Genomic DNA, 72,089 nt, shown 5'->3' with positions numbered 1-72,089 from the left:
CCACCAGCAACCAGGATAATTGTTGTAAATATTGTGAAGCTAAAAAGTTTGATGTACCATTTGGCTTTTAGCTAATGATGCATTACAGGCACTTTCAAACTAACATGTTCGTCATGTTTCTTGCAATTGTTTCATAATTGATCTTCTTTCCCTTTACAGGGAGTGTAGACAGTCTGAGATGATATCTTATAACATTTGAGGTAATGCACTGCCATATTTAGAATACATTTCTCACTCACAAGGCTAGCGCTGCTGTGCTCGTATCCATAGTCTCACATCACGTTTACGCTTGACCATCTGGTTAACAGGAAGTCCGTATAGGAAAAATGGTTATTTGATGTGATAAGTCTCTTTGAACAGTGGCTACCTGTAACAAAGGCTGAAAGCAATAACTGAAAGAAATTTCGACTCATGTCACATACTGTCCGTACAAATGACAGTTGCTTTACACTCTCAGCTTGGATATGTATTCATGTACAGGCCTACTTGAAGTTGCAAAATTGCAGTGTTCTTGAAACTGATGGGTCAACAAACTACATGTAAATGTATTAACAATAAAGTGGGTCCTTCAACACACCGTGAAATCATGAACAATAGTGGGAGCTTTAGTCATATACGCAGTTTTGCTAAGACAACAAATAAATGTTAGAACCATAGTACACCTGCTCAACACCCTGGCACCCCAAGTGTCATTCATAAGTCTAGTGATTGGTCTTGAGTGTACGCTTAGTAACTACTGTGCCTTCCTAGTAAAACCATTTGTGTCAACAGCGCTGTGAACTCATTTTTTGATCCGATTTTAAGCATTTGCAATGACAGTCCAGAATTAACAGCAGAAGATAGCACCTATTGACACAGTGGCTGTCAAGTCTAAAACATAAAATATTATTTGGAACTTAAATTTTTTATCTTAGATTATCGTGACAGATTGTGACAGGATGTGCTTCGTGACATTAATAGCAACTAAAGTTCTGTATCCGTCATTGCTTATTCTGTTTAGGAAAGGCTTAGCAAAGTTTACTTTTGCTGTTCACATGTTCAAGCATTAAGAATATTGCTCTCAATGGCACGACCATCATGGTGTGTTGTGAGTATAACTAATAACTTTGACATCACTGATTGTTGTGAATATAACTCAGTGACTATAACATCACTAAGTGTTTTGTATATAACTCAGTAACTCTAACATCACTAAGTGGTGAGAGTGCAGCTAGGGTCATACAGGGTCATACTTGGCGATACGTGTCAGTTCTAAACATCTCTGGCTAAAACAAGTGATATAATCATCCACGATATCTCTACATCAACCATATTTGACCATAAAAGTCTTAACGTTCAATCGTGAGACCTTATACTCAGCCACAAATCTTGAGACATCAAAAGTGAATTATTCTGACATGATATATAGCTCATGATGGAGTGAGCAGTAACGTTGATGCAGATGTTAGAATGGCTCTGCTGCTTAAGCAATGTTGATTTCTTTAAATTTATATTTTGATTATCCAGTATATAAGAGTACTAGCTGTGCTACCCGGCGTTGCCTGGGTAATAAAAATCAGCTTATAAATAATGAGGAGTAATGAGAGTTGCCTAACACTTGCTATTAGTCTGGCACAATGCCAATGGAAAAATTGAGTATGCTTACTAATGAGAGCTATGCAGTGGTGCTATGCGATCACCCTATGTAGTATGCAAAGGGGTTGGGTATTTGCTCCAATGTAGCGACATATATCGGCTAGCGAACAAATCAATCTCTGTGGCCTAATTGGTACGAGTCGGAATGGTGAATGGAAGTGTTCGAGATCAGATCTTCTGAGGTAAGAATTTTTCATTCCAAGATTTTAATAGCTATAGCCGGAATGCAGACAGACACACATACTTTGAGAAATATATATATATATAGATGTACATTTAGCAAGCTCGTGTAATGTACTCTTAAACAGTCACATTACCAATAATATTTGTTGATTTATCTGTTTTTAATTGTCTTTATTTATTAATAAAACCTTGATTATGTAAAGCAATCACATCAGCCATACAAAGCTTGTAAGAAAGGGGTGACAAAGCCAGGCGGAATGATACGGATGCACAAATACAAGTCGTAGGTAAGAGAACCAGAAACGTTTCAGAATGCTCCTATCAAACACTGAAAAACATATTTTTTCATCACCAGCACTGACTGGTTATCTGTATTCCTTGCAAAAGAGTTTTTCATTTTTATTTTATCACATTTGCGGCATTCTGCTCCACAATTGTAGGTCTGAATTTGCTATTGCATGCTCATATTAATGTGGAACTTACTTGAAGCATAAAAACGTGATGCCGCTGTTCTGAAAAATTAAATTAAAAACTATATATTACTAATCAACATTATTTTCAGGATTTTTAATATAAATTACAAAATTACAGAAACAAAAGTTTAAACAAAAGGTAATTAGGTAAATTGCGTTGTGAAGTATTGTATAATCAGTCTTTTCTTAACTTTCAGAAATTTATATTTTTTTAACCGATAAACATCTCCAACTTAAACTGAGATGCATCTAAAAACTACCGGAAGAGAGCCATAATTGTAGCAATGTCTTACAGACATTAATAAAGTAATACGATATAATATTTCATAGGATGTACACTGATGTACAGCTCTGACGTTGAGTCTACTAATATGGAGCTGTTGCTATCACTGATGTACAGCTCTGACGTTGAGTCTACTAATATGGAGCTGTTGCTATCACTGCTTTTCTAATCATCTTTTGAAAACCCACTTTAACTACAGAACCTCAGAAGTATGGAAAATGTTACAGTTAATTTCCTTTCTTTTTATTTAGCTACTTACTTCTCTATGGTATCATATACTAAAAACATTTTTGTAAACAATTGTTACGGACTGCCCAATACAGTACATCTATCTATATCTATTCATACATACGTACGTACGTACATACATACATGCATACATACATAGTATATATATACTTATATAAATTATGTACTTTACTTTAAACTATTCAAATATACACATGTATATTATATAAACTAAAACAAATCTGGAATATCGGATTTTTCTTCACTAATATGTCTATGTTTGGGCAAAGACATGTGATGAGCTACACATACATGTATCACACCTGGTGAGTATTTCTACACATATCATATGGGAATTTTCACATCTCTTTTGCTAGATAATACCATGCAGTAGATACGTGGATATATAAAATAACACAGTTACAAATATATTAAAACATCACTTGAAATTAAAATTTGTATTGCTTAATATTAAACGTATACCTCTTTTAGAAACATAAATAAAATAAACCAGAAATTTCTTACAAACGAAAAAGTGGGAGCATCAAAAATGACCAAATGACTGAGTTAATCCATAATACATGTCATATGATCAATGCTTGGAATGGCTTGTAGGCGTACTTTGACAACATCTTCTCATGACAGTCTAATGACATGAGGTGGCACGCGTCGCACCCTCTCGCAAAGGTTAATCCATTTTGAGGAACTTTCAGGCACGAGTAATAAGTAAATAAACTCTTTATATACTCTTTTTATATATACTGGCGCTCGGGCAGTCCGGTGGATCGGGAGAGATCGTCATGGCTAATAAATGTCTGTACAATTATTCCAAGATGAAGCAAGATGGTTGAGTGAAACAGTTAATAGTGTTCAGGGCTGCTGAGCCAAATGTCTGGGTTCAAATCTTGTGTGATTCGTTATTTTTTCTAAACATCTCGTCGTGACTTTGAACAGATGGGTGAGCACAGCTCTAATGATAGCAAAGACTGGCTGAATGCTCGGCATTGCACTAGTAATAATAGTAATAATAAACTAATAATAAAATAATTACCCAATGAATTTGAGTAACTTAGCCAGCAAAGCTAGTAACTTACTATAGTGGGAGTCGTGTCCTACGTCTGAAGCTAGCTTGTTACGTTACCCGTAATGATCTATAACACAATCTTGAACTTTAGGTGTCTTATATTTTTGCAAGCGATGCATAAGTATGTGCCCTATTATACCGTAGTGCGGCAATAGCAACGTAGTGTAGTGTGGATTAGCTCGTTGGTCTGCAGATCTGGATGTTCCGAGTTCAAACCCTGCGCGAAAACTTTATTGCCATAACTGGGCAAACAACAGATGACAGATAAACACTGAGATTTGTATATATATATAGATTATGGTTATTATTGTGAGTTTAGTGTCGACATACATAGATACATCATATAGATGATGTTAGTCTGTCTGAAACAACTGTATTCCTATACCTCTACCTTTTTCACAATTTCCAAGGAATGTTATGACATCGCTACAACTTAACTTGTTTGGAATAGGTTTTCGTCGTTTCAAGGTAGCTGCAACATATGAGAAGAAATTTTGCGGAACTCAAAAGATCGATAGCAATGTTCCAATTGGCCTGATGAAGCCGGTGTAGCAATCTTTAAGTAAAATTATTAAACTATTATATTGTACATAAATCTTTATTGTTGCAGTCTTATCGCAGTGAAATCTAACACCTCCAGTTTTAATAGTAATCTAATTTAGTACTGAGCTTAAGAAAGTGTGATATTATTGGCATAGTCGTACCAACCTGACCGTATCCTAGGCTGGTACACCTCGCACCATTTACATTCCAACTATTTGAATTGCCAATAAATTGTTTTCAGTGAACACAAGGAATCATAACGTAGCAATGTTAGCCGCTATGGATGATGTCACGCATTAGTCTGTTTCCCTTAGGCTAACAACCGCCCCTCAGTTCATGATGATTGTGATGTTGTTAGCTAAGTGAATACCTCAGTGTTATGCAAACCCACACCGAGAGACAAAAGAGAGTTGCGTAAGCTGGGACGTTGTTGTCATGGACATCTGTATTGCGTACAAAGATCTTTAAAAACACCAAACCTTAGTTTAGATGTTTGAACATGAGCTGAAAAGGTCAACGAAGGACTTTTGTTCTACAATTTGCTGTCTATGCAAGATGTCACTTTACTGTTTATTGAATCTTTGAGAACCATTCATAAGCATTACACCAACAAAATAGATTTCTTTCGAGAAAAATAGTGAAATAGTGAAAAATAGGGAAGAATTGCTGAGTTAGGTTTATATAAAAGCTAAACTTTTCTTCATCATGAAAATACATTTTTTACTTAAAATGTATTTACATTTTTTATTTAAACTACATTTTAAGTAAAATGTTTACTACTAGTCTGAAGTATGCTACAATATACTACAAAGTATAAGCTACAAGATGCTCATCCGTAACACCAAGCTAGTGTGTGAGCATTCCATATAGAGGCTGCCCATGTTGTTATTTCGCAAACAATAGCGTAGTAATCTTGGCTAGATGTGTCTGAGGTCAAAGGGCAAGGGAATCAAGCCGAGATTGGAGACACATCCACTTGCAGAGTTTAGGTTGTATGCCATTCCTGTCTCCATCAGCAGCCTTTTTTGGGTATTTAATCCCAACCTGTTGTTTGTAGGTCACACATTCTAGACCACTAGGCCACGGCTGCTAGCATGCGCTACTACTTAATCTTAAGTTAATCTATCTTAATCTTAAGTTAATCTACTACCATTACTCTATGCAGTGTAGTGCTTTACTTGGTTAACTTGAAAACAGAGATCTGTATGATAAGACTATTTGTTCCAAAAAAAATTCCAATAACATAAATTTTATGAATTTTTAATAGGTTGAAAAGCTTTTTCTTTAGCAGAGGCATGTGTACTTTTTACAGAAAATTTCGATCAAAAGCGTATCGGGCATTCGAGTATCATCATAACACTTTCTAAATGCTAGTGGATGTTCTCTTTATTACTTTTTATTATTTATTTTTGATGAAAATGAAATGGAAACTCAAAACGCTACATTCTCTGAATGTGGGGAGACAAATAAATCGCTAGTAGACGTGAGACCACATCAATTATGCACCAGATATGAGAAACTCGACGAGATATCCTCAAGTTGCGGATATGTTCGTTTCGATAATCATAAAAAGCTAGCTATGGAATTAAAGCAGCCAATCACTCTAGTTGTTAATGAAAACTCTGACAGCTGTGGTTGGAAATAAAGTCATTACGTAAGTGTTGGTGGAAGCTAGCCAACCACGTCAAATATGGACAGAAACTCAAAAAAAACTTATGACAAAGGATATGATTAAGACTGCCTCAAGCTGGTACACCTACTACAAGCGCTAATGCAATAAACTAGCATTTCATCCTATTACACGCAGGCTCTTAGCATGGATAAAATTTTGGGTTATTATCTATTTGTCTCGCAAACTGTCTTAGGATTAGCTATCACTCCTTTACCTGACTGGTGCCATTAAAAGAAGAGTCTCATATAAATTTTATGGTTAGTTTGTGTATATAAATCGCATTTCATTCAAATCCTCAAAATAATGGGTCAGGCTAAGCTCTAAATAAAAATGAAATCTATCTTACTTGATTCAGCCAAATTTGCTACAAGTACCTCTTATATTTTCGCTTGACTAATCTTAACGAAGTTGAGCTAAGCCAACAAGGAAGTCTTAATTACACTTACGCTGGGCTATTTTCAGCTTCAAAGAATCACGTTTAGCTCAGCAATTGAAAAGATTACAGCGATTATCACCTGAATCATCCACCACGCTGCTGTACGCTATTAGCTGCTTGGTTGCCACTGTGTCTCTTTCAGCCGGTTGCTTCAGGAAATCAGGAAACAGCTTTCTGGTTCCTTTGAAAAAAAATGTTGAGACAATTACATGAACTCAGAATATTTCTAATTTTGTTCAGACAAAAAAGTGTCATAGGATAGTGTGGTATTAACAACAAACAGACCAATAAAAGTGTCATAGGATAGTGTGGTATTAACAACAAACAGTACAATAAAAGTGTCATAGGATAGTGTGGTATTAACAACAAACAGACCAATAAAAGTGTCATAGGATAGTGTGGTATTAACAACAAACAGTACAATAAAAGTGTCATAGGATAGTGTGGTATTAACAACAAACAGAACAATAAAAGTGTCATAGGATAGTGTGGTATTAACAAACAGCACAATAAAAGTGTCATAGGATAGTGTGGTATTAACAACAAACAGTACAATAAAAGTGTCATAGGATAGTGTGGCATTAACAACAAACAGTACAATAAAAGTGTCATAGGATAGTGTGGTATTAACAACAAACAGAACAATAAAAGTGTCATAGGATTGTGTGGTATTAACAAACAGTACAATAAAAGTGTCATAGGATAGTGTGGTATTAACAACAAACAGAACAATAAAAGTGTCATAGGATAGTGTGGTATTAACAACAAACAGTACAATAAAAGTGTCATAAAATAGTGTGGTATTAACAACAAACAGTACAATAAAAGTGTCATAGGATAGTGTGGTATTAACAACAAACAGTACAATGAACGTGTCATAGGATAGTGTGGTGTTAACAACAAACAGTACAATAAAAGTGTCATAGGATAGTGTGGTGTTAACAACAAACAGTACAATAAAAGTGTCATAGGATAGTGTGGTATTAACAACCAACAGTACAATAAAAGTGTCATAGGATAGTGTAGTATTAACAAACAGTACAATAAAAGTGTCATAGGATAGTGTGGTATTAACAACAAACAGTACAATGAACGTGTCATAGGATAGTGTGGTGTTAACAACAAACAGTACAATAAAAGTGTCATAGGATAGTGTGGTGTTAACAACAAACAGTACAATAAAAGTGTCATAGGATAGTGTGGTATTAACAACCAACAGTACAATAAAAGTGTCATAGGATAGTGTAGTATTAACAACCAACAGTACAATAAATTTAGATAATCAAACTGGCTATTATTAGATTAAAAGAAAAAGCTGCAGGTGAATGTGTTTCAGCATCAGTGACTAATATTTACTACCTACTTTATAGCTAGTTGTACATCCTTTATGTAGCTTTTTATGTTCTCTGTATCTGGTACAGATGGCAAGAGAAGGCAAAAAACAGAGCTGCGTGGAAGTCAGTGATACCTAAACCATAAGACAGTCATTGTTGGAACGACTAACTGCAAAAGATAATATCTGATAACTAGGTGAATGCGTGGCATAGCAGGAGTAATAAAACAAGTTTTTTTGCACAGAAAATTTATTTTTAATCAACACATACAACATTTATCGTTCTAACTTTTAAATAGAGATGTTTGTTTATTTCTGTGTGTGATCTAAGTTTAATTAAGTTTATGATATGTATATGCATATATTTATAGTATTTCGGGAAATTCTGGGCATGTATTTTTTTTAGTAGTTCGACTGTGCTAGCTAAGTGTGAAGAATGCGTATTTTAACTAATTGTCAATAAGGATTGGCATGTGTAAGAATAATGTCACTGATTATTTTATAGCGCGCCAAGGTGGGTGCGTGTCTGCAAAGCTAGTGTTTTCGAGTTCAATTCTAGCATGAAGCAGTTTTTTCGCTTCTAATTTTGTAATCGCTTCAGCTGGGCATATAACAAACCAACCAACAAACACTTGAGTTTATGTATATAGATAATTAATAACAGTGTGTGTCCTTGGCCACATATATTATAATGTGGGAAGGTTCGTCACATGAGTCATTCTGTGGCTTACATTCTGGTTCTGAAATACAGAAAATATTGTAAAATGCTAAGAAAATATAACACTTGACACGTAGGACAACTGTGATCCCTTTCACACCTTAGCAGAATAAGAAAAAGTATTAATCTATCGGACAGTAAGCTGATAACCAAGCAATATTGTTTCATTCATAATTCTAAATTTTACAATTAAATAATAAAACTTTAAGATAATATAAAATAAAAGTTTGAATTGAACATGTGTATATTCAGTGTTACAATTCAGCTGTATGATTGGCTGCAAAATTCCAATTTTGAAGCTTATATGACATAAAGTTTTTTGAATGTATTGATTGATAAAATGTAGTATCTTTGGTTGCGCAGTGACTTTGCTGCTCTTTGGTTACAAGCGGACTCTGAGTGAAAAGACAACACACTATCTGTTGATTTACAATGTATGAGAGAATGAGTACTTGGCAAGATTAATCCAGCGCTATGTGTATTAGTCATAACCCATCAAAGTGGACAGACGTAAGGAGCGTGTTACCTCGACTTATCTCTGTTTATGTTCATATTAACAAAATGCAAACCAGAGACTTGCGCCGTGCCAGGAAGAAAATCATTTACATCAACGCATGTCTAGCGCATAGCCTTAGCATGCATGCCTGAATGCTGAATCAGGGGCGTGTGGCATGTTTCTATAAAAGATTCGACATATGAAGAAAGGGTAATAAGCATCGTTTATCATTGTCAAACTCATCGTTGCAACACTCCGAGCCAGCTTTGGTTCTACCATAATCTTACAGTCGAGTGAGTATTACTCGTTACTGGCCATACCATGAATACCATTAATTATGGGAGTCGTGACAACTTTCCGGGGCTGGACATGAAACCGTATTACAAGGGGATATATTAAGCTGCAGCTAGCATTATGACCAGACAGGCTTTAAGCGAGGAGTGAACAACACAGTTTTGAAATATAACAGAAATATCTTCGAAATATTTAACTTACTTGAAAGCAAAATGAGGTAAGATTTAATTGATAGAACAGCGATCAAAAGCAGCAGAATTAAAATTACAGCAGAAAAATTAAATATTATGTCACTGATAATGTATAATTTATAACAAATACAGTTCATGTTCATTTGCAGTGTTTTAAACTTCATTTACTTGTTTTTTTATTTTAAATATCTAACTTTAATCTTCTGATATTTTAGCTCTTAATTCATGTTTGTGATAATTAATTCTTGCAGGATGTACAAGCTGATGATGTGCTTGTTGCTGCCACTGATAGTGTATGTGCACTGTCAGTCAGCAACAACCCGTGCCAGACCTAGGAATGGAAGTGGTTGGGCTGACTCGGCAGCTGTGCAGGCAGCCCTTAGAGATATCGGTACAAACGGCTTTGACTTAGACAAGCTTCTCTCAGCTCTGGACTCCGATACAACAACGGCTTCTTCGGCATCAACCCAAGCACCGTTCCCGGTGACAAGACCGACTCGAAAAGATAGGCCAACAACTCGACCACCGCGGAGGTCAACGACTCGCTCCGTGCTTCAGACGACAGCGACTCAGTCTCCAGGAACGGCGCAACCATTGACTGCTCAACGTCTGGAAGCCATGAAAGACGAGTTTGAAGTTCTGTTCATCGATGTATGTATACATTTGCTTTTATTAAGTTTGAGTAATTGGTGCTTAGATAATAGAGCATTAGAAGCTGGCACTAAGCAGCGCAGTTCTTTTTCATATGATTAAAGAATACTGTGATTCGCTTAAAACAACTAGTAAACCCTCCATCGTAGTCAGTAGAAAACGCTTTCAAGCCCTGCTCATTAGCTAATATATATAATTGCATGTTTTAGGTTCCAAAGATAGCAAAATATGTACAAATGGGATTCCATATGTGCGTCGGTCCAGCTGGATGTGACGGGTGCTTAAATGTAGCAGATCCTGGAAATTCAGGTTGGTACAGGCTAAAGTGTAGGATATGTCTCAAAACTTTGTTCGCTGTTAAACACAGCGCAAAAAATGCACAAAATAAAAGCAAAAAACAATGCCTTGTCATGTTTCCATTGCAGAGTACCACAGTGCAAGTCTGCGCACTTTGAATTAAAAGATTAATGCACCAAATAATGTGATTTTTGCTTCGGTTCCTGTATTGAGGCATTTGTGGAGAGCTCACTCAAGCATTTCTATTCATTGAGTAATATGTGATTAATAAGCCAGCACACACCAGCACCGGTGCAATCCGGAGCTCGTGCCTCGCTAATCCTCTAAACAACTATTGCCAGCAACAATATTTCTCTTCCGCAAGCGTGCCTGTGATTTCATCGGAAAGATTTGTTGGAGATATTAAAAAATACCTGACCTTGTCTGCGCTGGCTCATCAGTCATATTAACAACAAAAAATAATAACAACTTGTCAGTTATTTTCATTGCAAGCTAAGAAAAATTCATATAAATGTTACCTATTGGCAAGACTTCAGAAGCCATTACAGATTTAAAAAATATAACTTGGATAAGCCATTCACCGATGGCATATATTGAATTGTTTTCATGGTTCATAAAAAAATATTTAGAGCCAAGATTTAAAGTGGTTTTTGTGGTCATCTCACAAATAAATACAATTGTATGCATAGACTTATCATAACTGTACTACCATACATATCCATAGACTTATTTTAGCTGTAATAGTGGTAACGGAGCCTCTTAGGTCATTTTTCAGTTTAGGTCAAGTTTTCAGTTCTTAATATATTTTATATGTATATATATATATACATTTCATTTATAGTCATTTTAGACATTATCATATAACATTCAAGCATTGCTTGTAGCCAAGAGTCTAAATTTTGACTATTATATGTACATCCAGGTCTTATTCCTCACTACAATGAGCTGAGAGCAAACCATCAGAGGTGGAAAGACTTCATCAGCCTCGCTGACTACGGAGCTCTCGCCGGCCTCATGGCTGTCAAGGCCGGGGTGGAAAGAGACAACAGCGGCTGCAACCAAGACAGATGTACTTTTGACTTCATTTTCACCTCTGGAAGGGTGACCTGTGACAACCCTGATGACCCACCACAGCCAGCCTTTCCTCTTGGACAAGACATTCACTCTCCTCAAGGATTGGTTGATGACTTTGGTCTTACTCAAGAAGAGATGGTCGCCTTAATGGGTAGGTGGAGACGATGCCTGCTTTCCTATTCTCTTATTTGCATCTTTCTACAGTTATCACTTCTTGTAACCTCTGACTCTATTATATGATCTTTCATTTTTAACACTTCAAGTTAGAACTGAGCTTTTGATTTGTCCAAGCTTTTAAATTTAGTGATTTAAAATTATGCTAAATGTAACTTTGTTTCTTGTAGTTATTAATAAATAATAATATTACATACTCTTTTAGGTTGTCACTCGGTGGGGCAAAACCATGCAGATGTAACAGGGTTTGATGGACCATGGGACCTTTCCCCAACCGTTCTCAATAATGGATATTTTCAAGCTATGACCCGTGTTCGGTTCTCCCAAGTGTTCCAGCCTAAGGCAGGGTAAGCATTTCATGCATAATTATAAGTACATAAAATACATGAGAGAACTTTGTATCTTTCAACAAATATACTAATGTAAATATATTGTTTGATGACCAGTATTAAGGAGAAGTGATTGCGACTACTTGTGATTGTGACTGCAAAAAATTCGTTATTTGAAAATTAAAGAAACAATAATGAAAATATTTTGAATGTATATTTACCATATAATTTCACACTATGTGTTACCAAACTTGCTAGCTTTTCCAATCTATTAAAAAAATGAAGTAATAGCTGAAGTTGTCCCATCAGTCTGTATGCTGATAGACAACTCCACATCTAAATGAGAATTATCATTTAGAGCGCCCTCTATCAATGTCGCTTGTTTGACCTTTTAGAGCTACACAGTGGGTTGGCACTACGAGCAGTGGCACGAATCTAACTATGTTGCATGCTGATATGATACTCCAGCACCAGTTCACTGTATCTGGATCACGGAATGAGGCCAGCTGTCAAGAAAGCCGTGGCTGTCCTTTAGCCGTCACTACATCCACCTTTGTAAGTACCGCTATTTGAAACTTCGCTATAAAGTTTTATTTTCAATGATATATCTTTGATATATTACCATACTTACATAATATATATATTACCATACTTACATTTTCTTGTTAGACTTATTTGCACATAGTGTCAATTTAACGAATAAATTTTATTTTCACAGGTTGATCGGTTTGCCACAGATAACATGGCTTTTTTGAGAGTGTTGAGACGAGCAATAACAAAGATGAGCAACACAGCGACCTTTGACCCTCAGCGCCGCCAAGTCTTTAATTAATGAATTCTAAAAACAGAGAAACAATTATTTATTATTTTGAGGTCAAACAAATCACGGAGTGAAACGTCAATACTCATAACGCTGGTACAACGCTTTACCTGAGACAGCAGTCGGATGTTATACATTGTTGTTATTACTATTTAAATAATTTATATATTTTGTTGACTTGATGGTTTTTTTTAACAAATTTGGGGAAAATAAATTGTTTACCAATGAATCTACACTTTTTTTAAACACACTTACTTTAATCAAGAGTAATTGATATGCTGTCTGTCAGCATATTCAATTAGAAACTCTAATTTTAGCATTCTTTAATTTTTTAGTTCTTTTTAAATTTACTTCGAGCTTGAGAACTGTTGTAAAATAAAAATAATGCTCACGATTGATTAAAATGTTTGCAGACACCATGTACAATCTTTCAGATGGGCAAGAAAAACTAATATAATTTATACAGAAAGTTCGTATACATAAGTTGATTTCGCTGATGAAAGCATTGGAAATCCTACGTAAATAAAAGTCTTTTAACCTGATAACACAACTAATAACATAGAGTAAGAGCATTAATGTGCTATCAATCTCTCTGACAATAGGCTTTCTATTTGTGTCTTTATAGACTGGTGCTACCTGTACAATTATTAGAGACATGTATTATTTTTGCAAATAATGCAAATAATACACATGAACGTATTGAGTTTTGTCTATTATAGCAAAAATAAAATGGGAGCATGATCTCTAGCATTTTCCAAACATGAAGTTCAACCAGAATTGACTAAATAGCATTTTCAAACTAATATATTTACATACACAATGTAATATGTTAAAACGTTAAACAAACCTAACAGATTAGGTTTTCTGTCAAATCAAATAAAAGTTATACACAGCAATTGTTAAAAACTATCTATGTATTTACCATTTACGCAGTCAGCTGGTAACAACTTCAGGTCAGTATTGTGGACTTGTATTATTCTTAGTTGACTATTCCTGCGTGGTATGTATGCTTGACAATTAGCACAAAACTACGATGGAAACTAGAGTGGTGACAAGGGGTATAGGAGCATCAGATTGGTGATGTCATAAGTGGTATAGGATTACTGCTTGGGCAATGCTGGCACACAAGAATAGAGATGTATGGAAAGCACTGAGCTCAAAAGCACTGTGACAGTTCATATGTGTGTTATAAAAAATATACATGTACTAGCTGAATGTCCAGCATTGCACAGGTAATAGAATAATTATCAATGAATAGGAGTAACTTGCAGGGAAGCTAGTAGTCTGAATCTTTACCATAATAATAAATGTGAAGCCAGCTTGACATTACGTGTAATGATGTTACACGTAATTTCAAGCAGGCCAATAGTGTCTTTGCAATGGATGCATAATCATGTGCCCTATTATGCTGCAGCAAGGCTAGGACAATGTAGTGTGGTGGATTAGCTCGTTGGTCTGCAAACCCAAAGGTTCTGAGTTCGAGTCCTGTGTGAGGTGGATTTTTTGCGCATAAAACTTTATTGCTATAACTGGACAGATGCATGACAGACAGACACTGATATTTATATACATATATAATATTTATAATATATATATATTTATATACATATATAATATTTATATACATATATAATATTTATATACATATATAATATTTATATACATATATAATATTTATATACATATATAATATCTATAATATATATAATTTAATGTTCTTTAGAGTATGCCCACCTTTTGTATATGGATTGATTCTCTAATACTAAAGACACTCCTGTAGCAGTAACTAGTAGAGTTAGTAGAAATTTTGTAGCTATCAAGTGAAAAGCCACCCAATTTGCAAACCAGCTTAGTATTACAGACAAGAGTCAGGTTTATCTGCCCCTGCCAGTACAAGCGGGCAGCATACTGATTGTACGGTTACCCCACATTGCGGATTGCACAGAGGTTGAGCCACCATGTTAGGGTTACTTTCCCCTGAAAGAAACTGATAATAGTGACCAAACATAGGGATAGGCAAGTTTGTGAATAGCATATGTATCCATGGAAACCACTATTCCATGTGCAAGAGAATATATTAAAACAATTAGTATGCGTGACGTGAATAGCCCCCAGAAATACAACACGGTAAGTATTACCTAAACACATGTGATAAAGTCTCTATCAGCCAAATATATTTATTTGGAGTTGTTTTTTCTTTTCGAGAATGCAATACACGTACTACTGTTTTATAGTTAGAACAACTTTTAAGAATGCTCACGTTTTTAGCACTTTGTGTTTTGATAGTGGTATCTAGGAACTTGGTAGTAGTATCTAGGAACTTGGTAGTAGTATCTAGGAACTTGGTAGTAGTATCAAAGAACTTGATAGCAGTATCTAGGAACTTGGTAGTGGTATCTAAGAACTTGGTAGTGGTATCTAAGAACTTCGTAGTGGCATCTAAGAACTTCGTAGTAATATCTAAGAACTTGATAGTGGTATCTAAGAACTTGGTAGTGGCATCTAAGAACTTGTTAGTGGCATCTAAGAACTTGGTAGTGATATCTAAGAACTTGATAGTTGCATCTATGAACTTGGTAGTAGTATCTAAGAACTTGATAGTGGTATTTAAGAAATTGGTAGGGATGTTTAAGATTTTGGTCTTGAAACAGTAGAACAATTAATACACTAGTTATAGATAAGACATAGTTTTGTGTTGCTCTTCTAGTAGGAGCCTCTGAAGGTTTGATGAGATTACAAGTCTTAAAACCTTTACCACTATGAATGTTTTAACCAGTCAGAGTATACCAATTATTTCTTGAGAGGTTGTTATATAAACCGGCAGCCTGCATTTCATAAATTGTTATTGAAGATTTTATGCTGTCAAGGATAGAATGGCACAGCAATATCTCATGTGCTTGAGCTATATTAGCTTTAGATCTAGTTTTAGATAATCCAGGCATATGAAGAGTCGATGTCACAAAATGAGAAAACGATGAAAAGTTCCTATAGTATCTTCAAGTTTATACTCTCCAAACTGCCATATTAAAAAAGCCAATCAGAATACCTGTCAGCAAGTTAGTGCATTCCTCTTGCCACAAAGGGTATGCCACATGTCTGTCACTAGTTTTTAATAAAATGCAAGAATACAGAAGTAAACAATAGGATTAGACAGCGAATCTCTTGCTACTACCAACCAAAGCTTGACATTTCTAAATCATATTTTATTTACCACCTGAAAGTTATGATACTGATTCACTTTGACCTCGTCTAAATTGGTCACCACAAGATAATCTCTTAATCCGTTCATCAATGACTGTCAAGAACTTATTATAAATAACAACTGTTCAATAACAAACACAAGCGTTGGCCTGCGTAAACACCCTCGCAGTTGTTTAGTTTGAAATTCAAATATCGGCTGGTTGTAGAAACAGCAGATAATCTGAGTTGTTTCAGACAAGTTTGTCAGGTGCTCTTTTAAAAGTCAAGTTTTTAGCTCGACTCATTATTCACATTTTTTGCACAAGTAAATGGGTTAGAAATAATTTTATTTCACTAGAACAGCTTTTCAAAACAAAAGATTTCCTGTCCTTTTGTATGAAGACTAGGACAACAGACGGCTAAAATAATCATAAGCTAGTCGCTCACAAAATAATATACCATAGATGTGTTGTAGTTTATTAACTTCAGATTTATAATTATTATAATTTTAGAATGTTGGTACTTTAGTGCGAAATGAAAAACATTGTTATAGTATAATGCAGTTTACAAATTTGTAAAATAAATTTTCACAATAAATAGTCTTATTTATAGATTACATTCATGATCTGCTATGGACAGCTGATGTAGAGCAAGTCAAACATCATATAACATATTGCATGGCTATAGTGACAGTCGCCATAGCTCCTTGAAGTGTATATCTCGAGCATTCGTCTTCTCTTGAAGGAAATTACTAGACATTTGACCTACATAACCTTGGCAACTACCAAAAGTGTTCTCTAAAGATAAAAAGCTGTGCATATGCTGCAGCATATTATCATCAATAACATTGATCATTTTTTGGTTTAACATGTCAAGGTCATTATATAAGCCTATTAGCTAGCGGTATGAGAACTGACCAATCACATGCTTGTGTATGATTTTGTGTACCTGAAGTAGATTTGAAGTTGGTAAGGAATTCATTGACAAAAAAGGATGGCAACAGGAGACCAACCCTAACTCTTTTACCACACAATTCCCAGACTAAAAATTTGGTAGAATATTCAATGTTTCACTTCAATTTACACCAGTTTGCACCTCTATTTTATATTTTATGATATAAAAACAAACTTTGTATTTCTATATTATTACACTAGTTTAAACTATTACATTATTACACTACCTATTATCATATTATGATGTTTCCAGGTAGTTCTGGTAAACTTAGCAAATTACTTCAAATTTGGAAGGAACCAAATAAAGATGGCTCTCAGGTCACATGACTCGTTGCAGACCATTTAAATTTGGTCTCATTATATAGCTAAAAGATTACTCTTTCTGGCTTCAGTAGAATTTTTCTACCTACATGTAAGTGCATATTTATGGCTGGGCATCTCTACAACACTGTTATCACATATTTGTTGTACTTGGTATTTGTCTTGTCGTACTTGTCGTATTTGGTAGTGTGGTACTCAAACCTGACCCATCAACCTCATCTCCCTCATTAATGACAATACCTGCACGTTTAATTGTTTACGTAAGCATTAAAACAGGCTGCCAAGGTTACTTTTTTGGTGTTCAGTCTCCAGATGTTAAACTGTTCTAGAAAATTCTCAGAGGGTAGTTGAAAGGTTTTTGTGGTCTATAACTAAAAATATTAAGATGAATAGTTGATTAAATTGTTTTGCAGTGGTATTCAAGCCTGCAGTTGTTATTTACTGTTGAAAATCTTACAATTTGCAAAAAAAACTCCTTCAGTTTTGCTGGTTGTCCTTAATGTGTCAAAATTTGGTAATCATTCTACTGACGTCATTTCTAGTCTTCATTCAAAAGATAATCACTTTTTGGACACAGATTTATCAATGAGAACACTCATGTCTCTGTTCAAAGCACACGTGTCACAAGCAGATTAGAAAATAAAGCTTGTTTGCCAAAAATACATTCAGTAAAAAACTTTGTTTTTTTGTATTACTTGGAATGAGTCTTCCTTTGTTATTTAATTGGCTCAGCAAATCATCTGTTTTAAGATTATTCACCACCCACCAATCTATGATTGATTGTAAAGTTAATGTCAATGATTATAATTTATTCAAATATGTCACATCCTGTATCCACCTATGCACTCCTTCACTCCCTATCAGAGCTGGGATGCTAAACGTAGACAAATTATATATTCTTGCAGGCACCTCCCTTCAACCCAGATGAGTTGGGAGCGGCGGACACGAATGGTCGTTGAGAGAGAGTAACTTGCTCCTACTTGACAACAGGCAGCAGCGTACAGATATGAGGTAAAGGGTACACACCTCTGTTTGTTTTTGGCTGTAGGTTTTGAATGATCGTAATTTGTGGCATCGGCTTATGATTAAAGCTAGTTGTCATATCAAACATGATGACTGCTGTTTACAATATGTATTGCACTACTGCTGTGTCTGCGATTGCGACATCAGATAGCCTGCTTTGTTATTAAAACATCTATTAACTTTAACAAAAATTTGATTGCTGTTTTAATGAGATGAAAAATTATCAATAAAATCCTGAGTTGTGTAAAATACACTGTTAACTTTCATCATTATATGTAGCAATATTTAACATGTAGATTTTGAAATCTATGTAAAAAGCTAATGAGAAATTTCGAAACTTGGTTCGAGTGAATCATAATTTTTTGAGTTAGAAGCAGGTTGCCAGGCCAAACAAGCAAATAGTACTTGTTAGTTGTAGGTTTAAATCTCACATAACGCAAATGTTTTATGTAATAAAAATATAGCTTTTTATTTCTCAAAATCTTAAATAAAGTTAGAATATCTTGCATTTAAAATTACAGGGTGTAATTTGCTACTAGATTAAACCAAGAAGCAGGAGCAATGAGTTAGAGCAAACTGAACCAGATGAATTATTACTGGTTCCAAAAGCATACCTGGGCAGTTTGTGTGACGTTCCATGTGTATATTCTGTTGACTGAAGGCTGGTTCACACTATGCCACCATATTTTGGGATTGCTCTCTCGGCATTAGTTCGTCTATTTTGTGTGCTGCAAACTGATGCCGAGACAATGCGTATATGTCAAGAAACATTGCTTCTGTCAAACTTTCCGATATTTGCCATGCATCCACTACAGCCTGTGCAATGTGCACCACTTCGACGATGGTGATTGGCAGTCTAGTATGTCTCTTCATGATAGTTACTGCAGGACTAATATTTCATCATTTCAGTGACTGCTTTGTACAATGAGAAAGTCACGAACTATTCGCCGATGTACACGTGTATGGGTTTGTGATAGTGCATACAATGACATTAGAGACGATCACCAGTGTATTGTGGGATTAATGCTTACATACTTCGAGACAGTGTGAAGCAGCGTTTAGTGGTGTGTTAGTTTCAGAAGTTACTACGCTGTCGTGCTTTTCATTGTGATAGTTCCAGCTAGACTCTGAATATTTACGGTGTCTGTCTAGTAATTCACTCACACATTTACCAATATAAAAGTAAGTTAAGCAGCTAACTTACCTATCGCTGCCTTCACTGATCAACTATGCAGATGTCACACAAAAATTATAATGGGAGAGAAAGTAAATCGTATTAATGTCAAGGGAATTGATGTTGAGTCTGAATTTTAGCAAGTTTACCTAGTGACTGAAATAAAGCTGTTTTTTTTAATTCAGCTGTTTGAAAATAAACAGATCCAAGCAGTCTAAGGACATCATATACTACGATAAAACTTACAAATTCCAGTGAAACACCATACTTGACTCAATGAACATTGGTTAAAGGTTGTTACTATGCCTTGCCAATTAGACATACTTCAGCACTGTTGCTGCTAGTGATGCAGTACTTGGATGTCATGAACAAACTTTCTAAAGTACAAAAGGAAAAGATAGTGATTTTCTAAAAAAGTTTTTCATTATATTTCATTTACACTAGCCTTTCCTTTTCCAACTTGGTTTAGCTGTTGCTCCCAACTGTTACAATAGCTCACAACTCAACTATAGCTCACAACTCAACTATAGCTCACAACTCAACTATACCTCACAACTCAACTATAGCTTACAACTCAACTATAACTCACAGCTCAACTATAGCTCACAACTCAAATATAGCTCACAACTCAACTATAGCTCACAACTATAGACCTAGAGACTGTTTGGAGGTTTTCAATATTTATATTTTGAGTTTGCAGATATCGATTCTTAAAATATTCACACACAGTGAAAGTAATTCAAGCATTCATTGACACGCTGATGGCATCTCAAGCCACAGTGTGTCAGCACATATGATGACATAACTCCAAATAAATTGGTTGAGCTGAATCAAGCACCGTCTCTAACGTTAATTTAAAGAGGTCAAGTTTTTAAATAGATTTTTCAGTTGCCAGCAGCTCATTTGAATGATTGCCAACAAATCTGTCTTCAACTTCCAAACAGCTCACACCATAAAGTGTCCCTCGTTTAATTTACCTGATGGCACGAGTCAACATGTGTGGTACTGGCACACATCCAATCAGGCAATCAATCAGGTCCTAGCATTCATAAATTTTAGGCTTTCCAATGTGCATAAAAACTCATATATTTTTGTGTATTACTGTCTGATGTTTATGCATCTGGAAAATTAAATAGGAAGCTCATAGCCTCCCACTTGTGGTGAGATGGAGGTTGCTGTTATGTATTTGGCTATTTATAGGTTCTACCAATCTATAGTAGTTGTGTTCTTCTTGGCCATCAGCCTTCATCGCTCTCATGCACAAAACAGTCGGTTTCGAAATGCTCTTCTGGCCCTTCTTCAAAGAATCAGAGCACCGCCTGCTACAATTACAACCACGACTCCACTTCCTGTACGAATTGATGAGAGGACATTGTTAAACATCAATGCTACTCTGCCCCCACTTTCCATCAATAATCTCATGGCTATGAGGGAGGAATTTGCTCGCCTTTTTACAAATAACGTAAGTTTTTATCAATAATAATAATAATTTTAATAAATTAATAATATCAATAATAACAATTTCACTTATCTCAATCCTTAACACAAAGTCTAATACCAATACCTATAATAGTAGTTGTTACAATCTTTTATATATTAGATTTTTTCATGTTTTTTGGCTCATCTTGCTAGCATATTTGCTCCGCAACTTTTGTACGTTTTAAGCGGCATTTGTGGAGCTGCAGAACGGTAATTATAGACAAAGTATACTGTGGTTACCATCTGACCATTCCGTAACCTGATAGTTGTGATTGTTAGATTGTCATAGCCTGTAAAAACTCCCCTACACTTGTAACTTTTGGTAGAACCTACACTATAAACAGAATTTACACTCAACATCAAAAGCAAAATCTAAACACAACTTTTTATTATTACGTATAGTGACAAGAGCAATATCAACAATCTAGCGAGTTCTGGTAACTATAGTCGTACAGCAACACATTTTTTTGTGTGATGTTGGTTACCTCGGCAATTCCAACAGCTGATTTATAACTCTATGAAAGCATTTGTTGACATCACATTTTTTTCCAGGCTATTAAATTTAAATTGCTAATAAGTTAAGTAAGAAGTTGCCAAAACATATCCATTTTTGTCGCAATAAAACTATCTATTTTCTAGCCTGTGAACATCCAGAAAAGAAATAGGTATACATGTAGAGAGAATAAGTTTAAGGCAAAACTTGTTCGAGCTGTGTCGGGTATTTTAATTAATATTTTATCCAATATTAATCTATAATTCATTATCACCCAGTACAACTAGAAGTAAGTCAATGCTGCACAACAGAATATAATACAGTAAATAACATGAATGGCATCAAATTACCACATGCTAGAGCACAAAAATCAGAAGAACCTTTCTTGCAGCGTGTCTAGCAGTAGCTACAGATTTCTTATATGAAACTTACGACCTGTCCATTATAATCCCATTCACATGCTATGAGTTTGTAATACTTTACCGATAAAATATATAATATTTTTAGAGTGCAAAGGTGAACCGATATGTACAGATGGGCTTCCATGTTTGTGTTGGTGGCTGTGATGGCTGCTTGAATACGAATGATACATCCAATGCTGGTAGGCGCACCAACTCTCTAACAATTACATATACAGTACTCATGTATATATAAATAATAATATTATACATAGTGTATATATACCCATAGTTATACTATTTACAGTTTTTCACCAACAATGTTCCGTGCTATATAAGTCATGACTTTTTATATAACTTACAATGTATGTTGATAATTTTAAGTTTTGTTTATTTTAGATATTAGCATGGTAAAATGATGTTCTTTCTAGGATACCATATGATGACGCAATGTACTATCTTTCCAGGATTGGGTATATCACCAATCGGTGTATTCCCTCCATGATTAGTGTATGATCATATGATGTACAGTAGTCTCTCTTTCAAAGGTCAATGTATGATGACATGGTATATATGCACATGGTACATTATATATTATTTCTTCAAGACGAGAATACCACTTCATGGTGTGCTATAGCACCAGAACTAGTGTATGATCACATGGGAAACTCTCTCTCCCTCTCCCTCCCTCTTCCTTCTCTCTTCATCTCCCTCCCTCTTTCCCTCTCTCTCTCCCTCTCTCTCCCCCTCTCTCTCCTTCTCTCCCTCCCTCTCTCCCTCTCTCTCTCTCTCCCTCTCTCTCTCTCTCCCTCTCTCTCTCCCTCTCTCTCTCCCTCTCTCTCTCCCTCTCTCCCTCTCTCTCTCTCCCTCTCTCTCCCTCTCTCTCTCTCTCTCTCTCCCTCACTAGGATCGGTGTATGATCACATAGTACTCTCTCTTTCACTAGGACCGGTGTATGATTACATAGTATTCTCTCTCTCTCACTAGGATTGATGTATGATCACATAGAACTCTTTCTTTCTTTCACTAGGATTGGTGACGCACTATGCTGAGCTAAGACGAATGCACAAAAGATGGGAGAATGTGACGAGTCTTGCTGACTATGCAGTGATCAGCTTCTATGAAGCTATACGAACTGCTGTCGAAGTTGAGACCAACATGTGCAATGTCCTCACACGCTGCCGGATTAACCTGCCATTTACCTCTGGTAGGTTCTCTTGTATAAACCCAGACAACCCTCCCACTCCAGAGTTTCCAAAAGGTGATGACATTACCACGCCTCAGAGGATGGTGGAAGAGCCCTTTGGATTGACTGAAGCTGAGACTGTGGCACTCATGGGTGAGCATAATTCTGTATAATTGCAGTTAACAGTTAGCCTATAGTTCTAATTTTCAATTTGCATTGACACGTTACCATGGAAAACAATGTAACCAAGAGCGTATTGATGAAGGGCTGAAGCTGAACTAAAAAAGACAGTAAGGGTTATTATAGTTTTTTATAGCTTATAGTAAGGGTAGGTGCCGCAGCAGACATGATATTAGGTAACTAAAACGAACCTCTTCAAGTTAGCTTCTGGTTAAGTATAGATAACAACTTTATTTTTACCAGTCAATGCCGTTTAAAGCAAATTATACCATGAAAGGAAAACTAAAGAGTAGTAAATTAAAATTATGTGTATTGAAAGAAAAAGCTCTTTTTGTATAATACTGTTCTATAATGTAATATGTCAAGGTGTTGGTGTCTGGTATAAGGTGTAGCAGTTTTTTTGGGAAGTAGGAATGTAATGGATGGTCAGGCAGATTGGAGATACGATTAGAGTATTTTAAACAGCAAATATCTAAAAACACGTTTAGCTCATCAGCATTAAAGATATTTAGACGCTGATAGTAATGGTGCATATGGCAGACATATTTAAATATGTAAATATGCAACACACCCGTGACAACATGCTTCAACCTATTATCATTCCAAGAATTTTTGTCCTCCAATTAGCATCTATTAAACAAGTATCTATTCTGACTTATCATCTTCAACTTTTGTTTACTTCTACCATAAATATATTTCAGCAATAAAAAATTTATTTTTCACTACTTAATTTGCGCTAGTAGAATCGGGTACTGAGTTTTTACAGATTGGTTATACACTGAAATTTCCAATGACTAGATTTTCACACCGACGACACCATCAATGATTACATTACTTTAACTATTTGCAGTTACATGTAATTACGGTGCTTTAAAATTTATAGAAATGATTAATTAAGAGAATACAAACTTCATTTAAATTGAAATTTAGATTTATGCCAAAGGAAAAACACAGAGGCTTTGTGTCACATCTAAATATTAATATACAAAAGTGGCAGATATTCATAAATGCTAACTAGGTCACATAGACAGACCTGCCAACTTGCATAGACAGACCAGTCGCTTAACATAAACAGACCTGCCAACTAATACGAACAGAGCTGCCAATTATCATAGACAGGCATTGTCAGTTTTGCATAAACAGAGGCCAACAGAGCATAGACAGACCTGCCATATAGCTGTGATAGACTTGCCAGCAAGATTTTTTGCATGATATCAACCATTTGTCAAATATGGGTAATTTATTAGATGCAAAAACTTTAGATTTTTATAATGTCATGTAAATTTTGAGTACATAAACTTGTCGAATAGCTGAACTGAGTTGGGTTGTTTACACATCAACATGAATGTCAAGCATACCATATTACCATGCATCATATTTGATGCTCTTATTAACTTAGCGTTCCATATTATATGATAACTCCTTCCATTGCTAATTATTATTATTATTACTATTATTATAATAATGATAATACTAATTATTATTATTGCTGGCATGTTGATAGGCAGGTATATGATTAGCTAGGTAGCTACAAAAGCGATCAAGTAGGTGAGTAAGTCGAGGAGTCAACACACAAGGATACAAAAATAGCTCTATGTTTACAGCCAACTTTGTCACACAAGCAAGTGAGCAGATTATCTTTACAATAGGCTACTCATAGAGCGTAAGTTGACAGACGAGTCCAATATAAGTATGTCTTCACATTAATGCCGTGGGTTTTTCAATAAATAATAAATTCATCAGCATGTAAATAAGTTGGTTCATCAGTAGGTATAGTGAGGGCCTGTATCGACAGTCACACAGACAGATATATTAGGGACAAGTAGACAGGTATATATTCACACAGGTTAATGAATCACAATGAAAAGAATATTTTGATACAACTTCACTATTAAAGCAAAATAACATCCTACAATACATCACCATCTTGAGTTATTAAACTATGTCACCTTCATGATAGTTTGAACCAATTAAATAACTTAGCCATTGTTGAAAGTTGAACTGTTTCAGGGTGTCACTCTCTTGGATCCGCACATAGCGACATCTCTGGATTCAATGGAGACTGGGATCTGACACCAAAGGTACTTGATCATGGCTACTTTGAGGCTCTCGCACTTACTGACTGGAAACAAGAGTTTGTATCTACTGCTGGGTAAGAACAATGTCAGCTTCTACCGCTATTATAATATCAATACCGTTTATTACACCATGATGCAATAATATAATACATTATATTATAATATATTGTAATTTAATAAAGTACAGCATAATATAATAAGCTAGTAGTAAGCCCAGCAATGCCAGGGATTTCTTTTATTTCCAATCAGAGAGCCTGCAGGTTGGTGTTTGAGAGGCTGGTTCATATGAACCAGATGAAGTTTTTAAACCAAACATTTTGGCGATCTGGTGGAAGGCACAGAGCATACGAGTGTGGAGCTGAGATGAGATCCGCAAGAAATGTAGAAACGCAAAGCAATGACACACAATGACAACATAAGATTTATTAATATAGACTATTATAATGAAATTTAATATAATATAATATTAAATAATATAGTACAAAGCATTATGATAGAGCAATATTACATTATTTCATAACGTTATGTTCAAATTACAGCCACAAAGTAAAGTAAGGATAGATATGGAGATATGTAGGGTGTGACATCATAACCTGGTCAAATACTAGTAGGTTTGGACCAAATTCACAATCAATCACCACTTCTAGAGTTCATCATTTGTGGTTACTTGGGTGGTTTGATTGGCAAGTCAGAGCTGGAAGAAAAATGTGTATCCCAATGGCAACACCCATAAGCGCATGTATATTTCACAGACATCGGTTAAAGCACTAGTGTAATTTTCATTCGATACAATTAAGTTGGCTTATTCTTTTGAAGATAGATTCACTAGACGAAACAACGCTTTTTCCGTTTTTCTATTGTTTATGAATCTTCTGTGTCATATTTCAGGTCCCACCAGTGGTCAGGAGCGACGAGGAATGGTAAGCCCCTAATGATGCTGCATGCAGATATAGTCTTACAACATCGGATAACATTGAGAGGCAGCAGAAAAGAGGCTAGCTGTCGAACTACCGACCGCTGCTCCAAAGCTCGGGGCACTTCAAGAGTTGTATGTATATATTTAATGAAGGCTAGCATTATGCCGATACAGAAACTCCTCTATTTGGTCTGAGTAACTCCCAATGTTAAAAATGCTGTACTTTCAAAATATGAACTTTGTGCTAAAATTTGTATAAAACAGGTTACTGCATGTGACTTTTACATACTCCTGGTTGGAAGCGTTATTCTTCTTCAGATAACTGACAAATATTTTTGAGCATGTTAAATACTCATTTAAACGATTCAATGAACATTAATACAGATTATGTGTTTTGTAGGTCGAACGGTTTGCAACTGATAACAAGGAATTTATTCAGACACTCGGAAGGGCAATAGTGAAGATGTCAAATACAGCAAGCTTTGATCCAACGAACAGGATGCGCTTTGAATAGCTTTTGAACAGTTTCCGAACTCTAAAACAGTAGAGTAAAACAATAGCCCGCTACATAGAGTGACCTGACCTCATCTAGATATCCTTCTCCATGAATTTAATAATTTTTTTACAAGTAGCTTGGCAAGTAGATGTGGATTGTACATTGTTAAATAGGCTTTGTATTCTCCTTGGGTTATATTAAACTGTTAATGCAAGTTTCAGACGCAATACAGAATATTACAGTATTGGGATAAAAACATTGGTATTCTACGTTTCGCCACCCCCTTGCTTGCGTGATCATTTGAAGACAAAGGTTTAAACCAAGAAAACTTTAGAAACGAAAATGAAAATATTTTGTACAAGGTTTCACAATTGGCGTCAATCATTGGGGTGTAAGAAAAACCCAGTTGGTGGAATAAATGAATGATATACACTGTAGTTGACACTCTGTTGTATAATATTATATTGTTATACAGTGTATAATGCAGAAAAACTTTTGAACTGTTGGCTTTGCATTGAGTAATAAAAACTACAAAACACTTGTTACTACTACTAGCTGACTAGAGATATGATTAACAATTATGGCAGCTATAAACACTTGTTGCTACTACTAGCTGACTAGAGATATGATTAACAACTATGGCAGCTATAAACACTTGTTGATATTACTAGCTGACTACAGATATAAGTAACAACTATGGCAGCTATAAACACTTGTTGATACTACTAACTGACTAGAGATATAAGTAACAACTATGACAGCTATATACACTTGTTGATACTACTAGCTGACTAGAGATATAAGTAACAACTATGGCAGTTATAAACACTTGTTGATACTACTAGCTGACTAGAGATATAAGTAACAACTATGGCAGCTATAAACACTTGTTGATACTACTAGCTGACTACAGATATAAGTAACAACTATGGCAGCTATAAACACTTGTTGATACTACTAGCTGACTAAGGATATAAGTAACAATTATGGCGGCTATAAACACTTGTTGATACTACTAGCTGACTAAGGATATAAGTAAGAACTATGGCAGCTATATACACTTGCTAATACTACTAGCTGACTACAGATATAAGTAACAACTATGGCAGCTATAAACACTTGTTGATACTACTCGCTGACTACAGATATAAGTAACAACTATGGCAGCTATAAACACTTGTTGATACTCCTAGCTGACTAGAGATATAAGTAACAACTATGGCAGCTATAAACACTTGTTGATAGTACTAGCTGACTAAGGATATAAGTAACAATTATGGCGGCTATAAACACTTGTTGATACTACTAGCTGACTAAGGATATAAGTAAGAACTATGGCAGCTATATACACTTGCTAATACTCCTAGCTGACTAGAGATATAAGTAACAACTATGACAGCTATAAACACTTGTTGCTACTACTAGCTGACTAGAGATATGATTAACAACTATGGCAGCTATAAACACTTGTTGATATTACTAGCTGACTACAGATATAAGTAACAACTATGGCAGCTATAAACACTTGTTGATACTACTAGCTGACTAGAGATATAAGTAACAACTATGGCAGCTATAAACACTTGTTGATACTACTAGCTGACTACAGATATAAGTAACAACTATGGCAGCTATAAACACTTGTAGATACTACTCGCTGACTACAGATATAAGTAACAACTATGGCAGCTATAAACACATGTTGATACTCCTAGCTGACTAGAGATATAAGTAACAACTATAGCAGCTATAAACACTTGTTGATACTACTAAGTGAGTAGAGATATAAGTAACAACTATGGCAGCTATAAACACTTGTTGATACTACTAGCTGACTACAGATATAAGTAACAACTATGGCAGCTGTATAAACTTGTTAATACTACTAGCTGACTAGAGATATAAGTAACAACTATGACAGCTATAAACACTTGTTGATACTACTAAGTGAGTAGAGATATAAGTAACAACTATGGCGGCTATATGCACTTGTTGATACTACTAGCTGACTAGAGATATAAGTAACAACTATGGCAGCTATAAACACTTGTTGATACTCCTAGCTGACTAGAGATATAAGTAACAACTATGACAGCTATAAACACTTGTTGATACTACTAAGTGAGTAGAGATATAAGTAACAACTATGGCGGCTATATGCACTTGTTGATACTACTAGCTGACTAGAGATATAAGTAACAACTATGACAGCTATAAACACTTGTTGATACTACTAAGTGAGTAGAGATATAAGTAACAACTATGGCGGCTATATGCACTTGTTGATACTACTAGCTGACTAGAGATATAAGTAACAACTATGACAGCTATAAACACTTGTTAATATTACTAGCTGACTAGAGATATAATTAACAACTATGACAGCTATAAACACTTGTTGATAATACTAGTTGACTAGAAATATAAATAACAACTATGGCAGCTATAAACACTTGTTGATACTACTAGCTGACTAAGGATATAAGTAACAATTATGGCGGCTATAAACACTTGTTGATACTACTAGCTGACTAAGGATATAAGTAAGAACTATGGCAGCTATATACACTTGCTAATACTACTAGCTGACTAGAGATATAAGTAACAACTATGGCAGCTATAAACACTTGTTGATACTACTCGCTGACTACAGATATAAGTAACAACTATGGCAGCTATAAACACATGTTGATACTCCTAGCTGACTAGAGATATAAGTAACAACTATGGCAGCTATAAACACTTGTTGATACTCCTAGCTGACTAGAGATATAAGTAACAACTATGACAGCTATAAAAACTTGTTGATACTACTAAGTGAGTAGAGATATAAGTAACAACTATGGCGGCTATATGCACTTGTTGATACTACTAGCTGACTAGAGATATAATTAACAACTATGACAGCTATAAACACTTGTTGCTACTACTAGCTGACTACAGATATAAGTAACAACTATGGCAGCTATAAACACTTGTTGATACTACTAGCTGACTAGAGATATAAATAACAACTATGGCAGCTATAAAAACTTGTTGATACTACTAGCTGACTAGAGATATAAGTAACAACTATGGCAGCTATAAACACTTGTTGATACTACTAGCTGACTACAGATATAAGTAACAACTATGGCAGCTATAAACACTTGTAGATACTACTCGCTGACTACAGATATAAGTAACAACTATGGCAGCTATAAACACATGTTGATACTCCTAGCTGACTAGAGATATAAGTAACAACTATGGCGGCTATATGCACTTGTTGATACTACTGGTTGACTAGAGATATAAGTAACAACTATGGCAGCTATAAACACTTGTTGATACTCCTAGCTGACTAGAGATATAAGTAACAACTATGGCAGCTATAAACACTTGTTGATACTCCTAGCTGACTAGAGATATAAGTAACAACTATGACAGCTATAAACACTTGTTGATACTACTAGCTGACTAGAGATATAAGTAACAACTATGGCAGCTATATACACTTGTTGATACTCCTAGCTGACTAGAGATATAAGTAACAACTATGACAGCTATAAACACTTGTTGATACTACTAGCTGACTAGAGATATAAGTAACAACTATGGCGGCTATATGCACTTGTTGATACTACTAGCTGACTAGAGATATAAGTAACAACTATGACAGCTATAAACACTTGTTGATACTACTAAGTGAGTAGAGATATAAGTAACAACTATGGCGGCTATATGCACTTGTTGATACTACTAGCTGACTAGAGATATAAGTAACAACTATGACAGCTATAAACACTTGTTGATACTACTAAGTGAGTAGAGATATAAGTAACAACTATGGCGGCTATATGCACTTGTTGATACTACTAGCTGACTAGAGATATAATTAACAACTATGACAGCTATAAACACTTGTTGATACTACTAGTTGACTAGAAATATAAATAACAACTATGGCAGCTATAAACACTTGTTGATAGTACTAGCTGACTAAGGATATAAGTAACAATTATGGCGGCTATAAACACTTGTTGATACTACTAGCTGACTAAGGATATAAGTAAGAACTATGGCAGCTATATACACTTGTTGATACTCCTAGCTGACTAGAGATATAAGTAACAACTATGGCAGCTATAAACACTTGTTGATACTCCTAGCTGACTAGAGATATAAGTAACAACTATGACAGCTATAAACACTTGTTGATACTACTAAGTGAGTAGAGATATAAGTAACAACTATGGCGGCTATATGCACTTGTTGATACTACTAGCTGACTAGAGATATAAGTAACAACTATGACAGCTATAAACACTTGTTGATACTACTAGCTGACTAGAGATATAAGTAACAATTATGGCAGCTATAAACACTGTTGATACTACTAGCTGACTAGAGATATAATTAACAACTATGACAGCTATAAACACTTGTTGATACTACTAAGTGAGTAGAGATATAAGTAACAACTATGGCGGCTATATACACTTGTTGATACTACTAGCTGACAAGAGATATAAGTAACAACTATGACAGCTATAAACACTTGTTGATACTACTAGCTGACTAGAGATATAAGTAACAATTATGGCAGCTATAAACACTGTTGATACTACTAGCTGACTAGAGATATAATTAACAACTATGACAGCTATAAACACTTGTTGATACTACTAAGTGAGTAGAGATATAAGTAACAACTATGGCGGCTATATGCACTTGTTGATACTACTAAGTGAGTAGAGATATAAGTAACAACTATGGCAGCTATAAACACTTGTTGATACTCCTAGCTGACTAGAGATATAAGTAACAACTATGGCAGCTATAAACACTTGTTGATAATACTAGCTGACTAGAGATATAAGTAACAACTATGGCAGCTATAAACACTTGTTGATACTACTAGCTGACTACAGATATAAGTAATAACTATGGCGGCTATAAACACTTGTTGATACTACTAGCTGACTAGAGATATATGTAACAACTATGGCAGCTATAAACACTTGTTGATACTACTAGCTGACTAGAGATATAAGTAACAACTATGGCAGCTATAAACACTTGTTGATACTACTAGCTGACTAGAGATATAAGTAAAAACTATGGCAGCTATATACACTTGTTGATACTACTAGCTGACTAGAGATATAAGTAACAACTATGGCAGCTATATACACTTGTTGATACTACTCGCTGACTAGAGATATAAGTAAAAACTATGACAGCTATTAACACTTGTTGATACTACTAGATGAATAGAGATATGAATAGCAGCTGTGGCAACGATAAACAGGTTCCTGTTATGTAGAGCGACTATTTCAGTGTAGAGGTATAGTGAAAAAAGCTGTTACATGTAGATTTGTCTAGAATTCCTTTTTTCTTATACTTACTTCCGTATATTGCTATGTGCAGCTGTAACACATAGCTTTATAAAAATCAGTGATTGCTACATCCATAGATCTATTAACTATACTTATAGGTAATAGGTCTATGGCTGCATCTCTGTCACAACCAATAATATAGTCTACACTCTACAGGCACCATTGTTCATCACAATGCCAGATCAAACCTTTTCAAGAACATGGTGTGAGCAAATCCAATAAATGAAAATGAAGCTAAGTTCACATAGGTGTGAATTTCATGTGAAGATGGTTCCTAACTGACTTCTCAGCAAACCATGCAGAATGCAAAAAACTTTACAATTTTTCTGTCATAAAATATTACTGCTTGCAAGGCAAGCAGAAGACAATACTTGTTACAGTTTGATCTTTATATTTGGAAAAAAACTCGTTACATTTATCACTGACTTCTGGCCACAAGTTTGCTTTTATACCAACTCAGTAACTCTACAACTACAGTATGTCTGTACCAACTGTAACTATAACTATATCTACTGTATGTATAACTATAACTATACCTGTAACTATGACTGTAACTAAGAATAGAATTGCGAATTAAGAGTTAGTATATAGGGCATGAACATTATTATTGATAGATTGAAACTTAAACTCAAACAGACTTAGTAAATATTTAAATAGATATAACTTTTGGCCTTTTTATAATTTTCAGATCCATTGAATAGATTTCTACACTTTTTGCTTATGTCCTTACTGCTTACCTGTTTGTACACCGTTGCTATTACATATTATAAGGGCCAGTGTGTAAACATTAGGAACTGAAGGAATTTTAACACCAGCCGTCAATTCTGATGGTTTGTGCAAGAACGTTTAAATTAAATTATTATAATAGTCTTGTTACTGAAGGTTTGTTATACTAAAGTATTATAAATTGTCTTGTTTCAAAATCATCAGAAGACATGAAGTTTAAACCAATATCTAGTAAAAGGTGATAGAGCCTTTTGTCCCCTTCTACTTCCTTCCCCTTCTAGTTGGAGGAATAGCAAATATAAATCGATATTTATTAAGCTTCAAAAATCAATGAATGATTAATCCTGTTGATCTTCCTAAATCTCATTGGACTCTGTATTAGTAACCTGAATATATTTGTATCCAATTAGAGCACTGGTGCAAAGTTAAAATCTAGAGTATATAAATGTTACGTATTCACTTTAGATGGGAAGTTGAGTGTGAGATGGATAACAACAGCAGTTGATAGGTAAATACTAAAATCTAAAATATCTTTACATAATCAGTAAACAAGAAAGAGCTTGTGCTTCCTATACCAATTGATAACATATTTATGTTGTTTTAAACAGTTGTTATGGCCTATCTTAGTTTTATAAAAACAAAAAACTGGCAGCTCTCAGATTTTTCTTGCTGATATTACTTCAGTAAGCACAATCTGCAGCATAGACAGCAAATATGTACCAATACAATACTAGTATGATGAGTGCATACATTTATTATGAACATGTACGTATGTAATGCTATTACGAGTCCGTCCATTTTATACACCCATGTACCAATGTGATAATAGTAGGATGAGTACAGCCATTTAGTAAGAGCATGTGCATATGCAATGCTAGTATGATGAGCGTAATATTTATAGCTATGTACATATGTAATGCTAGTATGACAACTTATTCATTTATTTTGAACATGTTTAAACGTTTCAAATATACCAAAAAGTACAACCCATATGATGATGTAACCAGGTAACACTGATATTACATGTAGTACCGTTAAAAAAGCTAATACCATGACAGTGTCACTAAGAGTGCCACCTAAGTAGCTGTAGTATGGTATGTGTGGCCATGTAACGTTAATTCTTTACATGTGCCTACACACTGTTGTCATCAAAAGTGTGAGCATGCAGGGCTGAGTTTATAGCTGTGTTCATGCAGTATTAATATCATCAGTATGGCGATGCAGGATTGTTTCAACGAGTGTGCTCATGCAGTGACGATGTTGCTAAAATGCAGTATTAATATCGTAAGCGTAAACTAGCAGGGTTATTTCTATGAGTTCTGATCTCATGAGTAGAACCATGCAGGGTTTTTCCAACTGTGTTTATATAACGGTGGTATCAGTTACTTGTACTTAGTCTCAACCTGCAAACATACAGAGACAATGTCTGATTAAAGCTGATCTGGTAGTAGAACTGCAACACAGGCCAAGTTTAGATATAGAGTTAGAATTATGTCTGGATAGGCAGCAGACAGGCTAATTTGATTTTATTTTATCCGTACTATTCTAGTTTCTAGAGGTTTGAGTGATGCGAGTAATTATACAGTATTAATTATATAGCAATAATTGTATAGTATTAATTACATATTATCAATTATATTATTAATTATATAGTATTAATTATATAGTATCTATTAATTATAGTTATAGTTATATAGTATTAATTACATAGTATTAATTACATAGTATTAAATACATAGTATTAAATATATAGTATTAAAGATACAATAATAATAATTATGTAATATTACTTCTATAGTATTAGTTATATAGGAATAACTATATGATATTAATTTTATAATATTAATTATATAGTATTAGATATATAGTATTAATTATACAGTATTAATTATATAACATCAATTATATATTATTAATTCTATAGTATCAATTATATAGTAGTAATCAACAAAAATCTTGAAATGAGTTACTTCCCCAATAGAACTACCCAAATAATAACATTTTACAAATTAAGTTGATGCTGAGCTAGACAGCTGAATCCAATGACGTCAATTCTGGTACACGCTGTAGTTAGGCGGTTTTTATCTGTTTGTATTTGTTAATTTTCAGTGGTAAGTTATGTGATGGAGACTTTTGCCTCAGTCACGGTAGAACCTACTGTAGTTTTTAACTAATCAGCTTTGTACAATCTCACATGCACAACAGGAACACGCTCATGGGCAACCATCGAGTTACATATCTTGTACAATCCCAATTTCACCAACCCATACCCCTTGTAGAAGCAGTTGCAGTATATTCTACAAATATTCCGGTGTCATTAGAGTCATTTGACTCTTGGATGTATAAGGTTTATACCTTCTTTTTAGCTAGTTAGTATATACCACTGCCTGTCTCTAATTAGATCTATAGGTAATGTTAATTCTCAGATGGTTCATTGCAACAGCCAAAATAAAAGAATTCTTATCAACTACTTTGAAGTCCTAGTCGAACAACCATTCTTGAATAAACCAATCATTCACTCTAACTACGGCACATGTCAGACTATGATAAACACACAGTCAAACATAACGTAATCGCTTTTCTACAATTTGTGTGCTTTCCTTAAATTTCACAATTTTTCATACGCAGATTTGGTGAAGTGGATCTCAGGCCTGTACCTTACATGGAGTTTGGTGTGGAAAAGATTTAATGTTTTTACGAATATTTGTGACAAGATTTGTAGTCAGTTCTTCTAGTATTTGAAAATGATGGATTAACCTATAAAAGAAGATTTCACAAAATACTGGTATACAATTAGTATTCCAGAGTCACAATAATATATTTCAACTGATTTTAGACTTTGTAAACCTAAAAGTGCTTTAATTTTCATGTCGTACCGTAAATCAGGGGTTAAAAATGTTAAAATAAACAAACCAGACCTTGTCACTTTCTGGCAACTAAAGGAGAATTAAACCCATTGGCATACTTATAATATTATCACACAGACCAGCCATGTTGATGTCCAAACAGACTAAAGTATAGTCAAACATCTCAAATTTTTTCATAAAAATGGTAACTTATTAAAGACATGCAATTTATGTCATTCTATTGATTTGGAAGTTTGGCTGCTAGCAGAAAGCTTTGTGAACTTTGTAAACTTTTGGACCTGTTAAAAAGAGAATCTACTAGCCAATAATTTAGGCTAAATGAAAAATCTGATGTTAAATCAAAGCTATTCAATTGTATTTTATGACTATCTAGTGAAATAAATAAGGAATTTGAAATATTTGTATGATTCCTGACATCATAGCTTTTTGTTAACATTGGTTTCTCACTCTCTGACTATAATCTGCATTGGAGAGCATTACAACTGGGCTTACTTTAGCCAAAATATTTTTTAGCAATGCTCAAAAAACTGAAAACCCAGTACAAAAAAAGTGGAAAAAAACCCTAAATAGAGATTCACTTTAACAATTTTGCTCAGCCATTATTTCATTTACACAAAGAAGCAAAACCGATCGCAAAAGTTCTATTCATTAACAAACCTGCTCCTCCCAATTACTCCTGCATGGGCCAAAAAAGATGTCAGGTTTGAATTCATAGAAAAACAATAGGCTGCTGCCTCATTGACCTCTACTTACTTATGGAAACAATGTAAGCATTAAAAACATTCACTTAGCATTAACAATCAGTAACACAGCTCAACAGGTAGTTTTTTAAAATTATAATTACCCTCAGAACACTCATGGTAACAAAAAAGGTTACTAGGTTTACTAACTTCAGGTAGTTAATAATGATTGCTATTAGAGTAATTAAAATGGTAGTAGTAGCAGCACTAGTAATAACAAAGACTATATAGTAATAAAGAAGATAATTATGGTAGCGGCGGCTGTAGAAGTAACAGCAGTAGTATTAGTAGTAGCAGTTGTAGTAGTAGTAGCATTAGTGGCGGTAATAATAGTAGCAATAGTAGTAGTAGCAGCTGTAGTAGTGTTGGTAGTAATAGTACCAGTAACAGTGACTGCTGTAGTAGCAGTAATAGTAGTAGTAGTAGTAGCAGTAGTAGCAGTAGTAGTAGTAGTAGTAGCAGTAGTAGTAGTAGTAGTAGTAGTAATGGTAGTAGTGGTAGTAGTAGTAGTAGTAGTAGTAGTAGTAGTAGTAGTAGTAGTAATAGTAGCAATATTAGTAGTAGCATTTGTGGAGTGGTGAAACTTTTTGTAGCAATAGTTTTAGTAGTAGTATGTTTGTATTTGTAAAGCTCAATGAAAAAACAGAATTTTACGAAGACAAAAATGCTATGGTAGTTTGTATAACACCATTAAATGTTCTATTCTAGGCAATACAAGAAGATCACTAATAAGTTATGTACCTTGCAAGCAAAAAGTTCAGCTCTCTTGAATGCTGACGAAGAAGATGTTGAAGTAGTGATAGATGCAACTCGTAAAATTGATGATGACGGCAGCAACGTGCTGTGCATAAGTTATGAAGAACAAGACTCTGCCTGCATCATCAGACTATTGTGAAGCGCAACGTTCTTAATGATAGAATAGCGAGTGTACTTGCAAATATTTCCTTATACACAAATAAACTTCCCTCGAAATAAGTAGTAATAGGCTATTTAATATTTTAATTAGAAAAAAGTGGAAATTTCGGTTGCCCCAGATTTAACTATTGGGATCACTCTCACAATGGCATGCAGTTTCACATGTGCAAAACTAACTGATGGTGGATTTTTTATGTGTGTGCGTGTGTGCACACACATAAAGTTGTGTGCATACATGCACATATGTGCACATACACGCACACACGTTGTGTGCATACACGCACACATGCGCAAATGCGCATGTGTGCGTGCGTGTGCGTGTGAGAGCAATCCATAGATATATAAACCATAGGTTTACATGGTTTACAAACATAGGTTTATATATCTATGGAGCAATCCTTCGAAGATCGATTATGATATCTGTTTGGCTTACTGCAAGCAAAGACTGTGCGTATTTTCAAGAGCATTGTTGCAACAGCTCTGTGATCTTGGCTTAACATGTCCGAGTCTGGTAGCAAGGGAACCTCGATGACGGAGACATGCCCAGTTGCAGAGAGTAATTGAAGATTTGATGTAATTCCTGTTTCCATCGGCAGCATTTTTTGGGAATTGAACCCCAATCTGTTGTTTGTAGGCGACACGTTCTAGACCACTAGCACACGGCTACTCTCAAAAGGTGTTCCTGTCAGAAAGACAACAAGGATGTTGCTATGCAGCACCAAGCTGCTACGATGGCACACCAACCTCCCTCTTGCCAACAGCCTTCACACCCACAGCAGATTGCTGTCACGAATCTAATGGCAGTCCCTACTGTCAACCTGTTATAGGCTGTCAAATAAGCGGCCTCCCCGCTATACGATGAAATCTTAAGTCAAACTGCCACACGCAGATTCTCTCTCAGTACAAGCACGGCAACTCACTCGATCAGCTCACTCGCTCTCCTTACTGAGGTTTCTCACAAACATTGGATTCATGCCCGTTTATATAGCGAGATCTCTTAGTTCCTTGACTTTCCTGTGAAAAGGTAGCTAGCTTTTCAAAGCCCTGGCTTTCCATGAAAACCTGTCCCTGCATGACAGGCTAATCACAGGAAAGCCTCGAATATTCACATAATATCCCACAGTTCCAATATATGCTTGGCCGTAAAAGTATTTTGGATCAACCAATCATATCTCCTAATGAAAAGTAGGTTTGAAAAAATAAAAAAATATTATTTTAACAAGTTCAACAAATACCTACTGCAAAACATTTAATGAAGTCTACAAAGTTGTATGGACCTAAAGAGATAGTTCATCTGATGTGACTATTTGTAAGTTTGAATGATTAATGCTGTTCAGGTACTAATATAATGATGAAATAGTGATTATCTCATCGAGCTCCTACTGCAGGAGTCAACATAACAACTATACTTTACATGTAAACAACAACAACTAGAGATGTAATACAACAAAGTCTGTAAGACACTATTTCATCAGACAAACATAATCATTAAAAACTGCTCAAAGCTATTGCTGGAAAACATGCTTGTAGACTGTTTGCTATGGTGATGACTTGGGGAGGAATATTCAACCCGGTCTGTCATATGCAACCGAGTTGACAAGCCGAGAAATGAGAAGCTTGACTCTTTAAGGTAAGTGATACTTGTAAAGTCTTATAGTGGCATCTTGCTGCATATTGAAGGAGGTTATTTTAGTTCAGAGGGACTGTAAAGTTTTATGGCAATAGTAGTAAAACAAGGTAAAATGAGAAAAAGTGTAAAAACAAACAACAAAAAACAATGCCTTGAGACCAAAAATGCTAAGGAGACCAAGCTGGTAGGAAGAAAGTGTGTGGCACAGCAGTTCAAGATGACTTGTGTATTCTAGTCAGTCAGCCTTGTAACTTGCAAACATTGAGAAAGTTCTTAAACCCTCCCCTGAACTATTATAGGTAAGCTGCATGTAGATAGGAATGCTAGACTAGAGACTTATCTCCTCCTGCAAAGACAAACAACTCCTCTTAGCATGGAGCCTCTCAACCTGGCAGACAGCATAAGGCGCGAAGACAGTGTAAAAACAAGATTTGTATTCTCTCTAAGAAAGTACTGATAACTACAACCAATAGTTGCTAATGGCCAATAATGGCACGCTCTTATAAAATAAACATGCTCCAATAATTGACCACTCTAGTTCCCGCTACACCAGAACACGTTGCTCAATGTTTGTTTTAAACTGTACATGTGGTCATCAAGTCATGATCAATGTTTATTTATAGAATCCCATTGCCATACTAGATGACACGCATTTGCGCAAAACCTTAAAGTATTTGATTACACAAAACTTTCATGTAAGTACCTGCTAACTAATGTTAATGAACTGGCAACTTCTACACAAAATATATGCAGTTATTTATTTAATCCGTTCATTAGATTGACTTTACTTTGCTGAGTCATGACTATGAGAGATGTGAAATTTTATTTAACGCTTCATCTATTGTAGCAGATGGCCTCTAACTGTTTCCCCATGGTCACGCCTGAGTTCCTAACTTTGAGCAAGTTTTAACTTTAGTTTTCAACTTTTTCTCAGTTTAGAAGTTGAGAGAGAAGAGGAGGCTAAAGAAGGCAAGCCTAAGTTTTTGTGCCCTTCAGTGTTGACAACGGCTAAAAGTAAAGCAAAATTTATCAAAACCACCAAAAGACTAAATAATTTGAATGGACAAAATACTCGAGTTGGCACCTTTCTCTGCTCTAGGTTTGGCCAATGTATATTCAAGTCTATGCGCTAGCTCTGCCATTTTTCAAATGGTGAAATAATTGTATTGGTGAGATAAATCTAACAGATGAGCAGAGTAGTACATAGTGTACTGAGAGGATACTCGGAAAGAAATTTACTCTCCAGAAGACTCCGAAAGAGGTTTTTCCGAGGTTTTGCAGTGCAGCAATTTCTAACCTCATATGGGGCGGCTACCATTTGTTTTTGTGGTACAAAACAACTAGGGTAATATCTTGAGATATGAGCCTAATGCGTTCTGGGACCTGAGCTCGTGTGTGTCAATTCACTCATACTTCACATCAATTTTCCATATAAAATAACTATGGTATTTAGAAACTAATCCGTTCCCACCCTCTAAAACAAAAACACCTAAAACAGATATTAAAATGGAAAAACATGTTTTAATGGTTCTAATTCACCACCAACATTCACATAGTAACAAATACCGGTCTAATGGTCATGATCTGCAATAAAATGTAAACATTATTATGCAAAGTACTATATGGAGCTTTTATCTTCAAAACAGATGATGACTAATGACGGTGTGCACCGAGTACGAGGGAGAGAGAAAGGGAAAGATACTTGATGGCAACACCTTTGATATGCTACACTTTTGTGACACATAAATACCAATATGTATGTTGGGAGTGCTCAATATGTATACATATATTGATCACTCACAACACAATGCAAACAAAAGGCTCTATGGATACATCTATGAACTCTATTTGCTGAAGTAACTTAACTATTGTTTTACATTTCTTATAAACATAAAATACTGTAACCGTTATCTTTGAAGATAAAAGATACTACAAGGTAATGTAAATAGAATACTTTAGAATGATATTCTTAAACAGGTCTTGTAGACAACAGGAATTATACAGTCAATGCCAACAACTACAATTGATAAGAAAACTCCCAATTATTAAATAGGACTAAATAAAAATGGTAAGCCATTTTATTTAGTCCTATTTATTACTTGCCATTATTATCTGAATGTCACTTTGTTACCATAGAATAATAAAAGATGCCTCTTCATAATATATGAGTAACTTACTTATTTGCTAGTTTGGTAGCCAATGTTCATCATACATCAAGTCATTTGATAAAGGACTGTCAACATACATACAGTATCTCTAGAGGTTGTTTAGTCAATCCTAACATTGGAATAAATTGTAGAGGATGAGCAATGGTGCAAATACAAATTAGCAGGTATCTTTATCAGGGCAGAAAGTAGTATCTGAGTAATTCACAAAGTTTACTGAGAAATTAAGATGGTGTCAGATTTTGTAAAACAATTGAAAAAATATGCACGCTGTATTAATGCCAAGTGTTTGATATTGCTAGCAAATCCAAAAGCAATCGATACCAACAGTCAGCAAACTCAGTAGTTTTAAAACTGTCAAGGAAACATATGAGCTCTTTTTTATTTTAAAATCAGCTAACAGAAAGTTTACATTAGTGCGTGATTCTATGCATGTATGAAGGGTCTAGGTCTAAAAGAGTTAGTGTAGCAGAATAAAAGTTATCTGGTTTTAGGCATTTAAACTAGTCATTGCTCCAAACCTGACTGCATTTAACGCTGATTCCCTCTCTCTATTTGTAGAAAGAATCACCGTTATGTACAAACTTGAATTATGCACAAAGACATGAGGTTGGGGCTGCCTAGACAGCCAATCACAGCTAAGACAGCTAGTTCTTCTGCTTCTCTCTTTAGTCTACTCAGTCCAGCACTTATTAGTCCAGGCAAACTACGCACATAGTAGCCGGGCTCTTACGCACTAACTGCTACTAAATCTATTTTTAGTAACACCTAGTACCTATTACTTACTAATACGTACCTTGACACCAGATGACATTGAGATGCAATATTACACTGGTTACATGACAGGTAAACACTTTAATCTTACCTGTGACGTTGTAGCTGTGAAGTCATACTTTCACCCGATAAATAACAAATCTAGTCATGTGTAGCTATTGACGTATGGAAGAATGATGAATGTGGGCATAGCCTTTAGTAATCTTCTGCAAATTTAATAATTTCTCAGCTGCCCGCATAATATCTATGATTCATCCGTCAATTTCACCATCACCATTCCTGCTCTAGCAGTATAGTTAGTCCAGGTATGTCAAATTTTACAATCGCTTCTGGTGCATGGTTAAGCCTTACATTCTATGTTTCATTGCTCCTGACTTTGGCTTTTTCACATGTAGGAATGCTGGGCGTTTTTTTACGCTATTTACCTAATTTTATTGTTAAAAATTTATTTTTAAATGGCCCTCAAGAGACTAGAGTGGTAAAGTATGCTTCTGCTCTCAGTGCATAACCGCTGTCTTTAACCGAATACATTTTCTTGAAACGAAAACTAAAGTAGGTAGTCGAAATATGATTCAAAAGTATCTGTATTCTGTAACATCTGCTCACTGACTAAACTGGTAATAGTTGAGTGTATGTTTGTAGAGTAATATATGATCAATACTTTCATATGATCAACTTCTTTTATTATCTATTTTAGGATGCTGCTAAGCTGACCAAGACTGCTAGGCGGCAGCACATTAATTGTAGGTTTCTCAGAATATGAATTCACTTAACTATACAGGAAATAGAAATGATGTACAGGCTGGGGCAGTTGTTGCCTAGCAACTAAACAACTGGAAACCCAAATTAAAGGCTTGACAAGAAAGAAAAAAGGAAATAGTGCACTGGCTGTCAGGTTCTAAGAAATATCTTATATTATTATAATATCTCTAACCACTTCCTAAGAGGATCAAATTATATTTGCAGACCCCTATATTTTCTCTCTTCTATTAAACTTTAAAAGTGAAATGACAGCCTACATTTCCATGTCAAGGTAAGCACGATAGCACGATAGCACGATAGCACGATAGCACGATAGCACGATAGCACGATAGACTCATGTCCAATATGATTGGTCAATATTAAATTCATTTCCTATACGGTTGGTCGATACTAAAACTTTTGTCCTTTTTAGATATCCTATGTAGAAGGTGAACATGATGGGTGCACATGTTGTTCAGATTTCACCAACATTACCTCTCACAATTGCAAGAAATCTATGAATGTTTCTACAATATGTAACCTTGAAAGAGCCCAAACTATAAATATAACAAATGCACATGCTGCGTGCAGCATGCAGACACACATGCACACACACAGAGCACGCAGCATGTGTGTGTGTGCGTGCGTGTGTGTATTATGTGTGTATAGTAAGTGTGATGTGTGTGAATGGTTTGCATGTTGGTGGTGGTGTATGTGGGTAGTACGTGTGTGAGTGGTGAGAGTGTGGGTGGTATGTGTTTGGATGGTATGTGTTTGGGTGGTATGTGTTTGGATGGTATGTGTGTGGGTGGTGTCGCTCTGTAAATTTTTAAATCATGTGGACTTTCAAATAAATGCCAAAACTTTTTTGAAAACTTGTATTGTAGGCTACTGGCCTCTAGGTGAAGATTTAAAAAAATTTCGAATGTTTACAAAGTTTTTCAAAATTCAATCTTAACTAAATTAAAATACATTGTTATATAAGTAATAAGCTGCATTATAGTGGCCATCCTAAAATTTTAGGAATTCACTTATTACACAATTCGGAGGAGAAATCTTCCTATTTAGAGTCTTTTATTAATTTTAAAATATGATAAATTATTTTAAAATTTTGTTTTTGTATTTTTTGCTGTAATAAGCAGTTTTACTGTTATCAAGAAACATCTAGAATGCAGTGTTTCAAGATTCATAAACCTCTTTACTTGTGTTATAAAGTTCCTCATACATTTAGAACTACATGTAGTAGAGAATGGTATTGCTTACCATTGCTAGTGATCACCTTTACCTCTTAGTTGTTTATCATTGCTAGTGATCACCTTTACCTCTTAGTTGTTTATCCCCATAGAACTCATTGAACATACACAAATATGATACAAATAATATATTTATTCCTCTGTCATCAGACTTTCACTGCATGTTTTGATTAATACTCAGAAATCAAGATTAATTTGCTCTAATTTCTTCCTACAATATAGGCTGGACCCAAAAGAATTACTACATTTATATTACAATTTTTTTTTAATTTGCTGATTTTGATATTTGCTATTTGTTTGCCATCACTATTGGTTACTACAATCTGTGTGAAACTCATCAAATGTACTTCAACGTGCTATAAAGATATTTGTTATTCACACTGTTATCTCCATTTTTATCAGCTCTGACATAAGTGGCTATTTATTCATCTATTAAAATACAAATTAGCCCAGTAATACAAGCCCTGTGATATAGATGAGTCATATGACATGTATACAGAGATCCTATGCAATAGATTGACGGATGCACAACAAGGAAGCGAGATAGAGAGTGTTTAAGATCAGATGGACCCAAGCAGTCACTGATGCAATCCAATGTTACTAGTGATTTAAGAGTGTGTATTCTGATAAGGTAGATCTCAAGATGGCTGTCACAATGCTGCATACCGGTAGTCAATTGTAGCAAAGATTTTCTAGCAAATATATTCCTGTTACAGAAGTTAGTGAAAACAAATATAAACAAAGCCTCAAACCACTCTTATAAATTATTTGTGAAGAAATCTCCCATTGTGTTTACATAATTCTAAAGCGTGACCTGATTTGTGTTTGAGCAATGTGCCGAGATTAGATATATTTTGCGCTCTTATCATGTATTAGCCTTGATATTGTCCTTCAGTGTTGATGTTTTAGAGCAAGGAGTGAGACTGGTGATAATACCTGCTTTTCATGTAAGGATTAAACTGAGGCAGAATTATCTTTGGAATAACTTTTAACATCAAATACATGATGAATTGCCACAAATGTGAACGGTTTTCAAAACGGTTTGAAAACACAAAATGTCCTCCTAAATTGGCTGCGAATATTAAACAGACTTTTTTAAAGAACAGATTCTATGGCTGGTTTTCTTTCCACCTTTATATTGCCTCACTTACTCATACTCCTTGTCCACCTTTATATTGCCTCACTTACTCATACTGCTTGTCCAACTTTATAGCTTGGCTTGTGTATGATCTCAGCGGCGGGTCAGCCTTGTAAGTTCCGCTTACTACTGAGGTGCCCCAGCTAACATCGGACTCACAAGGTCAACTCTCTTACCGGTCACTTTCTGCAGCCTACACTGTCCGTATTATCAGCTTTTCTTCTACTTCAAAGTCGGCTGACACTCTCTGTACCTAGCCTAATGCTTCCGTTACAGTACAGTGTTTGGCTAGTTTTTGCTTAGAGCAAATTAATATTCCTACTATATTATTATTAACCCGTTTAATCAGAGTCTGGTTTTATCTTTGCATCTCTCATGCAAACAAATCTACAATTAGAGCTCATTAATGTAAGGCGTGTGGTAGTCCGAGTGAAAAGTATTAAGAAACAAAAATAAAATATTTTATTAGATTTATCCCTGAGAGGGTTGAAAGTAGGGTTAGCTGTGCTCTATCAGTGAGCGTACAACTCTGAGCATTATTTTCTGCTGAGGGACGCTGTGTGGCTACTCTCACTAAACCGGGGTTGTCCGATCGATACCTTAAAAAGCTTGTACATGAACTAATTCTTTAAACATTCACTCCAGCATATTCACCAAAAGGAGAAGTTATCAGCTCCCATGACAGCCTATGGTGCACAGGCTAGCAACCATGATGTGCAAGACAACTAGGTTGTTGGCTTTTGCTTAAGATGGTGGCAACCGATTAAAACTTTTACCAACCTCTGCCCGTCAGCATTCATTTGGCGATTGGTAAGAGAAAATTAATCACTGTACCAACTTTCGGGGTAAAACTCAAATAGTATTAGCTTGCATGCTAAAATTAATTGCTAGATAATTACATGCAAACCTGAAGTTACCAGCAATTTATTTACAAAAATATATTACAGTAAAATATGAATGTGTGAACTAAATGCTAAATCTAGTACAGGCTGTAGCTGAATGATCCATCTACGTGAACATATGTAAATGAACTTGCATACATTCGTACCTGTGTACTCTCATGCACGCTGTTACTTTATTTATTTATTTAAACTATAAGTCTGAGAAAAGAAAATTAGGTGTTTTTTCCGCTGTAATATTACAAGATACTTCGAGCCTTGCCACACTAAAAAGGCTGTTTTCCATTTTGAAGCTCTTTCAATCTTGACAACAATAATCATGGCACTTAAAAAGTTCATATAGAACTGTTTGTAAAAGAAATCTATTGGTCGCAAATATTTTCTGTTTTTCACACAATATGTAATATGTCACAGATCTACACCAGGGGCGGATCTAGAAAAAAAGTGTGTGGTACAAAATTTGTGTAATATATCTAGAGTGAGAGGGGGTGCGCGGGGCGACCCCCTTACCTGGCCCCACGTTAGCGGAACGTTTTGAAATTTAGGCATCTTAGACTGAAGGAGAAGTGTGTTTGAGCCCAAAAAAGTGTAATCATTTATTTGCGGCAAACAACAAGTTTAGAGGTAAAAATTGACATTAGAAATGATTAATTAAATTGGTGTTTTATAATGTTCCTTATACTATGTATATCAAGATTACATGTAAACAGAAAGTTAACAAACATTTGTGCAATAAAATAAAATCAAGACAAAATCAATCACAAAACCTCAACAGCCATTTGGTTTGGCTGTGCAGAAATTAGCCATCATTTCTGCAAACTACCATAAAAATGTTTCGTAGTATTAGCTACATAACGATGCTATTATAAAACAGACATATTAGGGCATACTTTTTTGAATTGTTGTTTTGTCGTCGAAAGAAATGATCCAAAGTTCGTTCTTGACCTTCCTTTTGAGACATTTAGCTTTTAAAATTGCTTGTAGTACTTCTTTCGAAAAAGTTGTGGCTCAATTGGGGATGTTTATTGGGACCACTCTCATTTGTTTATAAGCTATTCAAATTCAGGTCAATGTTATTAAAACTGGTTCATTATAACGAGCTCTACTAGCCCGTTTTTGTTCATTTCCTCCCAAAGCAAGTTCTCAGTGAAATGAATTGTAATTTACTCAATTCTTGATGGATTTTAAATCTTTTATTTTAATTTTTTGCCATATTTATGGTGGTGCATTTGCACCATATGCACCACAGTAGATCCGCCCCTATACACACATGTATGTACTGTAAGTACACATACATGTATTGTATTGCCCATGCTGAAACAGACTAGATAAAATGGTAGTTGTCTTGTCTCGACTTGCCTAAGCTTTGCGCCTAAATGGTCTATCTGTTGATTGGTTAATCGCAACGGCCTTAGCATAATTAAAAAGTTGCCCTCGTGAAAGTATAACCCTAGATCCTAAAAGCACTAATAGTAAGCTATTGTAGAGCATGGGAAACTGTTCAGGAAGCTAAACATTAAGTGCACAGGCAAGGACATTTGTGAGTCAGAGGTCTCTGAGTTCAAATCACGGAGCGATTTTTCTCCTACTGATTTGCGAGTAATATCAGTGCTGTTTTACTTGTTCCAAACGAACGCACAGATACATAGAAAATAGCAGCGATATACAAAGACGTTGTACGTTTATAGTAAGTCACAGCATTAATTATCGTTTAGATCGCTAGTGTTGGTGGATTACTACTGTAATCGTTTTACTACTTTAATCGTTCTTTTTTGTGTAGCCAGTATTCTACAGTTTATATGGTTTTGGCTAGCTGAAAGTTACACGAAACCATGAATTATAGCAATGGTGAATTATGGATTTACGTTTGTGATTGAGTTCTGCAATACAATATCGTCGTATGTAATCAATTTTAATTACTTATTTGTCCTATTAGTTGCCAATTACTACGACTACTATCTACGAGTAATACTGCTTTACTTGAAATACGATTGATAATAGTAGCGGTTTTACTACAATAATTAAACCTGATAATAAAGATTATGTTACATAATTAGCATCAAATAGTACTTGTATTAAATTAGAGTAATAGCCTACTAATTATGGGTCATTTTGTATGTTGGCTCAGACCCCGTACCATAACTTTATTTTATCATCAACGTAATAATTGTTTTGCTATGTTATTGTAGCAATGATGCAGTTCATTTTGGATTTTTCTCACATAAGAAAATTAATCTTTTAGTGCCATAATAAATACGATGCCTTCCCCTGGCGTTGATATGTGAACTTACGTCATCAGTGACACATATAGCTAATTTCTTTGAGCATTGTTATCTGTTGCTTGTTGTGTTTACAATTTGGACAGTTTATTTGGTTAATGTCCAAACACAAATCTTTGAACAGCAAGATTAAGGTAAAGTGCCTTCAAAATATTTACCAGTTAGGCTATAGTGGGTATCTAGGGTATAAAGGGTGATTCTTCTTCTTCTCTGTTTATCCTCTAGAGTCTAGACCATTTTTGATAGAGGTGGGGAGCATCTCATTAATCCTCCCCTCCATCAAAAAGCTTGTTTATGTAACTCTTTTGTTGGTTTTAGAAAAAAGTTGACAGTTGCTATTACTTAACAAAACCTGGTAAGTTAAGAACAATATACATTTTAATATGCGATTCATAGAGGTTGTATAAATATTGATAACTTTTGAGTTAGTTCTCTGATTTACTACATGTATGTTGCTATTATCACCATATTGTAAGGGCTTTGGCATCTAATTAATAGAATCATGTTAAGGCTTCTTATGTGAATTATTTATGGCACATGCTGGTATTTTGTAGCGAAAACTGCTTCGGGCAGAGAAAAGGAAGGCTTCGGCTGAACACTGGGATTATGACAATGAGTCTTATTTGTTTTCGACCTCAGCCACAGGAACCTGTGGTAAGTAGTCTTGCGCTGGCTTAGTCTTTTCAGCTACAGATTACTCTGCAAGCCCTGGTGCAATATCTGGCAAAATGCGCCATATATTCAGTGAACTGTTCACTTAATCATAGTAGTAGCTTTTTAGAAAATACAAAATAATGTAGTCATAGATGGGTGCCGCCCTGCCTTATTAATTGTTCTGCCGCTACTCTAAATCCCCCAGTCATCAATCATTGTCCCCCATCCTGCACCTTCAATTTGGCTGTATTTCAGCCTCACACTTGTCAAAACGACCGGATTTATTGCTGCTGTGTGTTAGAATGTGGAGGTTCAATTTGGAAGGTTTTTAGAAGATTAGCAGCCGCTATTTTAATTCGCAGCAGATGAATGCTTGCTATTGGTTGATAAATGTTGTGACAAAAACTGAAGATTTATCAGGCCTCTCCTATTCGTCATAGCTGGCCACACGAAGAGGAGCGTATTTCATCAGCTGCTTATGTTACTGTAGCTCGCTAGGAAACCCGTAGATCCTTCGCTACTGCACCCGAGTATTGTCTTCATAAGACGCTGACAAGAATAAGCCTGATGCATTGGAGTTGGGCTCTATATATGAGATAGTCGATCTAAATCCATAGGAAGCAATTTAGGCTGAACGCTTGTAATGCACATCATTGTTAAGCGTAACACACAGCTGTGCATTATAATATTAAGCCTGAGAAAGCGCAATGGCATCTCAGAGGCAATGGCATCTCAAAGGCGCTATTCTTATCAACATTGGCAGGCCGTTGATCTCTGTAACGAGCTAATGGCTATAGCCTGGTGATAAGGGTCAACTATCTCAAATGCATAACTCAGTCTAGGCTTTTCAATCACAGCTCGGCATTCTCGTGTGTATGCTTGTACTTGTTCTTCTAGTTGGATTGGAGGGTTTTATGAAGTGTTTGATGTCATTGCGCAGGTTATGTGTACACTGCCAGGGCCTAATACAGCTAGTCGCAAATGTAAACACTTACTGGTTTTGTAGAGGTCTTTATAAATGCTATTTGCGTTTATTGATATTTGTAATAGTAAGAGGCTATTGTAATACAGGCCTCCTCATTGCTGGAATGCCTCTTGTTAAAAGTTGATGAGGAATGATAATGATGTCCATGAATAAGAGTTTACCAACATTATTGTTAGCTCAACTTCGTCATGTTCTCTGGGCTGGGTTGATGACGTCTGGTTGAAATATGTTGATGGTAGGAATTGGAAGTATGGATGGATTGAGCAGCGTTGAAGTAGTGTGACCTCGATTGATGTGCATCGTGGGTGATTTTCGCTGTTTAACAAACCTCTGCGTGGGCTTTTATACAGAGGTTCATAGTGGTAAGTCTTTATGTCCGCCATTGATGGGCTATTGCCAGTATTATCTCTCATATTATATCTAGCATGGCTCATGCCTCGATGTGCTATCAGCCTATCAGATATCAGTCAGTTGATTATGTGTTCATCACGTGACATTCTAAAGAGCTTGATCGTGGTCTTACATGACAATATTTTGTATTTTACTCAGGATTCTGTTGACTAACCATAAGTTTCACTTGGAACAAGCAAAAGCCTCGTGTCATTTAACAGCTCGATGAGTTTTTTTGTGTTGTACTCAACATGGCAGCATTTGCCCTCATGCCCTCATTTTATCCTCATCTTGTAAACTTAATGAGGGCTGGAAAAGTCTCAGGTTGTGAGTGTATCTGTGACCCAGTGACCAGAGCCTAGTGCTAGGTGTCTGAAGTCACTCAGGTGTAAACATTCAGTTTAATCCAATTGATGTCAGTTGGAATGCCTTGGATGCAGATGTTGATTGAACGAAGCTCTCTGCTGCGTAGTTTATATCGTGGATAAAGGAACCAAAGGATCCTTGAAATACCAGTTTATTACTATGTGATGAGTTTATTCTTTGTCGTGTCAGTCACTATGAGTGCATCACCTCCGCTTGTCCAGCAGCGCTGACTACCTCTTGGTTTCTTTGCTCTGGCTGCCACTGTTTCATTAGATCACAGTATCTTGGGCCAAATGACCTTTCTAATGAGCTCCAACTTTGATTGTGGCTTTTAATGAGTTCTCACTTAAGCTCCACCAAGCAGCATAAACACCAGAACAGTAGTTGAAAACTTTCCAGCAATTATTCAGCCTGGTTCATGCTAGATCAGTAGTTATTAACCTTGCTGGACGTAGTAAACCTCGCCGGTTTCATACGCGCTTTATTCTTTTCTTTGTTGAAAAATAAAATGTTTTTTTCACATTTAAGACATAGGTATATGTTTTACTGGTACACATAATGAACTGTGTATTGACATCCCTGTGTTCAAAGAACAAAATCAATACAATGCATGAACTCACAACAAATAACATATCTTTTCATAAAGATCAGTGTGACTTCTGTTGTTGCCTTTGTGAGACTACTTGTATGTCTTGACCTCGCTGAACCTCTGTGGTTGACCCACCAAACCCCTAAAGTTCAGTAGAACCTAGATTAAGTACTACTGTGCCACATGTCATTTGAGCTAGTTTACCAATTTATACTTGTCGATACTGGCCATAGCAGTATTAAACTGACGAAAAGCATCGAACTGACATTTTCATTCAGTAGACAGAACTTTTGTGTTCAGAACACATAGATTCTGGTATGGCCTTTGTGTCAAAGCAGACAGCTGTATGAACAATATTATTAAATATACTCAGCGGAGATCTTAGATGAAAGAGAGATCTTCATCATGTGGATTGTGACATATACATGAGTACTAGTAGTTAGGGCTGCATTAGTTACTGTAATTAGTATTCTGAGTATAGCCTGTTTGTACAATCAGTAGAGAAATCCAGATTGTACAAGCATGGATGTGTCATTATAAGTCTTTCTGAAATGCTAGGATTTTTAAAACCAAATATACTTTTTCATGATTTAATTTTCAATGTGAATAAGCCGATAAGAAAATGATAATTTGTTCATCTTCTCCTTTTGGGTTTTCTCATTCAGCGGCCACCACCACAAATGGTATATCCTGTTACAGAATATATTGTGACCATTTGTTCATGAGAAGCAAAATGATAATTTGTTAATATCGTTGTTCACAATTTAATCATCCCACCAAAGTCATGGCCAAGTTGTAGCCTACAAATTGAGCTTGACCAATGCTCAATTTGATAACAAACTTTAACTTTTGATCACAACTTCGAAATGTCGTCTGCTGATTTAAAAAACACCACTTCAACTGCAGTATCTCTCTGATATAAATGTTAAAACTGTTAATAGCCCAGACTCTTCAGTGCCCATACTACACAATTCAGCAGGTCAAAGCATCTGTAATATTTTGCTGTTATGCCAACTGCTGCTTCAGATTAGAGTGTTCTGTTACGTACAGCCAACCTGTTGCGCGGTATTTTCTCCCGATGAGGATATGCCAATATTAAAAGCTCATACAATGCTCTGTCGACATTACACCAGACAGATGGCGCGCCCTGCCCTCCGGAACTCGTCGACTCCAGACTCACAGTCCGCTATTGTGTGTGCTGGTAAGTTTCTGTCAGTGTTGGCTGACAGTTGAAAATCTTCAGATAAACTCAACGACTTTTTACAGTATCTTGACACGTGCCTCTGTCTGGTTCATAAAACAGGCTGTAACAAAGAATACGCTAAACTATCGACCACCTGGTATCGGTTTATGCTCTTTGTATTTCTTCAGTGTATTTAAAAAATTAATCACAAAAGACAATTCCTTTTTAGCGAGGTGTGTGCCAGAGTTGATCGGCCCATAGTGTGTTCAAGAGGTGGTGATTCACCCAAGCTACACAAGGATGGAGTGCGTTTTAACATGACTCAAGACCATGTGCTGATATATCAGTCTTTGTGGCCTGTGATCGTCTATGCCTTGATTTGTCAGGCAGCTGAAACCAAGGGATGACAGATCGCTTGTGATTTTTGATGTGTAGTCCATAATGGGATCAAGTATTCGTTGTTATAATTACATTCGCATAGTGTCAAACTTTTTATATTCTATGAAAGAGGTTAGACTACTCCCACCTCAGCAGTGTATATGTCTCAATATGCCGACTAACAGCAACAAGCGAGTGCCAGCCAAGGTGGTTCCAGGAGCTCTAATGTATTTATTAATGCTGCATCAAAGTCACCATGATACTAGCTGCTTTCCTTGCACTATTGTATCTGTACAGCGTTCTTTCTTTATAGCGGAGACGAAGAATAGATAGGTCGATGATTGGAGAACCAACAAACTTTGTGCATACGGGACACATAGGTTCGGGAGATATGGCGTCTGGCAATTCAGGAGACAAGGTAGGATTACTCACCGTTCGTGCTCATAGCCTTTGTTCTCATGTCATAGCCTTATCTCTTCCAATCAGCGGTTTCTTACAAACTGTCATATTGATTAACATGAATTTTAAACAAAATTTAAAATGTTTTATGCTGTTGTTCAGGGTAATGGCTTGATAGGGATCTGGCCAGTCCTCAAGGTTAGCAAAACATCTTACATTGATGCAATCTTTTTGTCCTTCCCCCAGACTTTTTGTAAAACCTCAGGCTATATGTTTGAGCCCAAAACTTCAGCTAAGCCATATATGGGTACACATAGCAAATTGGTGATACTATGTTTTTACACTCTTATGGGGTGCCCAAAAGGGTAAATGTGTAGCTTTTAAGCTCTATTCATTTACCCATCACAATCGTTGAAAAATTAAGTTAGCTTTAGTCTATACAGGGCACAAGAAAGTAAATGATAAGCTAGGTGGGTGGCGCTGTTAACTGTAGTTAAGTGCTGCCACTGCCAGAGAGCTATATAAATAGTTAATGTTTGGAGGATACGATAACCGATATACGAAGAATGTTTTCACTGGATTTGTTTGCGGGTCTTCCTCTGACTGATGAATTATGTGTATAGGGAATAACTCCATGTTTGTGGATATCCATAGACTTAAATTATTGCTCATTTATTGATATGTGTGCCCCTCTGGGGTGTAAGTAAGGAATACAAAATGCCCCTTAATGAGCTGCAAGAACTATGTTGCCTCTATTACTAACTGAGTCACCGCTCTATTTAATGTCAATGTCTGTGGCTAGCCACTTTATGCATAGCTGAAATAGTTTGTTTGTTCGGCTGCGACTTTATGCATAGCTGAAATTGTTCGTTTGTTCGACCGACGACTTGGAATAATTTCTTCTCTCTGTACACAGTTAGCTTTCGTTTGTTGCGGTCACAACAAACATCGATAGTTACCATAAAACCTCTAATTAAACACCATGGGCTCTATTTTTCAACCCTTTCTCTTTAGTATGGGTCAGTTGGAGGGGGCATTCAACTAGAGGCTGGCATATTTTTTAAGTGGCATGTCAGAATTTTGGGAGGATAAATTTAACCCTTCTACTGACGAAGCGAATGTCGCCTGTATTTTGCCCTCTTTTTCTGGTGGAGCAATGTTAAACCTTTTGGATGCAATAAATCTGCTAACTTAGCCTACAGGTGAAAACACACTAGGCGATATTTAGCGCGATATCGAGCTGCATGGCGCTAATCTGCGCTAGAACTTGCTCAGCGAGCTCATGCAAAGCGATAACGCTAGGCTTTCTCTGCACAACTTTATCGCGAGCGCGATGCGTTTTGATTAGTTGGTTTTTCCCAGAAGGCAATTTTATGGCGGGTAATTATTGCTTATTGATGTTCACCAATGTACAGCAGCGATAATTTGCTGTTTTTTTACGATTGAAACATCATCAGAATGAACACTGATTTGTTCATAAATTTAATAAAAACACTTCCAGTCCTGTATGATATAACAAACAATAATTACAAAAAATCCGAGTTGAAAACTAACATTTGGAGTCGATCGCTGCGCAGGTTGACCATCTTGACAATGGTAAATATTTAATATATTAAATATCAAAAAGTACTACAAAATAAAATATATATAAAAATCGTAAAATATTACCGTTAAAAATACAAGAATCGTTTTTTCTAATGTCTTCTTGTAGTGTACAATCTGTGAAAATGAGATAGGTTTAATAACGAAAGCGGAAGTTGTTTACACTGTTGCCTAGACGGCGCCATATTGACTTACCCGAATTTATTAACAACTCCGAAGAAACTAATGATACGGAATTTTATTGGCAGTTTGTGAGCTTGCCCCATTACATATCGTTTGCTAGTGAATTGCTCAAGTGTCTTTAGGCACAAGCCAGCGATATCTCCGCTCTCCTCATGATGCTCGCGATAAAATCGCCTAGTGTGTTTGGACCTTACCTCTAACTTGTCAAAAGATTTCTAAATGAAATTTGCTTTGGGAAGGCAAGAGATAAATTTACCAGTTGTTATCTATTGCTTGCAGTTAATCTGTAATTATATTATAGCCTTTTCCTTGCTTTGCAATTTGTTAGAGCTTTTAGTTCGTTATTTTATTCTAAACTTGAAAACATATTTTTATTTTATATCTATATTTAACAATGTTGAATAAAATATCATTGCACTCATTGATACGTTTGCACCCAAACCTAGCTTTTTATGCGCAATAGAAGAGGAGTTATGATCGTCGATCCATTGTGAAAGCTCCCTCAAACCCCCTTCCCCTTCCCGATAACATAACCACAAGGATGCTATTAAATAGTCTGCTATATATTGCAAATTTATAAGTTATATAATGATAATCTATCGAATGCAACAAATAGGTATGTATTCATGAACAAGTGACATAAATGAACCATACTTATATTACATGCATAAACAAAATTAACGTTTTTAAAACAAAAGATATTTGCATCGTTTGCTCGGATAGCCGCTTTCTCATTGTTGCTTTCGATGGAACGTTCTTTTGGTTGTTCAGTACCTTCCACAATATCTTCTGGACGCAACTCTTCTTTTGCACTGCAAAACTGGTCCATATCGGCGTCCAAGCAATTTTTTGGTAGAGCAAAACTTACGCAATGCATTTAGCACAAATAAAAGTTTTGCAACGCATAAAAGTTTGACTTGCTAAAGGTAACCTTTGCACCATCGTAAATGTACTTTGAATTATCAAGACCGCGTTAAATAAGGAACTACTATTAGCATGAGACCGTTATTGATTATTTCTATGGTGTTGCTTTCAAAGTTGTAATGAAAAAAAGCGAAAAAGTTTTGGAGTTGGACAACGAGAGAATTAATAATTATTGATGTTTTAAAAATTCATTATTAATACGATTTTGTGGACACTTTTCTACTGATCAATTGATATTCTGGGCTCATAAAGATAAAATAATGTCAAAGTGGCGGTCAAATGGAGGTGGCATTCAATTAGAGAATGGTGCTCTATTTTTCAACCTTTCTCTCAAGGTGGCAGCCAATTGGAGGTGGGGTTCAAATAGAGGTGGCATTCAAATAGAGGTGGCATTCAATTAGAGGGTTTACGGGTATATGTTTAGAGATTGGCAGATGTGAGCTACACGGGGTATACTCTTTCCGTGATGCACGCTTTGATAAATATTGTTTGTTGTTGTAAATGGCTCGCATGAGTCAGAGTTGAGAAACTCTGACTCACCTATTTACTAGTACAATGATTTGCTTTGTATACTTAGCAATAGGAAAGCGTTGTTCTAATGAAAACTTGGAGATGTTACTGAGATATGTAAACGGAAAGTATATTTATATATTGGCAGTGTAGACAGTTACACGGAATCTACAGTAGAACGTGTTCTTTTACCCTGTTGTTATTCCTGCTCCTTAAGCCGCGCTCTTCTTGCTTATTTTCAAATCGGCACATCTATAGTCTTTTTTGTTAAAATACTTTCATCAAATATTTACAGTCGCTGCTCAGATGCTCTTAGATATTCATAACTTACTGTGTTTCAGGTTTCTACTATGCAGGACCAATTGAAGTCTAAAGGTGGATATGAAGTGCAGCTGCCAGTATCCACACAGTTAAATCTATTAGACATCGAGCCTGCCCGGTAGTCTTGTCTACTTCTTCCTCTTTTTTATTTCCAAAGGGTCAGTTTCTATATATATATATATATATATATACATGTAGACAGAGTGACTGCTATACAATCCTAGCTATAGCCTACCGTATAGCTGTCTGCTGATGATAGGCTGCTATTGGCAGCAGTGGCTGTCTGTGACTGATAAAGAATGTCATATATACTGTCCTTACAATGAGGTCTCAGGGAAGTGCCAATGAGCAGACCTCTGACCGAGTTTGTATATATGTACACATGTATCTATTTTTATATATATATTTGTGTATATATATATGTATATATATGTGTGCATATATATGTATATATGTGTATATGTATATATATGTGTATATGTATATATATGTGTATATGTGTATATATATGTGTATATGTATATATATGTGTGTATATGTATATATATGGGTATATATATGTATATATATGTATATATATGGGTATATATATGTATATATATGGGTGTATATATATATATGTATATATGTGTGTACATGTATATATATGTGTGTACATGTATATATATTTGTGTATATGTATATATATGTGTGTATATGTATATATATATATGTGTATATGTATGTGCGTGTGTGTATAAAGTAATTGAAAGTAGATAGAGAACTTATCTTGGTTAGCCACTGGCTGTGCCTGTGCAGTCTGCAAAGGCATGAAACTGATGTTCTTGAAACTTGAAGCATGAAACTTGATGGAGTGGATATCATGTGCATGCACACTGCTCTTTCACACGATGGTCAGCCACTTCCCTGTGCCAATTTTCAAGTGCCCCAGATTGGTGATTCATCTCTGAGCATTAGAATTTTACTCTCTGATAAGTTCTATATGCCAGTATTGCTGTGCGCTGCCTAGGCGCTGTACGAATGGTCTTCTCCTTCAGTTAACACTGATTAGTTCCTATCTCTCTATAATATTGGATACTAAGATGTCAGCCAGCATGAAAAGGGCTGCCAATTGGCCTCATTTACTGCCGCTACCTTTGTAACTAGTGATAGTCTTGTTACTATCACTAGTTACCCATATCATGTGAGTCAAATGGAGTGTCTTGTTACTATAACTAGTTACCCATATCATGTGAGTCAAATGGAGTGTCTTGTTACTATCACTATTTACCCATATCATGTGAGTCAAATGGAGTGTCTTGTTACTATCACTATTTACCCATATCATGTGAGTCAAATGGAGTGTCTTGTTACTATCACTAGCTACCCATATCATGTGAGTCAAATGGAGCATCTATCTCTATCGGTAATCCAAATAATAATGATAAATATTTTTATGTTCGATGTACATAAATTGGTACAGGTTTCTCGCACCAAAATAAACAATATCCAAAGGTATTACTAAATTGTGTTAAATTCTACCCATTATCCACCATTGGATGGCTCCTGTATTCTGTCTGGCACACGAGTTGGACCCTTTAAATGATGCAGATATCACTTATCAATCTCTCTCCTCTTTTACCTGCAAGTAGTTATACTAGTTCTTCAAGCATGACAGAGATGGCAGATGCGGGTCGTTTAGAAGAGGTGCTAGACAGTCTAGATCTAAAGTGCTAAGGCTCATGGAAAATAAGACCCAATGAATGTTTAAAAACATATACTTGTACTTACACATGTAGAACATGAAAAGTACTTACATATGGAAGTCTGTTTATTGAAGGATGTTTTTCCCTGCACCCTTTTCACCTTTGAGACTTTTCTGCGAATAAAGTTTTCACTGTGCCAATTACAAGCTGTTAAGTGAAAGGTTTGAGGAATGACCATTTGTTTCCTGGAAACTTGTATTCTTTCGTTAAGAAAAGTTGTAATCTTATTTTGAGCTCCCGTCTCTGTTTACTGAAATTAGTGAGCCCATTCTGCAAATAGATTCCAATAGGGTAACTGGTTGCGCAATGTGTTGTTCATTCACGTTGTCTCCATAATGCCAATATTTACCAGCATATATGCTGGCGTATTTCTCCCTCCACTAGGACTAGTTGTGGCCACTGGAAATGCCTAGCGTTGAGTCAGTTGTGTCACGCAGTGATGGAATTTAGAATATATTCCATTGCCTAATTGTATGTGTCAGTGTTGAGTCCATCAAAGATCACATCCTAAGTAACCTTCAGGTTTAGGAACCCCTAATTGGAGATTACCACTTGGTTTCTTCTAATCTGCTCATGCTGCAGGCACGAGTGTAAACCATGGAAACATGTCTATCAAATGAAAGCCCCCATTGATTACTAGAGCATGACTAAATTGGTGATTATACTTAAGAGTGATGACAATGTATCGGAGAGGATGAGTTGATACTGTTATAGATGACAAGTGTTATAACACCCTTGTCCTTCAGTTTATCTCTTTCTGTAAGCTGGTTTACCCTCCTCAACATTTTGACATTAATATTACTAGCAAGAGTAATGCTATTGTTGAACTGTTGGCAGCTGTAATATCTTTCCAGCAGCAATTGTTACTAAAGATTATCGATGATAACAAAGATACGCTTCACCTACCATATATGACTGTAGGTCTTCAAGTGACTCTGAGGTTAGCTGTGACGCAGTAACATGTTTCGAAACAACCATCGCGTCAGTGAAGATCTACATAAATTAGATCGATGCAATTAGATCAACAATTTAAAAGTCGATTCTGTCGAGAACATATTGTTTGTGAAAGTTGGGTACTCGGAAATATATTTTTAAGCAATAAAAAATTTTAATATATAAGATAAATTTTTAAAAAATACATACAACTTCTGAAGTCTGCACTTTATGCTTTCAAGCTTGACAGCATAGACCATTATAGAAGGCACTTCGGTGTTCATTAATGCATAGACTTAGACATTGCGGATTGGATTTACATTGTATCTCACACTTATCGAACCGTACTTTTTTACATCAATCTTTCAAAAGATTGATCCAATTTGTGTCATGGATAGTAGTTAAATATCACATTTAAAGTATATTTCGCTGTTAAATTTAAACACCTGGTACACCAAATGAAGATACATGTAGAGCTATTATCATGGATATGAATGTTTAGTATTGTGAACATCTGGTCCAACAGTGGAAAGGTCTACACATTGCTGCACTAGCTGTAAATCTTTATGCGCATATCTTTTTAGAAGAATAAACTCATCGAACACGCATTCCAAATGTACACATTCCCGAACTTCAAGGTTGCTTTATTTTCAAAACAGGCTCATGATTTGGTACAATCATTAATGTTGTTTTAAATACATAATCACCTTCACTGTCAGCAATATTCTTTCTTTCTAGATCTTAGCTGTAGTTGTCCTACCATCGCTCAACCGCCTGTAATATGTTTTACTTAATGCCATGCAAAGCTGCTATAAGTCACATCGGTGGTCATTGTTGTTTACACAAATACTGTGCTTAGAGAGGTAAATATTTAATGTCATAGACAACTTAACAGGGTGTTTGCTGCATTACAGTTTTATCATTGATTCATTAATTAAAATTCCATGTTGGAAAACAGAAGGTTTTTAGGGAGAGTGTTGACGCTTTTTGTGACTTTATTTACGTGAGTCTAACTCAATTGGAAATTACTTTTGCCGAGCAAGATGTTAGCTAGTGATGCGCCTTGCTGGTTTTATTGGCATTGCCTGGAGGCAAACTCAGTTTATCATTTGCCTGACATGTCATGCTAGTGAGCGTGTCACACTGGCCTAGTCTCTTATGGACCTACTGTATGGCTGTGCTGTATCTGCCTCTATTCTATGAGGGCGTTCTATAGTTACTATCAACTAGTAAGTGAATGGCAGCCATAACTGTGCCTGCCTGTGTAGGTAGGCGTAAAGGTTTGACTCACTACTGATAAGCAATTTGTTTTATAATTTGTGCCACTTTTTTAGCTAAATATTCTGAATAGCTATGACTGACGGGTCATCATCTGACGTTCATCGTTTTGATACTCATAGCCTCAGAGTAATTATCAACCTGTATGTATGATAGCCTGCTGTCCTGTCACTCCTCTACAAACTCCTCAACCTATATTATTGTTATCACTTTCTTTCCCTCAAATTGTATCTGATTATTGAATCTTAAACTATAACTGCCACATACAACTTTTATCTTTTGTTCTAGGTAAATCAGACACGCTGATTCCGATTTTGTACTCAAAATAAAGATTGGTCCACTAACTTTCAGAGTAATGAAGGCTTTCTTCCAGCTTATTAATATTGGTCTCGAAAACAACACGATCGGCACAACAAGCTCCGCCCATGAATATGTGACGTAACCTAGTTTTTTAGGAACGGAAGTTAGGAATGTTCAGTCCGATTTAGAATGATAGAGATGGGTGTCTTCAAAATAATCTCAGTCCCTTCTGAAAGGTAAATAAGCTATTTAACATTGCATATCTAAAACTGAGCTCAAAAAGCTTGTGATAAAATCGCGCTTTTTTGAGCTCATTTTTCTCGGCGTTTAGCCTATTAAACATCATGTAACAAGCTATGGGCAATTTTAAATAGTTTATCAACCTTTCATAAAAGACAGATTATTTTACATGCTGAATTTAGATAATAATGGGTTTTAATACACTCATCTTTATCATTCTAAATCGGACTAGACATCCCCAACTTTCGTTCCTAAAAAGCTAGGCTACGTCACATATTTATGGGCTTGTTTTGCCGACTGTGTTGTTTTCGAGATGGATATTGAAACGCTTTAAAAAAGCCCTCATGGCTTTGAAAGTTAGTGGCCCAATCTTTATTTTGAGTATAAAATCGTAATCAGCGTGTCTGGTTTACCTAGAAAAGACGCTAAAAGTTGTACGTGGCAGTTATGGTTTAAGGCTGGTTCACACTATGTCACCGCATGTCGATGTTAATCCTAAAATACTACGGTGATCATCTGTGATAACGATGTTCTCACTATCACAAACCCTTCAGTGTTTACATCAGTGAATTGTCCGTGAAATTGCGTTTTCAGTATACATGCGTTCATGGTAATAATGGAATACTAGTCCCGCAGCAACTGTCATGAAAGAAAGTATAGATCAAGCAATCCACGAAAGCCAATGACCATTACAAAGTGATGCGCATTGCACAGGCTGTCATGGATACTCGACGAACTATCAGGAAAGTTTGACCGCTGCAATCTTTTCCAACATATCCGTTGCCTCGATGAATGCATCGGTTTACGGTGCACATGGTTGCCAAATAATTGCTTCATTGCTAATAGATTACAGCCTCCAAATTAGTTAGTACTTAGTGTTCTATATGACTTACTAATCTCTATGTAGATGACACAGTTTATCACCCGGTTTATTTAACAGCCCTAATTACTGTCACAAGTTGGTGTGATAGGTTGCCGGCAGCAGTTAGTGTAGCATCAGGCAAGTGCGGAATCTGTTGTCGATGCACATATTAATAGCTGGGCAGTTTAAACAGACATTCATAATTCAGTTATATTCAGTCGCTGTCACTGTTTTGGGCTAGAAAATACTGTCTTGAAATTTTGTGATGTAAAATTTCTGTCAAATAGTCACTATTTGCCATGATTTTATGTTATGCGGTGCTATATTTCTCTATTTAATTGGAAAGGAGATTGACAAGGCATGCAGCAAATGTATCGCACCTGATGGTATACTTAGAAAGAGTTCACTAAAACAGTTAGTGAGTGCATTTAATTGCTCAAACACCAAGCTCCGGCAATCATATCACTAGCTTGTTTTGTGACGAGGAAGGCCAACAAAAGACTGGACATAATCGCTTGCTGAATATAAAGCAAGTTCATGTCTAACATGATGAGCATGCAGTGACCTCGAGCTACATAGTCTCTCTGCAGACTTAGTGATATCACCAAGTCTATTAGCAGGAGACAAGTAAACCAGTCATGTGACTGCTATGAATCAGTGTGGAGGCTTGCGAGCAGGCTGTGTGGGGAATTGTGCCAGCCAGAGGGTCTATTCCTTCCTATTATGCATCTTTTATAAGCGGTCCCAATTATCAGATGTGTCTCCTTCATATGCGGTCCAAATTCTTTTGATATCTTCTACACCATCGACTACATTTATGGCCAGCGTCGTATTACCATAGCTGCTCTATTTGGCACCAGCCCTTGGTCAAATGATCAATATCTCGGCAGGCCATTGTCCTTCTTGATCGAACTCTATTACTTGGCTGATTCTATTTACGTTCATTGTCACATTTGCTCTGGTTTCATTTGCGCAGTCTATTTTTAGATTTGACTGCCCTGCTGTGGCTATAAAACGTGGATATTCATTTGTCTTTATGTTTTAGGTAATATTCTCCTTACTGCTGGCTGTTTTAAGCTCTTCTCCGGTTATGATAGTATATGATGGATGGGCAAATGATAGCGCTGTCAGACATTCTACACAAAAATACAAAGATAAATCATACATCAGCTTGGCTGGCTGTATTATTGTGGAGCTCCTTCCAAACTGAAAGCCCTGTGCCAAGCATGAGTTTCCTGACGTTAACTATACTAGGAGTTGTCTCCTTTAATAATTGGCTATAGAGAAGAGAGGACAACTCCGTTATTCATGTTCTATTTATATTACTGTTTGGCAAGTGACTCCGAATTGTATTATATTTGTTATTGCTGGAGTGCTATGCTAACTCTAACTGGTAAGGTTTTAGAGAGCTCTTTACCTCAACTCACTAGTTGTGACCTATGCTCTTTCACGTCTAGTCCTCATGTAATTACAGTGCTAGAGATATCATGAGCACATCAAGAGGTGCTTATAATAATTATGAAATCGCTACTATATTTTTGTGAGTACAACGCACTTATACATATATTACAGATTTATTGTTATTCATTTACTGTTTAAACATTAAATTTTCAGCAATTCTCTTCAAACATCTCGCAGTTTATTCTCACTGTCTGTGACTATTTATGGTTGAATCGCAAGTTGCATGCAATTTTGGTCATCTTATGAAAATTTTCACTATATAACAGTGATGCATCTGGTCTTGTTTGAGCGAAAAGCATGAGACAACACATTCATTGAAACTGGATAAATACCGCTGTAGATTTATTACTGTAATACATGAGAAAGGCAACAGCAGAAGGATGAGAGCATAAATGCACAGCACTCCAGGTACTGCAGGTCACCTGCTGACTTTGTATTGAACAAGTTGTCTTCACTCAGCCTCTAGTCTTGTATTATCTCTGTGGGCTCTAGTTGATTCATTGGAAGTAGACTGCACTTGCTGCATGCTTCAACGTTGATACACTGCTACATAAACTTCATTGACATCTCTGATCTCAACAGGAATTTTTTTAACAGCGGAGTGCTAAAAAATGGTTGCTGCTACTAACAGTGGTGCCAGGCATACTATTGTCTAATATAGCGGAGGATCCTGATACTGTCAGGAGTTATTCTCCCATAGCACTCATCAATGTCAGGCCATGTTTAGTGACTTCTTTTACCGATCTTGTAGTTGCGGTCTGCGGTAATAGGTATATTGCTGTTTAATAGCATCAAAACATCTATTTGGAACAAATAAAAGAGCTTCATCAATATTAAATATATTTTCACAGTATTGAGGGAATAATGCCAGTTGTCTTTCCCTAACGCAGAGTTAGCCAATCAGAATTCACAGGCATTTGTAATAATAAAGGAGCTTGTGCTGTGGCATATGTAGACGGGTATTCACCTCTAATTTGAAAGCTTGCCGATTTACAAATAACAAACGCCGTTGACAGCACTAAATCTAGCTAAAACGACTTAGTTGAGCGAAATTGCAGTCAAAGACAAAATCTAGTTTGGTCATGGAAGACACCATAAATATGACTACACCTTCCAGATCCAGCTTTTCAGGTGAGTTCATAGCAACTGCAGGTTTACCTGTTTAGAAACCGTGTCAGGCTGTGAAAGTTAAAGAAATTTTTCACTTTTGGATCATATTTGAAGCTAGTTTTATCTCTATTCTCTACATCTATCTGCCTTACCTCCGTGTCTGACAAATAAAAGAAATATAAGAAAATACAAAACTGCACAATGCTTCTTTTCACCATTGTTTATCAACTCAGCAAAACATCAACTAAGAAGACTGGCAGTAATATATGTTAACAATATAATGTATAGTAATACGATAACAATATAATGTATAGTAACATATGTTAACAATAAAATGTTAGTGATATGTTAACAAAATGGAGACTAAGCAGCTGAGCATAGCAAGGATTTAACACAAATAAGTCCTGCAACTTCAACTGAAACCTTACTGTAAGCATATAACGCTAGAAATCCTCATGAGTTCATGTGAGCCTAACTCATTCAAGTTTTAGAAGAGCAATACAGCTGACCACAGGTTTTCTTGAGAATGTAGAAAAATATCAAGTAGTTAATCAGATTGATGCTGATTATATAGATATATCTATCCCATGATTCCTGACCATGCTAGTTTGATTACTACGCGTCTGCCAGGTTGGAGACTGCTAAACAATCAACAGCATTCATCAATGCTGTGTCTTCCTTTGCTTCAATGTCATCCTAAACTCTTTTTGTCAGAATTTAGAAACGATCTGTAATTACACAAGTCTTTACTGAAAGTATAGAACCAACTTGCTGTGTGTCATTGAAGGGTCACTACAGGAAATCTCACAGTTTTTGCCAGGTTTTCTTGAGCCACTGACAAAAGCAGAGAAAATACTCGTACTGAGTACAGTGAGCATTGCCTTGCTGCTCCTTGGAGCCGCTGTTGTCACATTTATATACATTCAGGCTCGAGTGCCGCGGCGAAAGAGGGAGGACAACTTTGTGTTTCACAATCCAATGTTTAACTACAGAACGAGGTAAGAAGCAATCATTGTCATAAACCTTGGTCAAAATTATAAAGGGCAATGTATTAAACTGTTTCTCTCTTAAACTGAATGACAACAAAGAGCAGGTTGTGAATTAGTTAACACTAACACGCTAGCAGTCTTGCGGACCGTGAGAGATTGTCATAGGTAATAACTATACACACAACTATTCTTACATGTAGAAAGGTGGTCACATGGCACAGTTGGTAGTATGCATGGCTGTTAAACCAAATTTCCGATATCGATATCCTGGGCAGTGGAATCTCTTTTTCTGACACTCTTAGCGTGGCTTCAAACAGATGAACTAACAGACACGGCTCTTATTATAGTAAATACTACTGAATGCTCGGCATTGCACTCGTAATAAAATACTTACCCAATGAATTTGAGTAACTTACCTAGTAATCTGATGACTTAGGTCTAAATCTTTACTATAATAATAGTCATGAAGCCACCTTGACGTAACGCGTAATGTCCAATAGTATTTCGGCAAGCGCTCCATAAATATGTGCCCTATTATACCATAGTAAGGTAAGGACAGTTTAGTGTATTAGTTTAGCTCGCCAGTCTGCAGACCTGGAGGTCCCAAGCTCAAATCCAGTGCAAAACGGATTTTTCGTTCCTAAAACTATCGCTAGAACTGGACATATGACAAACGACAGGCTCTGAGATTTATATATACATAGATTAGCATACACAAAATGAGTAAACATGTATGGAAAACATGCCACTACAAAAAGGGGTGTGTATGGGAGGAATGGGTTATTGTTATTTACCATTGGCGAGTGCTGCCAAGCAGGTGTATCCTAGTCGCAAGTTTTTAAGAATGTAGGGAGGCTCTTAGAGCTAGGCTCTTGCTGTCTGTCTCTGAACACTCCCCGCGAACTACAGTATCACCAGCATCTTGCTACAACCACATGATTCCCACGCTGTTATAGAAGCAAGCACACATTTTGTCAAAGGGTAGTAAGTCAGGAGGAGTCACAACCTCATGATTTTCATGCTGTTATAGAAGCAAGCACACATTTTGTCAAAGAGTAGTAAGGCAGGAGGAGTCACAACCTCATGATTTTCATGCTGTTATAGAAGCAAGCACATATTTTGTCAAAGAGTAGTAAGTTAGAAAGAGTCACAAACTCATGAATGAAAGTTGTATAATTTAGTTGTGCTCAGAGTTTTGGAGTTATAGGGCGTGGGTGGAAGGCTGGTATCTAAGTGATTGATTAGAGGTTTTAGAGCTTGGATAACATTCCTCTGATTGTACTCAAACCATTGTCTAGAGATAGCTAATTTGTTGTTGTTATCTTTCCTGCGCAGATGTTTTGTTTGTTTTGCTAAATTGGTAAGACAGCTTTAAAGCCGGGTTCCCATATCGAATGCGAGACTCCAGCGGTAGTCTCACACAGCAAAACACTTGCGACGCTAGGCTTGGCGGCTAATGTTTACATAGAGCTGCGTCATTGGTGATCGCATAAAAATCGTCACTATCCATACCGTCTTGAAAGTTCTGGCCTTTGCCTGTACAGTGCATTTTGGGGAGGTTTTGCCTGCGGCTCTTTGCAAAACTTCAACAGCGCTGAACTTTTGCGTTAACCATCGCCGACTACCAGCGGTACTCAGCGCGCAGGGTCACATTTCTCCGCTGATAGCCCTGTGGTGCTGTCACGGGGGCTTGCGGCGTATATGGAAGCCAGGCTTTAGAATGGTTGTGTGATTTCTTTAGAAAGAGGACACATGATCATCTCGCTGCCGGCATATCATCAAATAAAGCTTTGAGACACAATAGTTGGTGATATATGCCTTAGTTACTTGTTAAATCTCTACTCACCGCTAGCATGCTCTGAAATATACACTAAAGATTAGTACTTCTGAGGCATCCAACAGCCCAGGCTGTTTGATTCTTGCTTTATAGCAGCTGACAATTTTTTCATTGGATTAGAATTATATGCTGCCATGCATTCTGGGAGAGCCTGTATCGCATGTAAAAGCACCTCAACAAATGAAACAAAACACGAGTAGTGTTGACAAAGCTTCAACTGTACTGAAAATATTTTAACGACAACCTCTGTTTAGCCATGCAGTTTAGAAAAACTTTACAAAATTAGAAAAGTTCACAAAGCATAATTTATAAACATCGACTTAAAAAAGTTGTGTTTGAATGAAATTTGTGTTACTGTAAAATCTTTGCCAAGCTTTAAAGTTCTGAAAAAAATGTTATCAACAATACAAACTATAACATATCTCTTAGGCTGTTTGCATAGATTTTTAAAAACAGTACATGAAAAACATCAAGATTATGTCCATCTATACTCTAAATTGTAATTTAGAAACTAGTTTTCTGTTGTCTTCTGCTTTGTCTATTTATCTTTCTTTTAGAAGTTCAGCTTTTCAAGTGAATACCGATCCTTTGTATAACCTAACCAAACCAGCAATCATTAACTCAGCGCACTAAGAACTCTTTATTTTAAAAATTGTCTTCCATTGTTAGCCAAGTTTACACAACTCCTAAAATTGCAATATACCGGTAGTAGGAAGGCTTTAAACTTACATGTAGATGTGGAAGTTAAGAAACCAGCTCCATGTAGAGACTGATTGGGTATATTAATACAAAAAAGGATAATACTCTTTTACTAGTTTTCTAACCAAATTTACTCAATCAAATGAGTTTGGCAACTTGCCAATAAGTAGCCGTTTAAAGTTACTGGCCTTATTTAAACGATTTTGGTCAGTGGCTCGGAATATATCCTACTATTATACTATAATCACCTGCAAACTATACATTGATTATATCTTATTTTGAAAGTGTATCTCTGATGAGCTCACAAGTTGCTAAACTGTTTAAAAAAACTCCATAATACAACATGGAACACAAAATATTCTTGATATAGTCTGCTCAATAAAAACATTCTCTGTATTCATACTTCACATATTCAAAAGCAGCACATAATAGCAATACTGTAGTTTATTTAAACTGCCAATCCTGGAATGTTTACATGAAAACATACGCTGTTTAAATGAAAACATACGCTGTTTACATGAAAACATACGCTGTTTACATGAAAACATACGCTGTTTTTAAGACATATAAAAATTAAAAAGCCTTAAATATAAAACTACACTGTAAGAAAAACTTTGTAAAAATTAAACCAAATATAATTTTTGAGCAATTTACAGATAATTAATAGTTAGTTGTTTATTTTAAGAGTAGATAACTACCAAAAAAGATCGAAAGCCTTTTATTTTCACACTTACGTTTTCTTTTGTTCTTTCAGTAGACTAATCAGCACAACACAGATGTAATTATCATATCCAGTTGATTTAGCATAGAATATAATTTACACTGATTATAAGAAAGCTTGATGGTTACTCTTTCTCAGGTGTCAAAAAAAAATTCTTATTTTTTCATCTCAAAACTTGAAAGTTGGTAAACAGATCATTCAAAATCTAAAAACATTGTACAAATATTTTGAATATTATATAGATTGCTAGCAATGTCTTTTTCACTTAACCTTACCCTATTCACAGTTCCAGCTCAGCAACAGTGCATCGTATATCTGATATTCAAGACACGGAAGACTCCTCATCCTCATCCTATGCAGTCTGCCTCACTACAGGATATTTACCAAGGACTCACCTATTTAGAAAACCAGCGTCAGAGACTAAGCGAAGGCCCAGCTCCTTCCAGAAAAACAAAGCTCGACGAAGATCAGCGAGTTCAATCAGACTAAGAGAAAAGCGGTGAGTAAAGGCAGCATTGTTTGAACTCAGGTTGGTTATTCTATAGCGAAGGTGAGTCATTAAGTTTCAATGTTTTTTTTAAAGTTTTATTTATTATGACATATATTAAATATAACTTACAGCTTGGCCTCGGTTTTTGACCACAATCTATTTCAGAAGGTTGCTCGAACAACAAATTCTTCAAATTAAAAATTATTCTTTTCATTACCAATAATTTGAATTATTTGAATTTATTTCAAGACTAAAAAGGGATGTTTTCAAGCATTTTGATATCATATTATAAACTGTGTATCAAGAGACTGGGTAATACATAGTGCCCTGAATTTTTTATAAACACGCTACTAATAGGGAGAACAAGGTGTGAAATGTACTGCTGCGTCTGTAGCAGCTGGTATCCCAGATTTATTTTATCCAAGTGTTGTGTAAAATATAAAAAGTTTAACAATTGCCTTTTAAATAAAACAAAATAATACACTGTACAAAACACGAAATAGAATCTGTAATTTTTTTATATTTTGACAAACCGACAGCTGACCAAACCACGTAATTGAATTTCTTTGACTCATTTCTGAGGTGTACGTTATTTGTTCAACATACGAAGCGAAAAACACAAGTTTTTAATTTGAACTCTGGTTTAGTCGACATCTGAGACTTTTAAAATATGATGTTTGACTATATAGTGACAAGGAAAATTTAATTTTAACTTTGCAAGAAAAATATCTACTTCAATTGTTAACAAAAAGTTGGGTTCTTCAACAAAGCTCTACTAATCCAAGTTCAATTTTGATTGGTAGAGCTTCAAAATTAAAAAATAAAACTATTAAATGTTATAAAGAATAAAGTGATTACGAACTAGTGTTTTCCAAATAAGTTTGAACAATTTTAACAAAAAAGCATTAAAATATTTTTAGTAACTACCCGGGCAAAGACCTAAGTCTATGTTTAGCCTTAGTGCTTAAGTTATGTATAATTACGTCGATGGGTTAAGGCTATGCATATATGACGAACACACAACAATTACACATGCTAGCAGCTATGATTGCCTTATTTGTAGAATATAAAACTGAGAGAACGAATTTAAAGCCATTCACTGAGTTTTAAACATCAGCCAATCACCTTCTGGCGGATATTTGTCTTGAAGCTTATCATTCCTTATTCTTATCACAAAGGATAACTTTATTATTCTTATTACCAAGGATAACTCTATTATTCTTATTACCAAGGATAACTCTATTATTCTTATTACTAAGGATAACTTTATTATTCTTATTACCAAGGATAACTCTATTATTCTTATTACAAAAGATAACTTTATTATTCTTATTACTAAGGATAACTTTATTATTTTTATTGCCAAGGATAACTCTATTATTCTTATTACTAAGGATAACTTTATTATTCTTATTGCTAAGGATAACTTTATTATTCTTATTACCAAGGATAACTCTATTATTCTTATTACTAAGGATAACTCTATTATTCTTATTACAAAAGATAACTTTATTATTTTTATTACCAAGGATAACTCTATTATTCTTATTACTAAGGATAACTTTATTATTCTTATTGCTAAGGATAACTTTATTATTCTTATTACCAAGGATAACTCTATTATTCTTATTACTAAGGATAACTCTATTATTCTTATTACTAAGGATAACTTTATTATTCTTATTACCAAGGATAACTCTATTATTCTTATTACTAAGGATAACTTTATTATTTTTATTACCAAGGATAACTCTATTATTCTTATTACTAATGATAACTTTATTATTCTCTTTACTAAAAATAAATTTATTATTTTTATTACCCAGGATAACTCTATTATTCTTATTACAAAAGATAACTTTATTATTCTTATTACTAAGGATAACTTTATTATTCTTATTACCAAGGATAACTCTATTATTCTTATTACAAAAGATAACTTTATTATTCTTATTACTAAGGATAACTTTATTATTCTTATTACCAAGGATAACTCTATTATTCTTATTACTAATGATAACTTTATTATTCTTTTTACTAAAAATAAATTTATTATTTTTATTATTAAGGATAACTCTATTATTCTCATTACCAAAGATAACTCTATCATTCTTATTACTAATGATAACTTTATTATTCTCTTTACTAAAAATAAATTTATTATTTTTATTACCAAGGATAACTCTATTATTCTTATTACAAAAGATAACTTTATTATTCTTATTACTAAGGATAACTTTATTATTCTTATTACCAAGGATAACTCTATTATTCTTATTACTAATGATAACTTTATTATTCTTTTTACTAAAAATAAATTTATTATTTTTATTATTAAGGATAACTCTATTATTCTTATTACCAAAGATAACTCTATTAATCTTATTACTAATGATAACTTTATTATTCTCTTTACTAAAAACAAATTTATTATTTTTATTACCAAGGATAACTTTATTATTCTTATTACCAAGGGTAACTTTATTTTTACTAAATAGTCATAAGTACAGCATATGATGCACCACAGAGAATCACATTGTATCTACGGTATTTCATATGGGTAGTTGTAAGAGTGAACCTTTAAGATCTAGCTGGCTAAGTTCAAGGTCATTAGATGTGCTCAGAGAGTAGAGCAAAAAAT

General features: G+C 35.5%; 3 protein-coding genes across 3 annotated transcripts; all 3 read left to right on the top strand.

Annotated features, from left to right (window-relative positions):
- Nucleotides 1–9,517: 9,517 nt before the first annotated feature.
- LOC137399551 (putative ascorbate peroxidase) lies at nt 9,518–13,143 on the top strand. Its single transcript, XM_068085716.1, has 7 exons — nt 9,518–9,595; nt 9,821–10,220; nt 10,430–10,529; nt 11,440–11,742; nt 11,971–12,112; nt 12,490–12,649; nt 12,813–13,143. Exons 1-7 carry the CDS (start codon nt 9,591–9,593, stop codon nt 12,924–12,926), a joined length of 1,224 nt encoding a protein of 407 aa, XP_067941817.1. The 5' UTR covers nt 9,518–9,590; the 3' UTR covers nt 12,927–13,143.
- A 5,098-nt stretch (nt 13,144–18,241) lies between these two features.
- Nucleotides 18,242–27,314, top strand: LOC137399842 (uncharacterized). The gene is made up of 7 exons (XM_068086079.1): nt 18,242–18,379; nt 20,766–21,027; nt 22,045–22,138; nt 22,966–23,274; nt 25,312–25,453; nt 26,268–26,427; nt 26,696–27,314. The coding sequence occupies exons 1-7, from the start codon at nt 18,375–18,377 to the stop codon at nt 26,807–26,809; spliced, it is 1,086 nt and encodes a 361-aa protein (XP_067942180.1). The 5' UTR covers nt 18,242–18,374; the 3' UTR covers nt 26,810–27,314.
- A 20,238-nt stretch (nt 27,315–47,552) lies between these two features.
- LOC137399383 (CDC42 small effector protein 2-like) lies at nt 47,553–63,769 on the top strand. Its single transcript, XM_068085469.1, has 6 exons — nt 47,553–47,707; nt 48,618–48,654; nt 48,854–48,953; nt 53,158–53,262; nt 56,804–56,941; nt 63,187–63,769. The coding sequence occupies exons 3-5, from the start codon at nt 48,906–48,908 to the stop codon at nt 56,903–56,905; spliced, it is 255 nt and encodes an 84-aa protein (XP_067941570.1). The 5' UTR covers nt 47,553–47,707; nt 48,618–48,654; nt 48,854–48,905; the 3' UTR covers nt 56,906–56,941; nt 63,187–63,769.
- The last annotated feature ends 8,320 nt before the right edge of the window (nt 63,770–72,089 follow it).

Source organism: Watersipora subatra, chromosome 7 (genome assembly GCF_963576615.1).
Source record: "Watersipora subatra chromosome 7, tzWatSuba1.1, whole genome shotgun sequence".
Taxonomy (NCBI): Eukaryota; Metazoa; Bryozoa; class Gymnolaemata; order Cheilostomatida; family Watersiporidae; genus Watersipora; species Watersipora subatra.
Note: the sequence above shows the minus strand (reverse complement) of the source record. Positions and strands in the feature narration are given on the sequence as shown.

Bases quoted from the DNA above. Each gene is read 5' to 3' on its own strand.
- LOC137399551 (XM_068085716.1), top strand. The intron at 10,221-10,429 runs GTATGTATACAT...TGCATGTTTTAG, and splicing joins TTGAAGTTCTGTTCATCGAT to GTTCCAAAGATAGCAAAATA. The intron at 11,743-11,970 runs GTAGGTGGAGAC...ATACTCTTTTAG, and splicing joins AGAGATGGTCGCCTTAATGG to GTTGTCACTCGGTGGGGCAA.
- LOC137399842 (XM_068086079.1), top strand. The intron at 25,454-26,267 runs GTAAGAACAATG...GTCATATTTCAG, and splicing joins GAGTTTGTATCTACTGCTGG to GTCCCACCAGTGGTCAGGAG. The intron at 26,428-26,695 runs GTATGTATATAT...TGTGTTTTGTAG, and splicing joins CTCGGGGCACTTCAAGAGTT to GTCGAACGGTTTGCAACTGA.
- LOC137399383 (XM_068085469.1), top strand. From the start codon at position 48,906: ATGACAATGAGTCTTATTTGTTTTCGACCTCAGCCACAGGAACCTGTG. The intron at 48,954-53,157 runs GTAAGTAGTCTT...CTTTCTTTATAG, and splicing joins CTCAGCCACAGGAACCTGTG to CGGAGACGAAGAATAGATAG. The intron at 53,263-56,803 runs GTAGGATTACTC...ACTGTGTTTCAG, and splicing joins CTGGCAATTCAGGAGACAAG to GTTTCTACTATGCAGGACCA.